Source organism: Polyodon spathula, chromosome 3 (genome assembly GCF_017654505.1).
Source record: "Polyodon spathula isolate WHYD16114869_AA chromosome 3, ASM1765450v1, whole genome shotgun sequence".
NCBI classification, from domain to species: domain Eukaryota; kingdom Metazoa; phylum Chordata; class Actinopteri; order Acipenseriformes; family Polyodontidae; genus Polyodon; species Polyodon spathula.
The window spans coordinates 91,444,686-91,516,774 of record NC_054536.1 but is presented as its reverse complement, the minus strand read 5'-3'; the positions used below and the strand labels follow the sequence as shown (position 1 = coordinate 91,516,774).

Genomic DNA, 72,089 nt, shown 5'->3' with positions numbered 1-72,089 from the left:
CTGGGGGTCCCCTGTTGTCCTGGTGCCCAAGACAACACCGCCTCAGTAATGTCACCAAGAAGGATTCTTACCCCCTGCCTCGCAAAGATAAGTCCTTCGTCCTGGTTGCCAGCTCTGCCTGGTTCTTCTCCCTGGATCTGAGAAGCGGGTACTGGCAGGTGGAGCTCGACAGCGTCGCCTGCCCCAAGAAAGCCTTCTCCACTGGATGCTGACTGGCAATTCAAGGTTCTTCCTTTCAGACTCTGTAACGCACCTGCGACATTCGAGCGCCTGATGGAGCGGACGCTCATTGGAGTACCTTGATGATTTGCTGGTCCACGCTATTACCTTTGAAGAAGCTCTGACCCACCTACGCACTGCAAGCAGCTGGTCTGAAGACTGGGAAATGAAGTATTTCTTTTCACTTTAATGCGCAAGTTCAGCTGTGAAATGGAGAAACACTGGGAAATGAAGTTTCTCCTTGGTCAGAGTGCAACTCTTGGGGGGCTCCGAACTGGGAGAAGAAACCGTTGATCTGCCATTGTCAGACACTGTTCCATGGGCGCTCCAACCGGGAACTGCTGCAAAGGCAAACAGGACTGACTGGGAGGGCCCTTGCGGGCTGCGCAGCCATCATAACGGCAGCAGTGAACCTCCATGTCTCGTCGGCAGCATAGTGTACGGGGAACCACCAGCTGCCATCTCTCCTCTTTGACGCTGGTTCAAACCAGCACCATTGCAGGACCTCTTCCCGGAGGGCCAAGCCTCCCCACTGTGCTCACAGACCTTTGTAGCTAGGGAGCAGATGCCAATGGTTTCCCAAGTGGGCCACATACCCCCTGCAAGCCATAGGAAGATGGGCTGCAAGTCCAGGTCTTGCTCCTGTTCTGCTCTCCACTGTGGCTGGAACAACGGTGAGCTCGTAACATGCCTTTCCTATCTCTCCCTCTCCTCTCCTGGTTCCTTCCTCTTACTCCTGTTGCTCCCTCTTATTATAGTGGCAGCAGCCAGATTACAAGCAGGGACGTCTCGATAGGAAGTCCACATTCTGATGGCGATTGCCAGCTCAGTGTTGGATGACAAAATCGTACTCTTGGAGTTGCTCCAACCAGCAGGCGAGTTGTCCTTCAGGCTCCTTGAAACTAACCAACCACTGGAGGGAGGCATGGTCATGCACAGGGTGAAGTGTCTTCCACACAGGTATGGTCGGAATTGTTTGAGAGTAGCGACTACTACCAGGAGTTCTCGGCGGGTGACGTAATACCTGCATTCGGCACGGTTGAAGGCTCGGCTGAAGAATACAATGACTCACTCGCCTCTGGCCATCTGTTGTGACAGCACCACCCCGAGTCCTTGATCAATGGCATCGGTATCAAGGAGGGAGGGCAACTCTGGTCCTGGGGGCATTAGGATGGGGGCCTGGATCAGTGCATCTTTCAGGGAGCCGAAAGCGTTTGCACAATGCTCGGACCATAGGAAAGTTTGGTTGTTGTGGAGTAATTGGTGGAGGGGGGCGCCGATGGTGTCAAACTGGGGTATGAAGGCCAGACCCAAGAATCCCTGCAGCTGGTGTTGGTTGGCTGATCCCATCCTTCCCCAAACGGTGTCCCAAGAATGCCACCTCACTTTGCATCAGTTAACACTTATCAGAAAGCAACTTGAGCCTGGCAGTCTTGAGGCGCTGTAACGTGGTCTGCAGGTTAGCCAGGGCTTCGTCAAATGTGGCGGCGTGGACCAGAAGGTCATCTAAGCAGACCAGGCAGTGCTGAGGGGGGATGCCTGTCAGTACCTGCTCCATAGGCCTTTCAAAGGTGGCAGGCATGTTGCACAGGCCTTGAACTGGAGAAGGCAGTCTTGGGGTGGGCTTCAGGTCCAGCGACTCATCAATGTGGGGTTGGGGGTACGAGTTTTTTATTGTGGCCTCGTTGAGATGCAGAATCGCCAAGTCCCATTTTTCTTGGGTACAAGCACTACCGCAGAGGCCCAGGGGTTATCCAAGGGCTCGGTGACATCCGTCTCTTGCATCTTTCACAATATGTGATCCACAGCTCCTTGTCGGGACAGGGGAGGTGGTGTGGTTGCTGGCGAATGGGGCGGGTTTCTACCGTGTCAATCACATGCTGGACCAGGTGAGGGCAGCCAGTTTCTTCAGACCAGCATCCTGGAACTCAATCAGCAGTATCCACAGCCCCTCGCAACTGTTGCACCAGACCGTCTTCACCGCCGACTGAGCTCCGTGTTGGGCTGAGGGGGTAGCAGGGGTGGGGCGCAGGGTTTGAACTGCTAACAAATGATGCACCTCTTGCTATATTGGGTGGCAATCCCTCGGGAGTGGAACTGATGGGCTGGCAGAGGTAGGAGCCGGTTACCGTTCTCAGTTGTACTGGGGTGGGATTGTCCTGGCTCTGTGTATCACATTAGGCAGACAATAGTGATGGAAGACCCTGTATCGATGAGTGCGATGCATGGTACTCCGATGTGGACAGTAGCATTAAGGAAGGTGCCATCTCCGGTCCATCCTACAATGACAGTACCTGGGGGTTGGTAAAGGGTGGCAAGGGGTTTTTGCTGTGGGATAAAAAAAAATGTAAACAGTTGGCAATATGTATAAAAATATAACACTGCAATACGGACAATACAGGACATGGCAATAGTAATATAACGTATTTCTTGTAAACTTTGCAGGGTGTAACTCATGTTCACTTTGCTTACTGCACACACAAATGTGCAAGTATTGGTCTCTCTATACCCCTGTTAGTTTCCATCACACTGTACATAAGTAGGACGACACCTACCCTAAGAAATCATGGTGAAGTATTGAGAAGTGATTTAACAGTCATTTCTCAAGGTGAACTACAAAATTACAAAAAGTGTAAAAAAATAAAAATATCTAGCACTTAAAAAGCCTTTATAAGACAAGAGCAGACATGAAAATATGTGAATCATTGTATTGTATGCTGAGTAAAAAAGCATACTGTAATTAGCTTAATATGCATACTTTTACTCTTCAGTAAATCAAACATTTCAAATAGCCAGAATCTCTGAATTGGTCAACATATTCAACAGAGCTGTCTATCTCGGTACTGTATTTTAAATTACCATATCTAAAATTCAAATGCAGTATAAAAAGAAGTTGCCATGGCAGCCCAAGAGCCTAGGATTAAGAATGTGGGAACGAGAAATGAATAGATGGCAAGCAGCGGACGTTCACCTTTGCTGTTAACATTAAAATGCAGTAGACTCATGAAAAGTACGTTTAAACTACTGTTATAAATTCTAATTCTATTTTTAAAGATCCTGTCTGATTTAATTGCCCTTTAAATTATCATTTTATACAATACCGAGGAAATGCCAGAACAGAATATGTAAGGCAGGTTTTGCTCTTAAGATTTAATTAAACACAATGCTGTGTTTTTGTTTTGAGTGATTAAGGGTAAAGCATTTCATTAAGTGTTATAAATAACTTGTCTTAAGCAGACACATTTTCCTCACTGTCCTAAATTAGCAAATTATTATTTTTTTTTTTTCCCAAAATAGGCTTGCTATGCTGCTTCTGCTGTCGGCTAATTCATTATATACACAAAGTTTTGTGCCTTGTGGTATATCACAGGTGTTTTAAACGTGCCTTCCAGCTGCTGTAGGTACCATGTAGACACTATCAATATTTTGTCTACAGATCTGGATATGTTTTGTTTGTTACTATGGGAATCTTTTTTTTCAGGCCAGCAGTGTGTCTTCTTGTCTACGGTCCAGGTCTCATTCATGCCTTAAGAAGAATGGAAAATCCTAACATGAATTGCCGGTAATGTAACCGTGTTTTATTGATGCACTACTTTTCAGTCAACAATGGATTTAATTTGTTCTGTACTAGTAATGCGGACACAAGCTTCTGAGGGAAAGATAATGAAGTTAAATGAATAGATGGTTAAATACATACATTTTTTAAAATCCTGGTTGGTTTGTCAGAAATGCACAGATAAAGCAATCTGATTTTCCGCTTTGAAAAATAAATCTCCAGCTTCAGTTGATCATAAACAGTTAAAGACGAATATACACATACTGCCTTAAGTGCCAAATGCCATTCTTAATAATAGGCCATGATAATCCAAGGTTGAAAAAGTAATGGATTTGCAAAAAGAAACATGCACTGCATAACATTTCAAATATATGATTGCATATGTCATTTTGGGCTACAGTAGCTGTATTGACACTGGGATATTCAGAAGTGCTATGGCAGAGACATAACCCTGTAGAATTAACCTGGTGCTGTGCAATGCAAGCATTTTTTAAAAATATCGTACAAAACATCTGTAGGATCTAATTCGTGGCCAAGTTAATTCCTGCCAGTTTTGTTAAGGCCTGTTATTGTAAATGTATATACATTTTATATGATATACTTTTGTGAAGATACTTGTATTGTGTTTTGTTCTTAATTCCACAGGTGGAAGCCTGTAGACACTATAGTAAATTCTCAGCAAGGCCCAGCAGCCTTGACGCCATTCCATCAGTCATTGAGAAGGTATTTAAGCTGTGATATTTATAAGCCTCATACAGAGTGCTATTATACTATTATGACTGTAACTAGTGCTATAGTCCCCCTTAGCACTAATCTTACACAGCTTTACCTGTCAGGTAAAGTAAGATAGTGCTACTGATATCAACCAGAAATGTACAATAAGTGTTAGGTTTGAAAAAGAAAACACAGGTTCTTTTGCTGTATTGCATTAACATGGTTTTGATACACAGTTGTCATTGGTATTAAGAGTGGTATTGGTATTATGATACGCAATGAATAATACTGCCATCTAGTACCCCACATCAGAGTCGGGGTTACCCTGAAACCAAAAACAGCCACTTTTTATCCTTCCTTCTAAGCAGTAAGAAGACGCATTTATGACATACCTGGAGACATGGTAAATGGCAAAGTGGACAGCTCATAAGTGAGGTAGGACATTGCTCTTGATTTGTATTCTCTGCATTTTAATATACCATGTAAATGTTTTACATACCATATACATTTGTATGAAATAATATAGAGCATTAAGTCAACTGATAGCAAAAAAATCTTGATGTATGTTTTACACACTTTTTATACATCCAGTAAACCATATTATGTGTAGTAAACAAAAGATTAGACTTAACTTGGCCTTGTCTGCGTTGTGTTTGCTTTGCAGAGAAGTGCCGTGTTGCTTGCTACCTCCAGTCACCTTGGCACAACCTCAGTCTGTGTCTCAAGCAGTGTCTGTCCTAAAACAGTCCAAGAGACCTCTCCTTATCATTGGTAAAGGTAGCCCTGGTTCTCAAGACCTCATTATTCAAGCATTCTTCACCAACCAGTACTGCCGCTTAAAGCTGGAGTTTTTATTGAATCTGTCCAAAGGGTTATTTACTGTGTTTTTGTCTTTTTGAACATCATAATAAATAAGTAAGTAATCCATTTTTGTAGCTGCCTTTCTTCACTATGCCAACACTAGCCTCCAGAAGTGAAGTGATAATGGTCAACCTTCATACAGCTATGGCGGAAGCTTTTGCATCTCCTAGAATTTTATGAACATAATTTAGATCTTTCATTTAACATCATGTAATCAAAGAAACTACAAAAAGATATTTCAAAAGTCTACCAGATGCCATAATAGTAGTGCAGTATTTCATGTTAGATTTTGAAATGTCACATTTTTCACTTTTCACCAGTTTTTCGTTAAGTACCCTATTACTTCAATTTGGCGCTGCGTCGTTTATTTTAAATTGATCAAAATGACTGCGGCCCTTAAGCGACGGCGGCCTTTATTAATAATACTGTGCTTTACAATCGCTACAATATTTTATTACATAATTTAAGGCACTTTTGAAACTGTGCCGTGAGAGGCTTTGATCTGCAGCACTACAGCATTGTTTCTGGGGCTTGAAAACAGTTTACTGACAGTTAACGAGAGCCTATTAGGTGGAAGTTGGGGGAGTACTGTACCAGCGAATCAGGAATGTGTATTGGTTAATATGGGGCGGGACAAGAAGAATTGAATGAACGGCAGTTGAGTGTGATGCAATTGTTTTTCTTAATATAATGAAAAATATTACCTCTGAATATCAGTTTGATTTCTGTTAAGAATAAAATATATCCTACTCGGCTATTTTTTTTTTTCTCATTGTAATTAACCAGCTTGTTTGTAATTTATCCCTAAGAGAAACCAAAACTAAATCTTCTCATAGATAGTAAACAAGTTTATATATATATATATATATATATATATATACACACACACACACACACACACACACACACACCACACACACACACACACACACACACACACAGTACAGGACTGAGTAAAATTCCGATTGAATATGAAACAAAACAACCAACCCCCCTACAAGAAGATAACGTCGGCCAGCTTTCAGATAGCGCTTAGTGTTACCGGTAGTTTTCACCATCCAAGCTGAGGACGAGATAAACAGACACTGCTTGTTTTATCCCCCTCAATAACGAAGAGTCTGAAAGCAGCTCTGAAATTATTATTAAAAACATGTGTATTGTAGGTGCTGCTTATTCCCAAGCTAAAAGTATTATCAGCAATCTAGTTGACCTGTTTGGGCTTCCATTGTTACCACGCCAATGGGAAAAGGGTTCCTATCGTGGGGCTTTCATTCATGTCTCAGTATGCTCTGTTAAATATAACTATGACATTTGCTGTAGTTTTAGAAGGTCATTGGGGCACTCTGACTCATTTACACTGCACAGATGTAATCACAGAACCAAGGTTTAACCAGGTTGATTTAATATATACTTGAGTAGGTTTTCCACGTCCATGAGATCTTAGGGTAGCCTGTTAAACTAATCATACTGTAGATCAAAAGTGGTAAGTTTTAGATTAAACAGCCAGTAACACATATTATTACAATAGTTGTGAAACGATTGGACCTTGCTGTGTTGTTTCCTTTTTTCTTAGATCACTTAATACAAGTGTCGGTACTTTTTAAAAAGAATTATGCACAACTTCCGGTAACTCAATGCATGTTCAGCATCATGAAGGTTAAAATATAATGCTTTTACTCAGGGCTGTGTAGCATGCTGATGTGATTCAAATGCTTGGTTCCAGATTAAATTGGATCCTGCATTTTGGCCTCCCCCAAGATTCCATCCGGATGTCAAGATCATACAGGTCAGCCTCACACCTTCTACGAGCAAGATGGGCCGAATGGCCTCCTCTCGTTTGTAAACTTTCTTATGTTCTTATGTTCTTCTTACAGGGTGCGTCATCTCCAGACAAAGGATGGTGTTTTGGCAACTCTGGGTTAGACTGTCAAAGATATTTATTTATATGCTCGTCATTACTGCAGTTACCAAACCAGAAAAACAAGTGCATATTTAAGGTTAGAGTCCTGGATTTAGCAATTCTTTTTTTTGTTTAGCAGGTCTAATTTTATATATTTACATGGCTCTGATTATAAAACTAGTTTATGTAAGTAGCCTTAGGCATTCTGAGTATTTAGAAGTTATTGTGGTGACCACGCATGGTGCAGAAATCAGCTTCAAAGAAAATATTTTAACCCCAAAATGCCAGTCGAATGCAGTTTATAAAGACCTACAAAAATTCACAAGGAAACTAAATTTCAGAATTGAAGGTAGCAGTTTGTCTTGATACTGTAATTGCTTACGTATAATTTAAACTGTAGTTTAACTGTAGTACTCTACAGTAAGTTGAAATGTTAGTGTAAATACAGATTTGTATTGTTTTAATTAACGGCCATATTTATGTTGACTCGAGACATGACTCTGTAAACTGTGTCAGTAAACAGGGAGGCCTGTTGGCTACAATTGCCCATTTATCCAAGAAAGGCCTCAAACCTTTTTTTTTCTTTCTGGTATTCGGTTTCATTTACTGTTAAATCAAGACAGTAATTGCAGTGTTGCTCATAATTAATGTGATGTTCAAATCTCAAAGTGGGTTAATTAAAAGAGTTCAATGAAAAAAATATTCTGTAATCCCTGGAACCCATTAAGCCATTACTGTATGTAAAGCACAAGTTCTGATACTAAGGTTGACCTTTGTGCAGAAGAGCTGGTCAAAAATATTAAACCCTGTGTTGCAGCAATTTTTTTGTGCATCTGAATATATTTCATAATTAACAAAAATAATACAGCATTATTATTAATTGATAATTAATTGACAGATTCCCTCAAAGCTATATCTCTGCATTTACTCAATGGTTTCACTGTAAATATTTATTTTTATTTTTTGTATTGCTCTTGCATATCTGGTTGTGCTTTCCATTGGTACTAATGTAGACTGTGTCATGACATAGCCGTAACGAAGTCTCGGATTCAATAACGAGGAACAGCATCCTGCTCAAGAAGCAGGTCACAGAGTTTAGGTGGGATGCAGCATGGCTTTTCATATGGGACCTTTGAACATAGTGTAATAAACTGCAGCAATACCTTATTAGTGCTCATATCACTCTTAAAGGTTAATGCGGGGCTCCCAGGTGGCGCATCTGGTAAAGGCGCTCCGCGTGGAGTGCAGGATGCGCCCTATAGCTTGGAGGTCAGCAGTTTGAGTCCAGGCTGTTCCACTGCCAACCTCAGCGGGCACCGCACAGTTGGCTGAGCGCCGCCCAGGTGGGGAGGACCTACAGTAGGTTGGCCAGCCTGTCCTCAGCTCACCATCAGCTGGTAGACTGCAGGTCTGCCTGTAAGTTGCCCAGAGATGTTAAAGCATCAGTATTGTGAATAATTGCAGGTACAATTTACCAATAATCACCAATGAACATGGCTGTTGTTTTTTTACACAAATATTTAAAAGCATGAACTAAACAAAAAAGACCTAGCAGTGGACCTGTGGCTACATTGTTTGTGTAGAGCTAGCAGTGGACATGTGGCTACATTGTCTGTGTAGAGCTAGCAGTGGACCTGTGGCTACATTGTCTGTGTAGAGCTAGCAGTGGACCTGTGCCTACATTGTCTGTGTAGAGCTAGCAGTGGACCTGTGCCTACATTGTCTGTGTAGAGCTAGCAGTGGACCTGTGCCTACATTGTCTGTGTAGAGCTAGCATTGTGGCTACATTGTGTAGAGCTAGCAGTGGACCTGTGGCTACATTGTCTGTGTAGAGCTAGCAGTGGACCTGTGGCTACATTGTCTGTGTAGAGCTAGCAGTGGACCTGCGCCTACATTGTCTGTGTAGAGCTAGCAGTGGACCTGTGGCTACATTGTCTGTGTAGAGCTAGCAGTGGACCTGTGCCTACATTGTCTGTGTAGAGCTAGCAGTGGACCTGTGCCTACATTGTCTGTGTAGAGCTAGCAGTGGACCTGTGGCTACATTGTCTGTGTAGAGCTAGCAGTGGACCTGTGGCTACATTGTCTGTGTAGAGCTAGCAGTGGACCTGTGGCTACATTGTCTGTGTAGAGCTAGCAGTGGACCTGTGGCTACATTGTCTGTGTACATAAGAACATAAGAACATAAGAAAGTTTACAAACGAGAGGAGGCCATTCGGCCCATCTTGCTCGTTTGGTTGTTAGTAGCTTATTGATCCCAAAATCTCATCAAGCAGCTTCTTGAAGGATCCCAGGGTGTCAGCTTCAACAACATTACTGGGGAGTTGATTCCAGACCCTCACAATTCTCTGTGTAAAAAAGTGTCTCCTATTTTCTGTTCTGAATGCCCCTTTTTCTAAACTCCATTTGTGACCCCTGGTCCTTGTTTCTTTTTTCAGGCTGAAAAAGTCCCTTGCGTCGACACTGTCAATACCTTTTAGAATTTTGAAATGCTTGAATTAGGTCGCCACGTAGTCTTCTTTATTCAAGACTGAATAGATTCAATTCTTTTAGCCTGTCTGCATATGACATGCCTTTTAAGCCCGGAATAATTCTGGTCGCTCTTCTTTGCACTCTTTCTAGAGCAGCAATATCTTTTTTATAGCGAGGTGACCAGAACTGCACACAATATTCAAGATGAGGTCTTACAAGTGCATTGTACAGTTTTAACATTACTTCCCTTGATTTAAATTCAACACTTTTCACAATGTATCCGAGTATCTTGTTAGCCTTTTTTATAGCTTCCCCACATTGTCTAGATGAAGACATTTCTGAGTCAACAAAAACTCCTAGGTCTTTTTCATAGATTCCTTCTCCAATTTCAATATCTCCCATATGATATTTATAATGTACATTTTTATTTCCTGCGTGCAGTACCTTACACTTTTCTCTATTAAATGTTATTTGCCATGTGTCTGCCCAGTTCTGAATCTTGTCTAGATCATTTTTGAATGACCTTTGCTGCTGCAACAGTGTTTGCCACTCCTCCTACTTTTGTGTCGTCTGCAAATTTAACAAGTTTGCTTACTATACCAGAATCTAAATCATTAATGTAGATTAGGAATAGCAGAGGACCTAATACTGATCCCTGTGGTACACCGCTGGTTACCACACTCCATTCTGAGGTTTTTCCTCTAATCAGTACTTTCTGTTTTCTACATGTTAACCACTCCCTAATCCATGTACATGTGTTTCCTTGAATCCCAACTGCTTTCAGTTTGAGAATTAATCTTTTGTGCGGGACTTTGTCAAAAGCTTTCTGGAAATCTAAATAAACCATGTCATATGCTTTGCAATTATCCATTATCGATGTTGCATCCTCAAAAAAATCAAGCAAGTTAGTTAGGCACGATCTCCCTTTCCTAAAACCATGTTGACTGTCTCCCAGTACCCTGTTACCATATAGGTAATTTTCCATTTTGGATCTTATTATAGTTTCCATAAGTTTGCATATAATAGAAGTCAGGCTTACTGGTCTGTAGTTACCTGGTTCAGTTTTGTTTCCCTTTTTGTGGATCGGTATTACGTTTGCAATTTTCCAGTCTGTCGGTACCACCCCTGTGTCAAGAGACTGCTGCATGATCTTGGTTAGCGGTTTGTAAATTAACTTCTTTCATTTCTTTGAGTACTACTGGGAGGATCTCATCCGGCCCAGGGGATTTGTTTATTTTAAGAGCTCCTAGTCCCTTTAACACTTCTGCCTCAGTTATGCTAAAGTTATTTAAAACTGGATAGGAACTGGATGACATGTGGGGCATGTTGTCAGTATCTTCCTTTGTAAAAACTTGTGAAAAGTAATCATTTAACATATTTGCTATTTTTTTTTCTTCCTCTACGATTTTGCCATTTGTATCTCTTAAACATTTAATCTCCTCTTTGAATGTTCTCTTGCTGTTGTAATATTGGAAAAACATTTTGGAATTGGTTTTAGCTCCCTTAGCAATGTTCATTTCTATTTCTCTCTTGGCCTTTCTAACTTCCTTTTTGACTTGCATTTGCAGTTCTGTGTACTCTTTCTGTGTACTTTTCTTTTTGGTCCTTTTTTAATGCTCTGTAAAGTGCCTTTTTTCGCTGAATATTTTTTTTAATTGATCTATTAAACCATTTTGGCAATTTAGTTTTACATTTAGATTTGTCTACTTTAGGGATATAATTGTTTTGCGCCTCTAGTACTACGTTTTTGAAGAACAACCATCCTTCTTCTGTGGGTGTTTTCTCTATTTTACTCCAATCTACTTCTGTTAGTCTCTGTTTCATGCCTTCATAGTTTGCTTTTCTAAAATTGTAAACCTTAGCTTTAGTCTTTACTTTTGGGGATTTAAAAAACACTTCAAATGAGACCATGTTGTGGTCTGAGTTTGCCAGTGGTTCTCTGACCTCTGTTTTAGTTATTCTATCTTCGTTATTTGAAAAGACTAAATCAAGGCATGCCTCCCCTCTAGTGGGTGCCTTCACAAATTGTGTTAGGAAGCAGTCATTTGTCATTTCCACTTTAGAGATAACAGTGGAGCTGTGCCTACATTGTCTGTGTAGAGCTAGCAGTGGACCTGTGCCTACATTGTCTGTGTAGAGCTAGCAGTGGACCTGTGGCTACATTGTCTGTGTAGATCTAGTAGTGGACCTGTGGCTACATTGTCTCTGTAGAGCTAGCAGTGGACCTGTGGCTACATTGTCTGTGTAGAGCTAGCAGTAGAGCTGTGGCTACATTGTCTGTGCAGAGCTAGTCTATATTGTCTGTAGGTAGTTTGAGGCAAAAATATTTGATTTAAAATATTTGATTAGTACATTGGAAAATGCTTTTCCAACATGTTATCAGTTTTTCAATGCATAGAAGTTTACCAGTTAAAAAAAAAAGCAGAAACATGAAATGTTTTCTTCAGTGCAGCCTATTACGAGAGCCTGTAGGGCCTCTTCTGAATTTACCAACAGCTGTTTATTTTGTCCAGTTAGGAGCCCTTTTTTCAGTACAGCTTCTAGTGGGGGATGGAAAGGGTTAACCTCAAACCAGAGAATGTATTTTTGTTACTTTCAATCTGGCCTCTAGGTGTCACCGTTTGCCTTTTTTTAAAATCCGTATCTGCAAATTGATCATACACAAAACAAATGATAATAGATGATAAACCATGTTAGAAACAATTTTTTTATTCTCAAGTTTATTTAAGTTCTTCTTTTATTTCAGATTAGCAAGAACATTTATTTTCTAAAATATAACAATTTCCTCAGATGGCTGAGTTGGAATACTGTATCATAGAATTATGTGTGCGTGTGTGTGTTTGTGGGTGTGTGGGTGTGTGTTTAAAGCAATAATAGGTTCCTGGAAATTCATTGTGCTGATAATTATTAATATTGCACACCTGGTCTCCAAACTCCTAAAAGCTGTAAATATTACAGATTCAATTTGGAACTTAATTAACTTGAGGGATTGCACAGGATTGTTCGGTTTCTTGGTTAGATAGATAATAGTAATTGTCTGAGCTTTTTCCGATCAAGTGGCACCTTTAAACAAGACATAATTGGTATGTATACAGTAAAAATGTTGCAAGCATTATTTGTTATAATATTTGTACAGTAGAATGCTTTAATGTGATCATAACAACTACATATTTCAGTTGAGTGACTACCTGTATAGAGTTTACATTTGTGATTGTTGTGTTGCAAATGGTACTATGTTTGCTGACAAAATACATTTAAAGTACTGGTGCAAAACAGTTTTCTCGCTATTCTAATGCTATACTGTATATTAAAGAAACACTGATTATTAATTTTGTCGCATACATGTCTGTATTTGTATCTGCTCACATTAAATACTTTCAGGTGCACACTGTACCTGTCATGTGACTCTCCTGACAACCAATGAAACATGTCTGCTGGCCGTTAGGCCAATATTTTCACCTCTGATAGTGGTTGCACAGGGCCCTGTCTCTGTTGAAATCTGTAATGTCTACAGAGTCTTTACCAAGTACACCAATACTGTTACATTATACTGTTTTTTTTTTTTTTGTTACATAACCTGTATAAATGAAAACAGCGCCAACACTAAAACATGTCATCTGCCAAATGCAGTTGCAATTTTAAACATTTGCCTTGTTGTGCCAAAAGTGTGCTTAATTATTGACAGATGCTAATTGTGTGTGTGTTGCATTTTATGAATTGCAATCATATTGTGTTTTGTAATGTCAGAGGCAGTGTGCGCTGCTGCAGCCCTTCTGGACTGTCTATGACTTGTAAACTAACTTAATAAGTAGGGTCTGAATGGTTGAGCAGCAGAGGTCGTGAGGACACATCTCCAAGGACTGGATGTTGTTTCATCTATATGAACTCCGGTGTTTGTAGCTTCTAAATGCATGTTAATTTTTATTTACCAAGCTGTAGTTAATTCCTAATTCAGTAATTGTTTTTGTGTTTTCAAGGATTTCAATTTAAAATGTATTATTATTCAATTTATTTACCATTAACCCTGCACTACAGTAAGTTCAGATCCCAGACAATTCTCAGTTATGATGCAGCAACCTTCAGAAAATGATACGTTTTACACTGGGTATCTGTTTCTGTTTTTTATGTTATCTCCAAGATTAATTGAATTGTCCTGTTTTTGTTTTTAGTATTGTGTTTTACTTTAATCAGATGATGTCGAAGTATAAAATGAATCAGTTTTATATGTTATATATTAGTGTTGTTTTAAATGATTAAATCACATCACATCTGTAAAAAGCAGACACCAGTTTAATTATAGTTTTAAAGTGTAGCCCAAGAGTACTCATCAATCATTCCATTGGATTATATAAGTGTGTCTGTATCTACAGTAGAACTGATACACGACATTATATTTTCACTCAACAAAATACAATTTTTATCACATGAAACCATTAAATGGTGATTTTTTAACATTCAAATGTGAAGTAAAGGCATTGTCAGGAAATAGACTTTTACAATTTAATCAGACCATTTACCTTCAGTATATAAGATGTGGTGCAAATTCATTGCAAAGTCTTTGATCTTTTTTGTGAATAACACAGCTGATAGTGTCAGTATCTAATATTTGCTATGGGGGCATCTGATCTGTTGGTTGGTTTAAATATAGCCTGTCTGGTGCAAGGAAAAGATTTAATGGGAAATGGTTGGCATTCCTGTTTCCTAAAAGCAGAGGCATATTGAGAGAGAGAGAGAGAGCAAGAGAGAGAGAGATAGAGCGAGAGAGAGAGAGAGAAAAAAAAAAAGAAGAGAGAGAGAAAGCCAAAGTCCGATCCAGTGTCCACGAGTTTGAATAGCTGAGTCTCTCCAAGCAGTATGGTCCTGATCGCATTTGGATTTCATTTCCAGCTCCTCTTCAGCTATGTATTATCTCAGTCCTCCTTCATGGACAACACCTTTTCATTTCCAGCAGGTAATGCAGCTGTTCCCTATTGTTCTGTTCTATGTGCAGCTCGCCTGTTAGAAAAACGCACTTGTGGTTATGTGGATTATAGTTCCTAGACTTAATATTTCAGTGCATTGTTGAGGGGGAGGCATGCTTTGTTTTTGTTTTGGATGCATATTCTTTTCTGTACTATGTGAATGGCTTGTTTTTGTGCACGTTCATTTCTATTTCAGTGTGAAGAGAGAGAGCAAGAGAGAGAGAGATCCAAATTTAAATTTAAATCTGTTTCTATAAATACCCCCCCCCCCTCTTCTCCCCTCAGTGCTACAGGACTCCAGTCAGATGTTAGGAGAGTAAACATCAGCAGGCTTTAGATATGTCACTAGCAAACATTCAGATGACTTTTATAGTGCAGCACACAGAAAAACCTGTAGCAGCAAACACTGAATGCAGAGGAGCAGTTAGTTATGTATGTTTCATAGACTTTCATAGACTGTTTCAATGCATTTTTTGAAAAAACAGATTGTCCCTTCATGGTTTTAGCATATGAAAAAGAGATATACCAATCAAAATAATCCTTAGGTTAGTATAACAAAGCTAAACAGGTTTCATTATGTTGGCTTTTATAATTTGGGGATCATTTTGACCATAAAAAAAAAAAAAAAAAAAAAAAAAAAAAAAAAAAAAAAAAAAAAAAAAAAACAGGAGACAGGATCCCAATTCATGAATCATTGAAACAGAGCTCTCTGTGGTCTTGATTTAGTTTTGTTATTAGTATTATTCAAATGTATTAATATAGAGATATCTCTCTGTGATGACACATCTGCTTTACAGGAGTGAACTAAAATAGGCACAGTGAAAACGGGAAGATTCAAATTTACAAGGAGATACAACACTTTAAACAAATATATATAAGCTACCATTATTGTAAGCTTATTATAACTTGTACATTTGTACTAAAACAAAATGTTTAAGTAGGCCTGTCAAGCGATTACAAAAATTAATCAGGATTTTTTTATTCTTGGTTTTATTCAAATTTAATTGATACAATTACTGCATACATCTCTTTCAAGTTTGCTTTATTACCGATGCGATTATTATTATTATTATTATTATTATTATTATTATTATTATTATTAGTAGTAGTATTATTATTATTATTATTATATATAAGGTCTTACATGGTCTTGGCCCTTCTTACCTTCAAGATCTGCAGACCCCATATGTCCCCGGTCGTTCCCTGAGATCGTAAAATGCTAATCTTCTGACAGTCCCTAAAATTCGTTTGAAAACGTATTTGTTTGGGTCTGTTTATTTGTAGCTGGATTATATATTAGACACAGGCTTTTTTATATTTATTTTATAAAGTGCCCTGGAATGCTTGCATGAAGAGTGCTATATAACTGAAATTTGTATTATTATTATTATTATAATATTATAATTATTATTATAATAATAATAATAATTCTGTCTAAATAAAACAAAGCATTCATTAACGGTTATATTCTGTCAAAACAGACTGGTTCATTAGTCGTTGTGTTTTTGCTAGAAAGTGTATTTTGAGATATGTGTTTAGCACGCAGGTGTTGCTTCAGATTAGATGTAGCCTACACTGAAAGTATCAATTTGACAGTATATACGTGTGGCAAAGTGGCTGGTAAAGGGGAAGAGGTGTAGCAGTGATGCGATGCAGGAGTGACAGGCAGACAACGATATCCAGTGAAAAAGTCCTTTTATTTGTATTCCAGGTCTGGTGATCGTAAAATAATAAATCCCCGGCTATACACAACAATGTGTAAAGCGCGGGGATAGCAATAACAGGGCACAGTCCCGAACAAAAACACAAGATGCGGTTACCCGTCCTGGGTGAGTGCAGACGTGCGTGTGCGGTGGAAGGAACACTCGGCTAAATCTATCTTTCCCATTACTCCCCCCTCCCAGGAAAAATAATCTGCATTTGGGTGGTCTTTCCCCGCATGGTGTACCATATGGTACATGAAGGGCTGCAATGCCAGATACCACCGAGTTATCCGGGCATTGCTGTCCTTCATTGTGCTTAACCACGTGAGTGGGGCGTGGTCTGTGACCAGATTAAATGAGTGTGCCAGCAGGCATTATCGTAAAGAGTGAGTAGCCCATTTAATGGCCTGTGGTCACGTGCAGTGAAGGAAGGAGGTCCACACAATCGTTCTCCCAACAACGTTCTTGCTCATGTGTCAGGGCTTAATAGGCTGCCTGAGCCTCTCCGATCAAATTGGGGCCCAACTGGGTAGCCCACCACTCCCGAGGCCACTGAGCTGCTGTTGCCTGCCTTTCAAAGGCAACTAAGTAAGCCTCAGGGTCATCCTCCAGCGACATCTTCACTACCCTTACCCTTGGTAAGGGTACTGCTGGTTGAACCACCTGTTCCCTCCCCCGATTGGCCTCTAGGAACAAGCCATGCATCCTCTCCATCATGGCTCCTGTGCCTCCAACAGCGCTGCCAATGCGGTTGGGTCCATTATAATCCCACTTCTGACACCAAGTGTGATCACGTGCAGAGAAGGAAGGAGGTCCACACAATCGTTCTCCCAAAACAGTCTGTTTTTTAATAATAACGAAAATAATAACAAAACAAATACCAACACAAAATAATCCACCCCTTTACCAGCAATGGTATTGGGGGGTCCACGGCAGCTCTTCTTAATAAAAATAAAAAGTAAACAAAAACGGGACTTTGTCCGTCCCCACGTTCTCTGTGCATGCAGTGCTCTTGGTGCTGAGAAGCGTGGTGCCGTGAGTGGTGCGGTGCGGTGCTGTGCTGTGCTGTGCGGGGACGTGCTCTGTGCTCAGCTGGTCCGCGGCTCGCTCCTCCTCTGCAACACAAAACACACGTAATCCAAACAAACAAATCAATCAATACAGGCTCCGGCCGTCTAGTTTCATTTTTTAGCGTAAGCCAAGGTTTTGACATAGCTGCTCCCCTTTGTACCCAGCAAACTCCTTCCCACAGTCACCGCGTTGCCATGGTTTCCTGTGGCAAAGTGGCTAGTGGAGGGGAACAGGTATAACGGTGATGCGATGCAGGAGTGACAGGCAGACAACAGTTTCCAGTGAAAAGGTGCTTTTATTTATAATCCAGGTCTGGTGACCGTTAAATAATAAATCCCCGGCTATACACAACAATGTGTAAAGCACGGGGATAGCAATAACACAGACACAGTCCCGAACAAAACGAACACACGGTCACCAGTCCTGGGTGAGTGCAGACGTGCTTGTGGTGGGTGAAGACACTGTATTTCGTGACGGTTCCGTGCAGTGGTGATCCGGATTGTGCTGACCCTGGTCGACAGCTCCGGATAGGTGAGTTAACTGTCTGGTGGTGCAAAACGCAGACAATTACAAAACAAACACAACAAAACACAACACGTAATTCTCTGCAACAACGAGAGCTCCTCTCTCGCTCCTTCTCTCTCCGAACATTTACCCAAACGAAGGAAAAGACCAGCGTTACCCTGGCCCCTATATGTAATCCCGCATGATATCGAGATAAACGGTTGCAGCTGCCTTATTACTTGCAGCTGCCTCTCGTTTATCTCTCAAATCAATACGGTCTTACAACAGAGTCGCGCTTCCCTCCAGGCTGACCCACTTCCCTGACCCGGAAACGAACTGTCAGGCCAGCCCTTCCAGATGCTTCTCCTCCCGTTCTTTAGCGCCCTCACAGGTTGGGAGGAAGATTCATCACCAGAACTCATCTTTCCGTCACATTTCCCTAATAGAAGGCTGCCCCGCAGCTGACTGCAATGGAATCGTCCTGAGTACTTGCAGCTACACGCCCTTCCTAATATGGTCACCTTCCGGTTTCCACCTACCACCGAGGTGGCAGCTCTAGGAGGCAGCTTACCTTCCCCCTTACACAGCGCCCTTTCTAATCGGGAGGGAGATTTACAGCATCGATCCTTTCTCTCTCTATCCTATGGCCAAACACTCTTTTTCGACTATGGAGTAGTTACGTTCCCGAGGTAACATTTTTTTTGTTCAGGTACAATATCGGGTGTTCTACTCCAGCTACTTTTTGGGACAAGACTGCACCCAAACCTACATCCGATGCGTCGGTGTGGAGGATGAATCTCTTGGTGAAATCCGATGTGATAAGAGTGGGGGCCTGGCAAAGCCTACACTTAATAGCATCAAACGCCCCCTGACACTCAATTAAATCATTTAATTAAATTTGGAGCACTCTTTTTGGTGAGGTCGACTAACGGGTTAACCACTGTGGCGTACTCGGGGATGAAGCGGCGGTAATAATCGGCTAAGCCCAGTAGTGACCTCACCCGAGTCTTGGTTTTGGGGATCGCTGCATCAACCAAAGCCTGGATTTTGGTGACCACAGGTCTCACCCTTCCATTCCCCATTAAAAATCCCAAACATTGCGTCTCTGTTTTGGCAAACGCACATTTCCTCAAGTTAGCTGTCAGCCGGGCTGCCCTTAGATACTGAAGGACGACTGCAACCCTAGCCAAATGATCTCTCCAGGTGGAGCTGTATATCACCACGTCATCAATATACACTGCTGTATATTCATGTTGTGGGCATAAAACCTGGTCCATCAGTCTCTGAAAGGCAGCGGGCACACCATGTAGCCCAAATGGCATGGTTTTAAAGTGGAACAGCCCTTCTGGTGTTGAAAATGCGGTTTTCTCTCTGGAGCTGCTGGTTAAAGGAATTTGCCAGTATCCCTTCGTCAAGTCCAGAGTGGAAATAAACCTGCTTTTCCCAGTCTGTCTAAAAGTCTGTCGACCCGAGGCATGGGATATGCATCGAACTTAGCAATAGTGTTTATCTTTCTGAAATCCACGCAGAAGCGGTTGATGCTGTCTTTCTTAGCCACTATGACAATCGGACTGCACCACTCGCTCCTGGAAGGTTCAATCACCCCAAGCTCGAGCATATCCCGTACCTCTTTGCAAACGCCACTTCGTCGACTTTTCGGGATCCAGTACGGTCTCTCTCGCATTGTGACACCGGTGGAGAGATAATGTCATATTCAACTAAGTTTGTTCTGCCGGGCACATCAGAAAAAACATCGCTGAACTCCTCAATAAGCTTACGCAGCTCTCTTTGCTGATCCGGAACCAATTGTTCCCCCCATAGAAATCGCTCTTGTGCTCGGGGCCTAAATCATCCTCCATATTGCCTATGGCAATAAATAAGACCTCCCTTGCCTGCTGGGGCTTTAACAAATTAACATGGTAAATTTTACGTTCATTCCTGCAATCGGGTTGTCTAATTTCATAATTTACTTTCCCTATAGCCTGAGTCACCTCATAAGGCCCCTGCCATTTAGCACACAGTTTTGATTCTGATGAGGGAAGTAGCAGCATTACCTTGTCTCCTGGTCGAAAGGTTAGAATCCGTGCATTTTTATTGTAATGCTGCTGCTGTCGGTGCTGAGCCGATCTGAGGTGTTTTTGGGCCAAACGACCGACCAAATCCAGGCGATCTCTTAGTAGGAGCACATACTTCACTACATTTTTGGACGAGCCTTTGTGCTCCTTCCACCCCTCTCTCAGCAGGTCGAGAATGCCGCGAGGCTGCCGACCGTACAGGAGCTCAAAGGGGGAGAACCCCGTTGAACTCTGCGGCACTTCTTACCGCAAAAAGGAGGTAGGGAAGAAGCGATGCCCAATGTTTCTGCTTCTGTGTTACGAATCACCTCAGCATCGACTTTAAGGTCTGATTAAAGCGTTCAACCAGGTCCCGTGATCAGTCAAAATCTCCTTGGGGATCCCTACTCTAGCCATAATCTGCGCTAACTCGGTGGCTATTGGAGCGGCACTAGTGGACCTTAATGGAACTGCCTCCGGGTATCGCGTTGCGTAATCCACCACTACTAATATATGCGTATACCCAGAGTCAGAAGGTAGCAAAGGGCCCACTATGTTCATTGCAATGCGCTCGAAAGGAGTGGAAATAATCGGCAGTGGGACCAAAGGGGCGGGGCGCACTCAACCCGGCACTACTCGCTGGCAGTCTAGGCATGTGGCTACATATCTCGACACATCAGCATGAAGACTAAGCCAATAGAATCGAGCCAATATCTGTTCCCTCATCTTCTCGGCTCCGAGGTGCCCCGCAAAAGGGATATCATGCGCCAGCCTCATGATCTCGGTCCGACAAGACAGGGGAACCAACAATTGTGTTACAGGCTGTCCTGTGCCTGCGGCTAGGTTTACCCTATATAGTAATTGCCCCTTGATACTATAATGTGGATATACTAGTGCCCCAGCGCCGTCAACATCCTTACCTTCAATGAACCGGACCTGCCCCCAACCATGCACCAGTGACGGGTCGTTATGTTGGCCCCACACTAGGTCCGCGCTTGAGTACCACAGGTCCGGTACATTGAGAGGGGCTGGAATAACTTCTGCCCTAGTCGGCCCAGTAACCGTGCTGTCTCGCTCACACTGCGTTCCCACTTCCTTCGACTGGCGTTTGTTACCATTGCAGCACTCTCTCACCAGACCCCCCAGCCTTGTCTCAAAAACGCTCCCTCACATTTCAATGTGAAAAGGAAACACATCACCAATCCGTTCCCTTTTCTTTTTTTCTGCCAGGTTTACGTGTGTGGTTAAGACTGTCATTATTTGCATCAATTCTTTGACTTTTGGCCAGTCTCGGCCCAGAATAACTGGGTGTGGCAACCTTTCCGCCACCCCGACTACAAGGTGACGTTTTATCGGTCCTACCGATAAATATACTTTTAATGTGGGGTATGCCGCCGTATCTCCATGGATACAGGAGATGGCCACCTGACCTCGTGGCCGATCAAGGTTTGCTTACAACCTGTGTCCACTAATGCGTGGGTTTTCACATTCCCTAAAACAACATTAATCAGACAAGGCCCCTCCCAACCATTGTCCCCACGCTTACCAGTTTCAGGTGCCCAATTGCACTCGGCCACATCACACTCCATAGCAGCAGGGCATGACCTGGCCAGATATCCTGGCTGGTTGATCAAAAATAGATAGGAGGGACAGAGAGGGCATAGGTTAGAAATCTGTCCCACTGCTGGTATGGCAACGGGGCAGGGGCAGCACCTCTGGTGTTGGAGGAGAGGTCGGCTGCTCCGAAGGGCAGGGGCCGACAGGATTCTGATCTGGGCAGAAGTCAGGAGGTCTTCATAGTCTTCTGCCAATTTGACCGCCTCCTCCAGGGTGACAGGGTTTTGGCGCCGTATCCACGCCTGGGTTTCGGCGCCGACCACATGGCAGAATTGCTCCACCACAATGGCACAACCGCTCTGCAACCACCCTGGGGCGTGTCTCCGGGGCACTCCGGTACTCCCTACACCGTGCCCGGTGGGTCTCCGCGGTTATATTCAGGTGGCGGAGGACAACCTGTTTGACCAGGTCGTAATCAGTGGCGTGATGGTCACTCATGGATTGGTAGGCTGCCTGAGCCTCCCTGATCAGGCAGGGTCCCAACTGGCTGGCCCAGAACTCCCACGGCCAAGCCGCCGCAGTAGCCAGCCACTCAAACACCACCAAATACGCCTCCGGGTCATCCTCCACTGACATCTTCATCTCCCTTGCCTTCGGGGGGCGACACCAGCGGTGTTGTGGTAGGGGCAGTCGCTGCAGCAACAGCCAGCCCTACCTGTTCAGTGAGCGCTGTGTAGCGCTCCTCCCTCCTTCTCTCCTCTGCATCACGTCTGCTCTCCAGCGCCTGCAGCAGCTCCGCCAGCGCGTTGTGGTCCATAATCACCACGTGTGGCAAAGTGGCTGGTAAAGGGGAACAGGTGTAGCGGTGATGCGATGCAGGAGTGACAGGCAGACAACAATGTCCATTGAAAAAGTGCTTTTATTTGTAATCCAGGTCTGGTGACCGTAAAATAACAAATCCCCGGCTATACACAACAATGTGTAAGGTGCGGGGATAACAATAACAGGACACAGTCCCGAACAAAAGCAAACACATGGTCAACAGTCCTGGGTGAGTGCAGACGTGGGTGTGCGGTGGTGAAGACACAGGTAATTCGCGACGGTTGGTGCCGTGGTGATCCGGTTCGTGCTGACCCTCGCCGACAGCCCCAGATTTGTGTGTTTAGCTGTGTAGTGGTGAAAACACAGACAGTTATGAAGACAAACACAACAAATCACAACATGTATTCTTTTTCACAATGAGAGCTCCTCTCTCGGTCCTTCTCTCTCCTAGCGTTAACCCAAACGAAGGAAAAGATCAGCGTTACCCTGGCCCCTATATGTGATCCTGCATGACATCTAGGTAAACGGTTGCAGCTGCCTTATTACTTGTAGGTGCCCCTCATTTACCTTTCAAGTCAATACGGTCTTACAACAGAGTCTCGCTTCTTTCCAGGCTGACCCATAGTTAGCCCGTAGTTTTCAAGCTTTTGTTATGAGCAAAATACAAAGTAGCGGTGGATAGCAACTGTTAACCTTTTGCACTGCTCTTATATAGTTTGAATAAAGTTGTTGTTAAGGGAAACTAGTCTTATTCATTGCTGCATTAAGCCAGGGTCATGTATTGTTCTACAGGTAAAAATACATGTACATTCTCCAAGCACACAGTATAGAGATTACACAGACCAGTAAACAAGAAGACTCCGCCACCATATATTTTACATTACTGTACATTTAAACAACATGTTTGGAAACTGTGAGGCATTTCAACATACAGCATACAATATACAGCCATTGCCAAAGGTTCTGCATCACATTATAGAATTAACTCATTTTGCCTCATAAAATTGAATGAAACCTGCTGAATGTTATGTTAACATATTGAATTACATGTCGCATTGTAGTTTTCCATATACTTATCGAAAAACTGACAAAAATTGAAAAATGTGACATTTCAAAATCTAAAATGAAATACCGTAGGCTTCCGGTAGTCTTTTGCATTGTCATTTTGTAGTTTCTTTGATTACATGATGTTAAATAAAATATCCTAATTATGTTCATTTGTTTTTAAAATAATATCTCAATCTTAAAATTTTAGACGTTGCTAAACTTTTGGCCATAGCTGTATATAGATGTACAGTTGTAGTCAAAATATTTACATACACCAATGGAAAATTATAATTTCTAGAAATTTCTTGAAAACAAAGAATTTTAGGAAAAATCTTTTGTAGCAAAAGTTTTGCTTTTGTGAATGAGGAAAAAGTTACAAGAAGTAGATGTCTACAATTATTTATTTCAGCAGTTTTTTGGCAAAACTCCAAAAATGTAAATTCAAAAGTTTTCATACTCTCTGATGCTATGACAGTATTGTCTACTAGGTACTAGAAATTTCAATATGATAATGCAGAACCTAATGCTAGAAAAGTCTAGAATTAGAGTAGGTGAACATTCTTAAAGAGAATAAAAGGGTTAGGCATAAGATGATTGCTGTCATTACCAATAAGTCAATATGGGGAAAAAGTAAAGAGCTATCTGAAGACCTTAGGCAGAAAATTATTTATTATGATAAAGTTGGAGAAAGATACGAGAAGATTTTTAAGCATTTGAGTATTCCAATTTCAACTATTGTTTCCATTATCAAGAAGTACAAGACTCATGGTACTGCCACAGCGCTCCCTCGGTCTGGAAGAAAGTTCTTTCACCAAGAACAGGTAGAAGAATTGTGACAAAGGTTAATAACAATCTGAGATTGACTGCCAAAGATATTCAAAGTGAACTGGCTGCAAGTGTGACTGGGGTTTCCATTTCAACCGTAGGCTGAGTATTACACAGAGAAGGTCTCAGTGATGCCACTGCTGGTAACCCTGTGGTCTGCCAATGCTTTCTCCAATTGAATTGTATTATATTGGTCTCATTGGCATTTACTGACTATTTAAGTATTGAATAAAAACAATCTGGCTATAACCAGGCATAAGGACCCATACACAAAGGGGGTATATGTAGCCTTGGGCTACTTTGGAGAGCAACAGAGCTGTAAAGTGAAGCACATTTTTCATCAAACTTGGAGGGCATTGCCATTATTGTATCTCACCTGCTCAGTTAAATTCTTCATGTCGATTTTCAATTGTATACTTTGAGGAGTTAAATCCTGAAAAGAGAGTAACTATCCATAGTAACTATCCATAGAAGTAAAGCATGATGAAAGTAAACGTGTCTAAGCATGCTGCGTTTAAGATTAGAAGGAATAATTTAAAAACTATTAACTGCACAATAAGATTAAGAACATGATTTACAAAACCACTGTTTTATAATTCATGGTCTCTTATGCAACTGCTTGTTTCTCAGTTTGTATATATTAACTATTAATTAATTAGAGACTAGATTCTCTGCTTTGTCTTCAGTTTTTGGAAGAATGTTAATTGATCAGAATTTATTCCATTCATAGTTTCCATTGTGCCAGTCCTATAGTAGTGCAGCAGGCAGCAGCTGCTCTCGCAGGATCACTGCAGGGTGTTGATTGTCAGTCACACTTTGAACAAAATGTTGTCTTGACAGTAAATCTGTATTGATAACATTTTTTTATAGCACATAATAAATAAACACTTATTAATGTTTCATACAAATGATGCAGTTTAAAAAATAAATAAATAAAAAAAACAAACATTGTAAATGATTCCCCTTTCAGCCCTTGTGAATTACCATTAATTAGATAGACATGGATCAGCTTACAATGGAGACAATTCCTTGTCCTTAACTGTCCTACCTTTGGTAGCCTGTACAGTAGTTTTTTTCTGCAAGAGTGTTCCCATCTCACTGGCTACACTTTTAGCTAGAGTCAAACGCTACAGAGTGATGGTTATACTACACTTTATTAGATGACAGTACGTATAACTGATTATTAGCACACGTGACACTTCCTTTTTTTGTAAATGATTATCTCATTATTATTTTATTTTATCTAGCACTCAAACCTTTGGAGCAGAAGAAAAGAAGTCCTGGCAATATATGTTGTCTTTTAATGCCTTCACCACCACTATCCCCTCCTCCCCCATTGCAGCAGGAACGCAGGAGTCCGGTGAGTAATGATGCCACTGCTAGTCGCACCGTACTGACAGTTATCATTGGCTAAAATGGGACAGGGCACGCATGCCGTTAACATGCTTAAGTTTGGATTTTCAGGTAACCTCTCCTTTGAAAAAAGTTTTGCTGTGTGTTTGGGTGTTTTTCTGCAGAAAAGCACATATGACAAGATAAGTTGCATAGGAATATATGGGAATCAGGTATTTTAGGAAGTAATGATTAATATTACTACAAATATTACTATAGGGTAAGGAGAGAGGGCTTTGAAAAGTGCAGGAATCTTATTAGCATATCAAGCTTCTTGCAAGGCCTTTGTCATTTTTCTGTAGATTCTCCGGTGAAGTCCATTTATCCTGCCAGTGATGCAACAGTGATGCCAGAATCCACCTGAGCCTCACAGTCACGTCTCTGTGCTGCACATGATACTGGGGGGAGCTCTTAATAGCTGCTGCACAGGAGTATCTACAGTGTGGTGTCAGAATAAATGGATTTCAGAGTCAACTAAAAGCATTCAAAAAATGAGCAGGGAGTTATGAGTAGGTTGTAATGCTATTCTGAGTGTGTGTGTGTGTGTGTGGGGGGGGGGGGGCTGTCAAGATGTAGTGGTTGGTGCAATAGAAATGATGTCACAACAGCTTCTTTCCAATCAAAATAAAAACCAAAACCCTCAAGGGTGCTTTTATTGCACACACACACACACACACAAAAAACTGGATTAGCCAGGAATGGTTAGATCCAGGTTAAAATACTTTGCAAAAAAAAAATAAAAATAAATACTGAACAAAACCAGCAATGGTTAAGTTCAGGGAAAATAATCCTGTACACTTATACACAATATTAAACACAATATACACAATATTCCAGCAGTGCAGCTGGTACCAGGGTTATGCAGCGCTGCACAGGGGTCTGTGGCTAGTCAGTTTTACATGCAAAGAGTGTAGCTCTATATTGGTAGTCCATTTCAGTCCTTGCAGTCTGTAAAATGGCAAAGCACAAAACAGGTAGTAAAACAACAAAAGCAATACGATGCAGCTCCAAAAACTCGTGAGCGAGCTTCACAAAACTGCTTCCCTATACTGCTAGGCCCCTCCCTATATCATCACTGCACCAAAATCAGCCCTATTGGAGCACACTACAGCGATGGCCATGAGGAACATGCCCAGCAGTACAGCAGCTTCGGGACCTATCAATATGGCCGACCTCCAGTCCCTGCTGTGTCCGGATGTCAGCACTTCCAGTCAGGAGCGCCCCTATCTTTGAGCACAGCACCCTCACAGGTCGGGAAGGAGATTTTCAGCTCTGATTCATTCTCTCCTTGTCAAAGGAGTATAGTAAATGTTTTTTCAAAGACCTCGTTATAGTATTGCACATTTAAATCAGCAGGATTTCCCACCTCATCTTGATGCTAGTCTTGTCAAATGCATATATGTATCTGTATATTAGGGGCGTTGCTTGCAGCTGCAGTACAGTATTTGTAATCTCTGTGCATTAACAGTGAAACAGTGTTTCTTACTATTGATTTTGTGCTTCTGTTTATCCATCACAGATTGGTCGTCATAGTCCAGTTGAAAGAATTATATATATATATATATATATATATATATATATATATATATATATATATATATTTATACAGTGCCTTGCAAAAGTATTCAGACCCCTGACCAATTCTCTCATATTACCTAATTACAAATGTTACATTGAAATTTCGATATTTTATTTTTTAACACTGAAACACAGAATCAATTATTGTAAGGTGACATTGGTTTTATGTTGGGAAATATTTTTAAGAAAAATAAAAAACTGAAATATCTTGCTTGCATAAGTATTCAACCCCTGTGCTGTGGAAGCTCCCAGTTTGCACCGATGAAAGAAATGGCCCTAACGAGGACACAATTACCTTACCATTGGCCTCCACCTGTGAACCATTAAAGTTGCTGTCACATTTTCTGGATAAAAACCCCACTGTTGAAGGATCATTGGTAAGGCTGTGAATCTGAAGGAAAATGAAGACCAAAGAGCATTCTACAGAAGATAAAGTAATACAAATGCATAGATTAGGGAAAGGGTACAAAATAATATCCAAGTGTTTGGATATCCCAGTGAGCACAGTTGGAGCAATAATCAGGAAGAGGAAGCTGCATCATACCACCCAGGCACTGCCAAGAAAAGGCTGTCCCTCAAAACTCAGCGCTCAAACAAGAAGGAGACTTGTGAGAGAAGCCAACAATCACTTTGAAGGAGCTACAGAGGTCAGTGGCTGGGAGTGGAGCAATGGTGCACCAGTCAACCATATCAAGAGCTCTGCATAACACTGGCCTGTATGGGAGGGTGGCAAGAAAGAAGCCGTTACTCAAAAAGTACCATCTGAAAGCACGTCTGGAGTTTGCCAGAAAGCATGAGAGTGACCCAGCTGCGATGTGGGAAAAGGTTTTGTGGTCAGATGAGACCAAGATACAGCTTTTTGGCCAAAACTCAAAGTGCTATGTGTGGCGCAAATATAACAATGCCTATGCTTCAAGACACACCATCCCTACAGTGAAGTATGGTGGTGGCAGCATCATGCTGTGGGGATGCTTCTCATCAACAGGGACTGGGAATCTTGTTACAATTGAAGGAAGAATGAATGGAGCAAAATACAGGAAAATACTGCAAGATAATCTGCTTCAGTCTGCTAAAAAACTGAAGCTTGGGAGGAAATTCAACTTTCAGCAGGACAATGATCCCAAGCACAAGGCCAAAGCAACATTGGAGTGGCTCAAGAACAAAAAGGTGAATGTCCTACAGTGGCCCAGTCAGTCGCAAGCATCGTCCAACCAACCTGAACAACCTGGAGCAAATCTGCCAAGAAGAATGGGCCAAAATCACTCCGACACTGTGTGCAAAGCTGGTACATACTTACCCCAAAAGACTTAATGCAGTTATTGCAGCGAAGGGTGGATCTACCAAATATTAATATGTGAGGGTTGAATACTTATGCAAGCAAGATATTTCAGTTTTTTATTTTTCTTTAAAATATTTCCCAACATAAAACCAATGTCACCTTACAATAATTGATTTTGAGTTTAAGTGTTTTAAAAAAAAAATATCAAACAGAACGAAATTTCAATGTACCATTTGTAATTCAGTAATATGAGAGAATTGATCAGGGGTCTGAATACTTTTGCAAGCCACTGTGTGTGTATATATATATATATATATATATATATATATATATATATATATATATATATATATATATATATATATATATATATATATATATATGTGTGTGTGTGTGTGTGTGTGTGTGTGTGTAACTAAAAGGACATTATTAAACAAACATTATACACAATGTATAAGTAATGTGATTCTACTATACTGTTTTTATTGATTACCAGATTGTTTAAATTAGCAACATGCTACCAGAAACTAATGCGGTAAACTGAATTCGGCGATTAGAGCCAGAACGAAATGCAGGAGATAAAAAGGGTAAAAAGAAACAACTTCCTTTGGTAATTAGTGTTTGATTAGGAAAGCGAATCGGCTCAAAATATGTTTAAAGGGACATCACGTGGTCAAAAATAAAACCAGAAAAACTAGAAGCCATAGTTATACTCAATAGCCGTCCACCAGAAACATAAAGATGGACAAGCACAATTTACCTATGCTTCACTAGTTACAAAAAATATCTATTGTTGCTTAGATAGGTAACGACCACCAATGTGCCAGATGAATTGTTGCATCACTAAATTATATTAACTTTATTATGAATGTGGAGGAAAATAAATCCTGATGTCCCAGCCCTGCGAAGTATAAGAGCTTATTAAGTGCTGTATTATTTTGTATCTATGTACTAAAACACAGGCTTTTACACATAGCTTATTATTTCTGATTTCTAAGAAAAGAGGGTTAGCATGACATATTCTGTAAAAAAAAAAAAAAAAAAACAGACTTAAAGATTGATTATTGATCCTGACACATAACAGAGCTTACATCGTAGTGGTAGATATTCTTCCCAATAAAAGACTTAAACACATCCAAAGAATATCCATTGTGTATGTGTGTACAGCAAATGTGCTGTGTCTTGGAAAGAGGCCCTTAAGAGGAGTCCATTAGAAAGGAGGTGTAGTATTATTAGTCTGGTAAACAAGCATATGTAGGAATGAAAGAAACGTGGGGGACAATGCATCAAAATCCAACACTATACAATAAGAAGGCCCTCATTTTCCCGCTTAATGCTTTTAAATATATGTTCAGTCAAGAGCTGATAATCTTGATATCCGTCTTATTTAAATAAAATGTGCAAAGCTTTGTTCTGTATACAGTCACTGGTGGTAAGTAGCTGAGTGAGCGTCACACCAAGAGCCAGTGCATTAGCATGGTCAATTAAGGTGAAAACTCCTCTTCGGCAGGGATCTGACTCACTTCCTTTGAGATGTACTGTTTCTGTACAATACTCTGGTATTTCCCTTTGTATCCACACTGCTTTCATGTGCTTGCATCCTTTTTTTTTTTTAGAATGAAGAAAAGAAAGTAGATGAAGAAAAAAATATGAATGCCTGCATACCAGGTCCTCCGGGTCCCTCTGGACCAGCTGGACCACAGGTAGGCAGCTTGGGCTCCGGTCATTGCTTACGCAGAGTAGCAGAGAAACAGTCATTATTAATCATAGGGTACAGTGCTGTCAATGGACAGCTTGGAGGAGTCCCTCATTCCCTGTAGAAGACTACCTTACTCCCATACAGCAACCCTGAAATGCCAACTTTACTACATTTAGAAATGCCAGAAATATCCATGTACTGTCCAAAATCCCATAGCAAATAGTTCTCAATAATGGCAATTGTACTTCCCTCCCACTGAAACAGGTTGGCTATGAACCTGTGATTTTAGACCACACTGATAAATTAGCAGAAGACAAGTTGCTCTTCCCATGGCTGTGAATTAAAGGGCTTACTGTGTTACTGCAGGGTGAACCAGGAATTCCAGGTGTAATGGGACCAAAGGGGGAGAAAGTAAGTTCCTGTCTTGTTTGTTTTTTTTCCTGTATTGAAATCATTTAGTTGTGATGTTTGGAGGTTTACTCATGCTGGTTCAACAGATACTGCTGCATTTCGTTATAAAACAATGTTTAATATATGCTTCTCGTTCTCCCATTAAAGGAACACTTTATACCCCCTGAATTTGTAATATCCCATAATATGTATCTATCATCATCATGTATTACTGATTGTTTTCTGATGGATGTTTGGAATGTTTTATAAATTGCCATGCCAGTATAAAAATGGAGGCCAGTATGAAGCAGTTAGTATGTTAGAGATTTGCCATTGTAAAATGTTTCAAGGGGTAAAAATCATACCCTTAGTGGTCATTTATATACTTCCCTTACTACAGAAATGCCATTTAACTCCTCAAATCTCAAAGAGCACAGAAATGGTAATACATATCATGGGAAAACACAGATCCAAAATAAGTACAATACAAATTCAGGGGGTCTAGCACCTTTTATTTCTTTCACATGCAACCCATAGTCTCCTGTATATAACTTCCAAAGCCAAAGGGAGGTAAAGAGGCTTTCATTACATTTTCATTTACATGCATATTCAGTTAATAAACACTTTTGCAGTTCAACTCTAGCTTATCCCAAACCACAGTGACTGCCTAACTCCACAGGGCTACTCTTAGGTGTAGCCCTGCAATTCTGTAATTCTGTCTGTAGTTAATATGCTGACGTGAACCTGTAAAAGATAACTATCTAAATCCATTGAGCCCTAGTCAGTTGTGAAAGTCAATTTTGGTTTTGGCCAGACAGCTTGTGAATCTATTACCTTATCCTCAGACACAGGGTTTACTGGAGCAGGGAATGCCATTAGGCTGTTTGGAAAGCAATTAACCATATGGCTTAATGATCAGCATACCCGGAGGTCCTTTTACATCGGAGTTTGTTATGGGATTGATTCCAGGCTTTGTGATTTTCTGGAAAATTGCCTGACCGTTTGGAAAATTGCCTGAAAGAGGTTAGCCAATCTGAGCCTGCAACTCCCTACAGGAGTGTGAAGAGGTAGGCTTTGCCAGGATTGTCACTCAAACTTACTAAGCAGGGCTCTCAAGCTTTACTTCTAAATCTGCATATTACATTGGAAAACACAGGCAGTTTTAATAAAATACAGGGAGTTTTCTAAGCATATTAAAAAATAAAAAGTCAATAGGCACCTTTTGAAGGAAATTCATTTTTGTATTTATTTAGACAGAAGAATGGCATCAGTTTATAACTTTCTTTACCAATTCCTTTAATGACTCGTCCTTGAAAGTGTGAGTCTGTTCCAGATCAATGCAAATACATTTTGATTTCTAAATACTACGACAAGTTTTCCATTCAAGGGATTATTAAAAAAAAAAAAAAAACTAAAAAAGTTTCTTCCACAAATGCCCAAAATAATACTGCCTTGTGGTTCTTTGTTTCTAGGGAGAAATTGGCAGACCTGGCTCAAAGGTGAGTACAGGCAGTCTTTATTAAATTGTCTAAGTAAATGGATTTGCCTTCAATATGTGACAGCACTTACCATTTGTTGGCATTGATGCTATGTTTTTGACTGATGCAATAATGCTTCTACTCAGCAATATGGGATTCTAAGTAATTACAATCTTGAAACAGACTACAGGGATGGTCAGTCCATCTAAACCTAAAGCATCTGGTACAGAAGGTAGGAAGAACAGAGTTCAGCCTCTTCATTCAGCATTCAAGGACAATGTTCCATTTTAAAAATTGAAACGTGACAGATTAAATGGGTAAGGCCCCGTATTGTTTTGTAAAATGATATTTAAATACCTTGTTATCCTGTTATGAAAAAAAAGTCTAGTAAAATCGTCAAATATATACAGTGAGTGTACAAAACATTAGGAACATCTTGCTAATATTGAGTTGTACCGCCTTTTGCCCTCAGAACAGCCTCAATTCACCGGGGCATGGACTCATGTTGGCCCATGTTGACGCCAATGCTTCCCACAGTTGTGTCAAGTTGGCTGGTAGTGGATCTCTACTCCGAATAGCTCGTTCCATCTCATGCCACAGATGCTCAATTGGATTGAGATCTGGTGACTGGGCAGGCCACTGTAGTAAGCTGAATTCACTGTCATGTTCGTGGAACCATTCCTGGACAATCCTAGCCTTGTGGCATGGGGCATTATCCTGCTGAAAAAATCCATTAGCAGACTGATACACTGCTGCCATGAAGGGATGCACCTGATTGGCAGTGATGTTCAGATATCCTGTGGCATTTAAACGTTGCTCCACTTTTATCAGGGGCCCAATGTATGCCATGAAAACACACCCCACACCATAACACCACTACCATCAGCCTGCAATGTTGACACGTGGCATGATGGATGCATGTACTCATGTGGTTTTCTCCATACCCTAGTCCTCCCATCAGTGTGAAACAGCAGGAACCGGGATTCTTCAGACCAGGCAATGTTTTTCCAATCCTCCAGTGTCCAGTGTTTTCATTTCTTAGCCCACTGCAACTGCAGCTTCTTCTGTTTTGCTGAAAGAAGTGGAACTCGGTTAGGTCGTCGGCTGCCATACCCCATTCGTGTCAAGGTACAACGAGTTGTGCATTCTTTTATGGGTCTTTCGGCACCAATGTTGTACTGGACTGTCAGTTGATTAACTGTAGCCCATCTGTTGCTCTGCACAATTAGTGTCAGCCTCCTTTGGCCCCTTTCATCAATGAGCCGTTTTCGACCACTGGCTTGCCGTTGGCTGGATGTCCTTTGGGTGGTGGACCATCCTTGATACACACGGGAAACTGGTGAGCGTGAAAAACCCAGCAGCATTGCAGTTCTTGACACACTCAAACTGGCTACCTACTACCATACCCCGTTCAAAGGCACTTAAATCTTTTGTCTTGCCCATTTACCCTTTGAATGGCACACATACACAATCCATGTCTCAATTGTGTCAAGGCTTAAAAATCCTTGTTTAACCTGTCTCCCCTTCATCTACACTGATTGAAGTGGATTTAACAGGTTACATCAATAAGGGATCATAACTTTCACCTGGATTCACCTCGTCAGTATATTTCATGGAAAGAGCAGGTGTTCCTAATGTTTTGTAGGCTCAGTGTATATTTGTATTTTTCTAAGGAATCTAGTTATATTTAGATAATAAAAAAAAATCCTGTCTTGTTAACCAGGTGTTCTAACAAAAGAAATTGGATTTCTTATTGTTTTAATTTTGCTCCCAGCTCACTCAATTTAATTGGAATGATAAAGAACACCATGAGTTAATCTGTGTTTAAATATCTGTTCTGTCCAGCTGGTCAGTTCAACCCAGTAATAACACTGGTGACATAGCAAGCTGGTTCCCAGGTCTCTCAATTCTGTAAACCTCAGGGGGATCTGTGTGTTCAAATCCAGTTCAGGTTCCAAGCAATGTCAGCTTAACACCCACATTTCTCAAAATGAGAATTGAGTGAGGCCCAGAACTGAACTGCGAGGACAGGATCGAAGAAGCTCAACTAGGTCCTGTCAGCAGCCTGTCTGATTGTAAGCAGTGCTGTTACCCTTCACTTTTCATAAGCATCAGATTCACATCGTACGCTGCCTGCAATGGATCCAGAGTATTCACAGCACTGCGGTTTCATTTTACTCAGTGCATGTGCAATATCATCAATCATTGTATTTTCACGATTACCTCACCGAGGTCATGACATGTTTTACAGGTCATCATTTAATTAGAAATAGCAGAATGACAGGGCCCATTCGAAATAGATGCATCTTTGTCTCTATTATATAGAGTGGACATCAGATAGTAGTGCTGTAGCTCACAGTGTTTATGTTTTTAAAGAGAAGAGATGAAATTCACAAACAGAAGTGGGGCTGAACTGTCAGAACAATGACAGTGTTCAATACAAATCTAGATTGTTAGATGATTCAGGATTTAAAGTACAATTTGCACTACTTCTCTGTGAAATGAAAATGTACCCTAAATGATGTATTATAAAACTATAAAACAGCAATATATATATATATATATATATATATATATATATATATATATATATATATATATATATATATATATATATACACAGTACCAGTCAGAAGTTTGAGTACACCTGCTTGAAACCATGTTTTCCATGATTATCTATGCTTTTAACTGTATAGACTTGTCCATAAACACTTAATATTTAATTATATGATACAAGTACTTATATAAGCTGATAATCATAAGTGAATTGCATTCAAAAATTTTATTTTTAAATGAAAATGTAAATCTTGTCAATTTCAAGTCCGTTAAAAGTCTGAAATGTGTATAACACGGTGTTAGAACACTGGCCTAAGTATAAAAGTGTCTTTGTTAGATGTTCTCTGAGTTAACTAGCATGTTACTTAATTAACCTTTTGTCACCAATTACTGTTAACAGGTGAGGGTCCATAATTACTATAAATATAGGTAGCATAGGCACAAGTTTGTCATTCCTGAATGTAATGGAGCAGAAAATGGCAAAATATGCTCAGTTAAGCAAAGAAAAGAGACTTTAAGAAATGATGGTCAATCTTTAAGACAAATCGCAAGAACTTTTCAAGTGTCTGTAACTGCTGTGGCCAAGGTCAGGCAGGCTAAGGGTGACCTCAGAATCAGAGAACAAGTTCATTCGAGTCACAAGTCTGCAAAACCGGCAATTAACTGCCCCTGAAATACAAGCTCAGCTAAATGCTACGAGAAGTACAGATGTTTGAACATCAACTGTTCAGAGGACATTGTGTGAACTGGCCTAACTGGAAGAATTGCTGCAAATAAACCATTGTTAAGAATGCAAAATAAGAGGAAGAGACTTGCCTGGGCCAAAAAATACAGAAACTGGACGTTTGAGGAGTGGAAGTCGGTCTTATGGCCCGATGAGTCAAAATATGAAATATTTGGGTCCAACCGCAGAGTATTTGTAAGATGCACACAGAGAGGGCGAGCGCATGAGTTCTGCATGTGTGGTTCCCACTGTCAAGCATGGAGGAGGCAGTGTCATGGTCTGGGGTTGCTTTGCTGGTGACAGAGTTGGTGATCTTTACCAAGTCCATGGCAAGCTGACCCAAAACACACCTCAAAGTTGCGCAAGAACTATCTGGCGAAGAAGGAAAGTGAAGGACAACTCAATCTAATGACCTGGCCTGCCCAGTTTCCAGACCTCAATCCCATAGAACTTATATGGGACAAACTGGACAGAAGAGTCAAAGCAAAGCTACCCACAAGTGCTCTACATCTCTGGGAATTGCTGTAGAAGAGCTGGGAAGACATGTCGGATGGTTTCCTGCTGAAACTTGTTAACCAAATGCCTTGTGTTTGTGAGGCTGTTATTAAGGCAAAGGGTGGCTATTTTGAGGAATCCAAGATTTAGAGACAATTTTCAGTTTTCTTGAACATTGCTTTGATACTCCTTATTTTTTGTTTTGTATATTGTATATTTTCATTTTCAAGTATTTACAGAAACGTATACGATGTAAAACATTGTCAATTATGAAAAAAACGTATTTTCCAGCAAGTGTACTCAAACTTTTGACTGGTACTGTGTGTATGTATCTATCTATCTATCTATCTATCTATCTATCTATCTATCTATATATATACTGCTATGCAAAAGTCTTAGACATGTTGCATTTTTATACTCTGATGCATTATGAGCATCAGCAATTTACTCAAACCTCCACTAATGTTTTCTACTATTACAACAACCTTGACTTGCATAAAGAAGGAAAAATATTGAGTGAAATCGTTCGCATCACTCAATTTTCAAGGTGTGGTGTCCGAAGCATAATCAACAAGTACAGAGAAACATCATCTGTAATTGGCAAACCCAGGACTGGAAGACCCAAAAAGCTGTCTAAAAAGGTTCAGCGATACTTGAAGATCACACCCATAAAGAATAGAAAGAAAACAAGCATTGAATTGACATCATAACAAGCAGAAGGCACAGGTGTCGTTGTCCATCCATTGACAATCCAAAGCATCTTTGACCATTGTTCCATAGTCCAATTTCTAAGTTCTTGTGCATATTTTAACCTTGTAGTCTTGTTCCCCTTTCTTAACAGTGTATTCAACTGCAACTTGCACACCAGTGTGTGTATGCATGTGTGTGTGTGTGTGTGTGTGTGTGTGTGTGTGTGTATATATATATATATATATATATATATATATATATATATATATATATATATATATAAAATCCACGCAACTTGGAGAAAACTGAACTGCAACTCCCATTTGAAAATCAATATCCACAGTAATTTATTAAAAGTTTATATTTTATTTATTTAGTGCAATCAGTGAGAAGTGAAGGGATGTTTGAATATATGGTGAGACGAGCAAATTTGTTTGATACACTCTGAGGAAGACAGAATTGTGGAAAAGGGTAAGTACCGGTGTGAAAGTGCTCACTGTTTCTAGTGTACGCATTGATCTCAACATGAATAAATAAAATATAAACTTTTTATAAATTGATGTTGATCGAATGGGAGTTGCAGTCCAGTTTTCTCCAATCGTGGATTTCTACAGGAGGAGGTTCTATTAATCTACGGCTGTCCTGGGACGAAGCCCCCCGACACTGAAGGTATAAGACATTATTGCAGCTCCTGAAGTTGTATTGGATTATATTGGATTTTTGCAGCTTTCACATGGTTATACTAAGCCTATACTTTGTCTTGGGTATTAAAAAATCTCAGTCATTTTTGAAGCAACAGCCCCCACCCCCCCTTATGTTGCAGGGAAGAACAGGCCCACCAGGTCTCCCAGGAAAGCAAGGGCCACTGGGGCGGTCAGGACCAAATGGGCCTATGGTCAGTTTAGTAAGTTCCTTTTTGTTGGATGTATGTTTATGTGGCACACAGCCCCACTCTAACAGGTCAACACGTGGCAAACATCTCAGCACCAATTCAGTCCTTCTAAAACACCAATGTGTGTACAGTTCACCCAACAAGCAACACATTATAACAAGCCCCTGCTACTCGTTTTGTTATATTACGGCATACAGGTTTGGGACATTTATACAAATTGCCCTGAAGAACGTTATCATCATCCAACACGATGGCTGAGTTTCGACACCGCCAACCTCACAGCCCCCTCCCCACAACAAAAAATAACAGTGACGTTACTGTTGTAACTGAATCTATTACTTATAAGCTAGTGTGTATAAAGACCTATGTAAAAGAGCTGCATGTTTAAAAGTGAATGCCTTTCTGTTCACCAAGCTGACATTCCTGTCTTGTAAAGCATGTTTGACCATTTCTGTTCACTCTTATGATTCAAATCTGAGTGCCAGCAATGTGATGCAATCTTCTTGGTTGCAGGATGGCACATAAATGCATTGAACTTATTGCTGCTCCACATTTACAATTCCAGGAACCACAAGAGCACTAAATCGTCGTCCTCATGTTTGCTATCTTAATAAGACACACTTCTCAGTTTAATTCTGGATTGAAGCGTGCTGTGTGATGTACACAACTGAGTGATACCTTTGACATCACATCTAGAAGAATGCTTCCCTACACATTGAGCAGGGTTAAAATTTCCGCACATTGTATTAATGGGTCGCTTTGAGTGACAGCATGTGTTGTAATAGTAGCCACATCCTTATACTGTACTGTAGTGCCACCCAACATAAAAGTGGATAGGAATGCTTGCTTTGCAATTTCCTTTGTCTGGCATTGTATGCTGTAAGGCAATGCCAGGGAACCCACACTTTGATACACTGGGTTATTTTATGTTTGATCTAAGAAGAGCTGCAGATAATCAATCCCAATGCATTTCCAATGTATTTATTGCATGAAAGATTAAAGGAATCCCCACAGTTGTTTAGTTTTTCTTTCTATATCACAGGGTGAAAAGGGAGATCTGGGGCTAATGGGACTGCCAGGTGTAAGAGGACCAACGGGCCCCAAGGTTTGTTACTTCAGCTGCTGAGTTATAAACACATTCAGCACAATTAGAATGCAGCAGGGACAGCTGCAACGCCATTCCAGCTACACCTCTACTGTAGATCCAGTACCAAATTTCAGAAGACTAGTAATTGTGCACATGGTCATTTTTCGGTATAACTATTCATTAACACACAGACACATACTGTATGGAGAAAAATATCAAGTGTTTACAGTGCGATTTGGACAGATATGATTGTATGTCAAAAATAATGGCATGAGAGCTACATGTATCGTCTTAGCTAATCAGGTTCTGAGTAGAATGAGGTCATTAACCCAAAGGTAGATGCCCCCTAACGCTAGCTTTAGTAATACATTTTAAAAAATGCAAAAGCAGCACAGATCTAAAGGTCACTCTATTAATTATTTTTCCCAAGAAATACTGCTTCAAAGTTATGCGCATGCGCAGTTAGAAAACAGACATCATATGGGGAGGCAGTACTGGTTATGACACCGGCGATGTTAATTCAGAAGATCTGATGCATAACTGATATGAAACAAAAAGAACTGGTCAAAACTGATTTATGACCAGGGATATGTTAATAAAAATATCGTAATTATGTTGAAAAAGATTGCAGGAATATGTACAACAAAGTAGAAAGCTAGGGAAAGTGATACATTTTGTTTCTAAACCCTATAGCCTGTTTAAATAACTTCTATACTTTAATATCTTCAATAGCAACAGCATCAAGCAGACAGTTTTGTATCAGATCGATATTTTTTCTATCAGATCAATATGAATTCAATTGAGGGTCTCTGCTCTCGTTACTTTGAAATATGTTAATGTAACATTATTCAGCAGGTTTCAGTGAGCTTTATGAAGCAAAATGTGTTAATTCTACAGGGTAATGTAAAACTTCTGGCCATAGCAGTGATCAGTTGCTAAACTAATACAAAAAGTATAGTAATATAAAATGTGGTCTCATTCGCAGACACTTTTTAAATCATGCATATTATTGTCCTTCCACAGGGTTTGTCTGGATTTAAAGGAGAGAAGGTTAGTAACCATGAGTTCTCATATCTCTAAAGTTATTCCATGATGTATTGGCTTTCCTCCTCATGATGTTGCTTGTGCTCATGACTCCTTTCGGCAATGTCTGACCTTTGAACCTGGAAGACTTTAACCCTATAAGCATCATCGGTGGTATTGTCTTTCAGAGAGATGGGTAAGACCCATTTGACATACAGTAAGGATAAAAAAAAAAAAAATGCTTTTAATATTTGGATTGCTATATGTATCTAAGAGCCAGAGGACCAGGGCTAAAAAGCATTTACCATTTGATGTTGTCGACTAATATGAAGGCTTACTTAAGATGTGTTATAATAATAAAAAAAAAAAAACAACCATAGTTTACATTTATCACAATGAATCAGAGTGCAGTAAATGTGGCTCAATGCTTGGGTGTTACTGAAACTATATAAATGTAAAATCTGTGATATTTAATTACAACTGCAATACAATTTGGGTCTTCTTACTTCAATACCCCAACACATTTCTTAAATTCAAGTGATTGTATTAGGTTTGATAACTGAAATGTCAATCTGTTTGCCGTTTTGACAGTATCCTTTATTAAAGTGAAAGGTAAATCAATCATTCTAAGAAAATATGAGGTTAGAAATCTGAAATAAATATCCTGTTTGCTACAAAAAAAACTTGTACAACTAACCATGCCTGGAGGTGTGCCCATGCAGAATGCTTATGTAAGACTGGAATTTCCTCCAATTGTTTTTTAGGGATCGAGAGGAGACAGAGGGGAATCAGGCCAGAAAGGAGAGAAGGTAAGACACTGAGTTCTGTGTCAATAGAGATTTAAACACCTCTTTTTTAATTTTTTTTTTTAAAGAAACCTCTAAGGTAAATAGGAGTACAATTATTTTATTGATATGAAACTAGCAATAAACTACTCATAACACTAAATGAAATGTCTCTTTACGTTTGCTACAACAGGGGTCCCAAAGTCAAATAAACTGATCTTGCCCACTGTCTTGCCTTTCTCTAAGCCCATTTCCTAAGAAGCCAGGGATCCAGACTTCCTGAATGATCAGCGGCTTTGTATAACACTGTTCTGCTAAGTGGTAGATTAACAATGGTAATACTGTGCCGTTACATTACTTTATTATGTACAACTGTGGCAAAGTGGTTGATAAGGGGAACAGGGGTAGCGGTGATGCGGTGATGCGGTGATGCGATGCAGGAGTGATGAACAGACAACAGTGATTCAGTGAACAAGTGTTTATTTGTGCTGTTTCCAGGTCTGGTGACCGTCAAATAATAAATCCCCGGCAGTACACAACAATGTGTAAAGCGTGGGGATGGTGAACACAGTACAGTCTCACACACAAACAAAGGCACGGTCACCAGTCCTGGGTGATATTCAAACATGCAGGTGCTCTGTGCAGTGGTGCTCCGGATAGTGCTTTACGTGGCGACAGCTCCGGAGGTGTGCGTTAACTGTCTAGTGGTGCGAAAAAGACAGACAATTATAAAGACAACACACAACACGCAATACACTCTGAGAGCTCCTCTCTCAGTCCTTCTCTCCTCACGTTACCCAAACGAAGGAAAAGATCAGCGTTACCCTGTCCCCTATATGTAATCCCGCATGATATCTAGGTAAACGGTTGCAGCTGCCTTATTACTTGCAGCTGCCTCTTGTTTACCTTTCAAATCAATACGGTCTTACAACAGAGTCGCGCTTCTTTCCAGGCTGACCCACTTCCCTGACCCCGAAACAAACTGTCAGGCCAGCCCTTCCAGATACTTCTCCTCTCGTTCTTTAGCGCCCTCACAGGTCGGGAGGAAGATTCATCACCAGAACTCATGTTTCCGTCACAACAACACATATACTATATACTGCTGGAATGTTTGATTAAATACCACCATATAATAGGACTCACACAAGTGCCATAGTTTTTTAAACCAATTCTCTCATAAGTAGTGACATGCAATATGTTTTTCTTCTAGGGCAACATGGGCTATCCTGGAATGCTGGGACAGAAGGTCAGTACATAATTAAGATAGATCTCTTTAGTACTGAACAGCAAGATAATATAAATAAAAAAAATGATAAAATTGAAGAGCAGCTTGTTCAAGTTCTGATGATCCATTTAAACCACACACAGGGCTTATGATGTTCTGTGACAATACAGTGCAGCCCAGATCACCAGTCGCAGACACAAAACACTGAGGCACCAACCAGTGGGACACTGGCTATCATTGTCTTTTCTGAAACCATCCTGTAACCACATGATAGGAAACCTCTGGCCATGTTGTCAACAACTGTCTGCCTGAGCATAGCTCATGGGCCTAATTGCTCATTTGATTAAACCGCTCTGCATTAATCCTGTACCCACATACTCTAATAGACCCTTAGGCTTGTTGTTAAATTGATGCAGTAAAGCTGCGGTATGTGACTCTGCTTTGCTTCTGTTTATTAAAGGGAGAAATGGGTCCTAAGGGAGAGCCTGGGATAGTAGGTCACCGCGGTCCAACCGGAAGACCAGGAAAGAGGGGGAAACAAGTAAGAATACACTGCTGTACAGCTTTTTAATATCCCTTACAAGAATAACGTTATTAATGGAGTCCCTTTTGAACGTGAATGCATGGAAGTTACTTTGGTTTTGAGGTGCAGTCTCATTTATGTATTTATATATTACTCCATAGCTGTAAAATAGTTTTAAAAATGACTTCTTATTGCTGTAGTTGCAGTAAAGCAAGTTTTCAAGTTGGGCTGTGTCTGTGTGCCTTTAGGTAAAACTTGAATAATGTAAACAAAATATACTGTCAAATGCTGTAGAAATGATCGGACACTGTCTGTCAGCCACCGGGTAGAATCTGCAAGTTCAGCATATAAGGGTATAGCTTGTTTTTTTATGCACTTTTGTTTTGGTGTTTGAAAAGGGCATACATGCATATATTGTGATAGAATTGCACCTCACCACCAGTTCGGTGCTCCTTTAAAAATGTAGACCCAGACACGGAAATGGAATTTTTCAGCGCTTACGCACACTTTTTAATAAACACAAATAAAGAAACAAAACCAAAACAAAACCTAACTCAGTTTTGAAGCTCTGACTATACATTAACAGGTGTCTGACTAACACGCAAGACGGCTAAGCCATTTACCTGACATAAAACAGCACCAAACAAACCACACCGGTTTAACACAGCACTTACTTTACTTGGACTGCTTGGAAGCAGTGCACACCTTCTACTCAGCAGCCCCGAGTATACTGGCTGCTGACTATTTAAACCCTGCACCTGGTCCTAATTTGAAATGATCCCCAGGTGCAAGTGATAACACTATGTAACACAATTTTTGTTCCTGGGTAGTAAGTGTTATTTCCTAATTGCTTATGCCTCAAAAGCATAGAAAATGGCTATTATTCCCCACAAACTTTGCTTTTGTGGCCAGGACAGTGATATTTTGAAATGTACCTATTTCCAATGAGAAAACGGGCGAATTTGTGTCTTTTCGTTCACATAAAGTCAGAAAAAAACAACATATGAATCCAAATTAACATGTATTTATACTAAAGTAATACAAAAATGACTATAGAAGATTTAGAAGTGAGTAGTTTTTCGAGATTTACGATTATACTGTAAATCACTTTCACGAATCAGCCCCCAAATGTAGTCTCCCATCATGTTCTCGTTATACTGTCCTTGTTAGCGGCGTTCAAAGTCCAGTATATCCTGGTGGAAGCGCTTGCCTTGCTCCTCCGAGTACGCTCCCATGTTCTCCTTGAATTTATCAAGATAAGCATCAAGGATATGGACTTTGAGGGACATCCTACAGCCCATTGCAGAGTAGTTCTTCACCAGAGTCTCAATCAGTTCCACATAGCTTTCGGCCTTGTGATTGCCCAGGAAGCCCCGAACCACTGCGACAAAGCTGTTCCAAGCCGCTTTCTCCTTACTAGTGAGCTTCTTGGAGAATTCACTGCACTCCAGGATCTTCTTTATCTGTGGTCCGACGAAGACACCGGCTTTGACCTTTGCCTCAGACAGCTTAGGGAAGAAGTCTTGAAGGTACTTATGCCGACTCCTTATCTAGAGCTCTGACAAATTGTTTCATAAGGCCCAATTTGATGTGCAGTGGTGGCATCAGCACCTTCCGGGGGTCCACCAGTGGCTCCCACTTGATGTTGTTCCTCCCCACAGAGAACTCGGTCCGCTGTGGCCAGTCCCGCCTGTGGTAGTGCGCCTTGGTGTCCCTGCTGTCCCAAAGGCAAAGATAGCAGGGAAACTTGGTAAAACCGCCTTGGAGACCCATCAGGAATGCCACCATTTTGAAGTCTCCTATGACCTCCCAGCCGTACTCATCATACTTCAAGGCGTCCAGCAAGGTCTTGATGCTGTTGTAATCCTCTTTGAGGTGCACCGAGTGAGCCAGGGGAAGAGACGGGTACTTGTTACCATTATGGAGCAGCACGGCTTTGAGGCTCCTGGATGAGCTGTCAATGAAGAGGCGCCACTCATTCTGGTTACAGGCGATTCCAATTGCCTCGAACAGACTGGTCACATTGTGGCAGAAGCAGAGCCCATCTTGACGAAGAAGCTGGAAAAAGGTTGGTGACGCTTCCTCTGATCTGCGACTTGCACACTTTCATCCAACAAGTTCCATTGCTTGAGCCTAGACGTCAAAAGCTCGGCATTGGACTTGGTGAGACCAAGATCTCTAATCAAGTCGTTGAGGTCTTTTTGGTTGGGGTAGTATGGGTTTCTCTCCTCAGCTCCACCTCTGAAATTGTCATCTGGATCTACAACGTCTTCCTCGCTCTCTGACTTGCTGCTCTCTTCTAAAGACGGCTGCTCTCTCTCCGGAGGAGTGGGTACGGGGAGCTCATGGCAGTGTGGCACCGGGGCGATGGATGAAGGAAGGTCCGGATACGTGATAGCAGGTGCATTCTTGCCAGTCTGACGTTTGGAAGGGTCCACCATGAAGAAGTAGATGTTGCTTGAGTGGTCAGTGGGTTCCCGCCAAATTCTTGGGATAGCAAACTTCATGGCTCTCTTTTCCCCTCTGTACCATCCTACAAAAATACATTTATTTCACCCATGACTAATGTGTAAGAGATTCTCGCAACATTTTTCATATATGATATATTTTTTCAATAACATTGAAAATTATAAAACATTTTAAAATTAAAAACTTTTACAATTTAAAAAATTTACAAATTTTATAACATAAAATCCCGAGCAACAATTGTCCATCTTTTTTCAGTGCTCGCAGGTGAAATGAGGTGCCCAGGGTTTGTCTTGATCCCCGACAGGCATGCCGAAATATACCTTGTAGGCCTCACACATCTTAGCAGATGCTTCCACGGAGTACTTTTTCGCTCATCTTGATAAATTGGCCGCAGACATAGAAAAATGCGTCTGCCAGATGCTTGCAGCCTCTTGATGCCATCTCAGAAAAATGCAGATATATATCCACTTAGGCAGCTGGAACTAAACTGAACTGGTGGGCTTAAGGCCCCTGTATTTATACTACTATTTATATTACTGGAAAGTTTTAGAATGTTCTAGAAGTTACTCCAAGTTTACTCAGCACTGAATCTATCTGGAATGTTCTCGAAAATAGATAAATTTCAAAATCACTGTCCTGGTCACAAAAGCAAAGTTTGTGGGGAATAATAGCCATGTTCTATACTTTTGAGACATAAGCAATTAGGAAATAACACTTACTACCCAGGAAATTTGTTACATGGTGTAATTAAACAATAAAAACAAACAAATGCGCATTTGCCTGTGTTTTTTTTTTCTAGCAGGGAGGAAATTAACCCTCTCCCTGCTCACAATATATATATATATATATATATATATATATATATATATATATATTTTCTTCCTTTTTTTTTTAAACACTGTAATATGATGTTGCTTAACAGCAATGCAAGTCTAATAGAGTGTCACTATATTACAACGAATGGCTTAGTAGGAACTACGGCTCAGGTATTTTGAGGTACATTCTTAGAAAGGATTGCAGATTTCATTGTGTCACAGCTATAGAGTAGCTATAAATCATGTTGTAATTGTGAATAAGCATCTTTGTTTTTTGTTTCTTTGGGAGGATGGAGGTGGGTCAACTTACTAGAGGGACTGTTATTGAGTATTTTACCTTGCAGTCCATGTGCATTACAGATGCATGCAGTGTTACAATTCTGCAACTCTGCAAAAAAAAGTAAAGCCAAAAAGATAACAAATTGCAGCCAATAATACCGATGTAATGAATCTCCTCCTATTGGCTGATGAGTTCATATTACTGCCATCAGCATGTGACCCATACTTGGCTCTTGACGAGAATTTGTTCTTTAGTTGAATGGTAAGCCTTTGAACCGTACTGTATTGTTTGCGGCTCGCGTCCAGCCTTTGACTTCCATGTAATTCAATGGGCTGAGATGCCAATTCATTGCACCCGCTATCATGTATATGTAGAAGCATCTATTTTCCTGTCTGCTTTCTGAAACAGAAGGCCATGGAAGAAAGTAGTAAACTACAATGAATTATTTCTTCAGTGTACAATGGAAAGCGATATTGTAGCACAGCTGCACAGAAATTAGTCCTAAGTAGTTTTGTGTTATAGTCCCATTTTTTACTTTAGAAACCTGACAAATACTCTGCCAATTAGTTTAATGTTTAGGGAAGTAACAAGTCCTACATTAGACACAAGCTACATAAGACTCCAGTTAAAGCTGTACTTGTTGGTTAACAGGCCCAGCCAATGATTTTCCTGCTAAACAAGGCAGTTATTGCATCAATGAAATGACAGCTCTATCTACTGAAAATATGGAAACATAATCCCGCTCTCGAGACAGTTATATATAGTTACTTGCTCGCTGAACAACATACTAAAGAGTGAGATTTGCTATGATAAACAAGACACCTATGGAAATTGAATTTGTCAACTGTTTGTATTCCAACATCAGTAGCTGGCAAACTAATATAATATTTTAATAATAATATTACTCTGCAAAGGCTGAGGTAAGATTGACAGGTGTATTTTAACATGAGGAAATTATTATTATATTTTTCTTCAGGGGCACTGTTTCAACCCATAGATGTTTCCAACATAAATAAAAGGTGTGCTGAATTATGGTCCACTGCTTTACCCCACTCAGACCAGCAAGGTAACTGGCAATATGACATTATCAGAAGGGAGGGCTACTGTAATTTTAGCATACAATTTAATTTCACTCTTCTGACACATTAGCCTATTTCCTGTACCCATGTCTGCTTAATGTAATACAGTACAGCCATGTTACTAATGGCCCTTAAGCTAATTTAGTCAGGACCCTTCACTTCCTCTTCCATTTTTAGATTCAGCTTAATAATTCTGTAAATGCTTTTCAAGCACCAGTTTTAACACATTAAATGATTATATTACCAGATTCAAATTTGATCTGGTCTTATATTTGTTTAGGGCACCCTTACTAAAATATAGTAATTTTTTGCTGAAATCATTTAACAATATTCCATGATTTCTGTGTTGACACAATTGGAATCTTAAATGTCACTTTCACAGTTATACAGTTACATAGAAAAATGCCTTTTCCACTGGGTGGCTGCTTGTGCGTTATGGCTCCTTTTTCACACACTGGCACAGTGCACTGTGTTGAAGGAAAACCAATAATAACAAATTGGACTGCTGTTTACCTTACTTACTACAAGTTTTAAAAGCGGTATGTACAATACTTATGTTAATTAAGCCATAGTCATAGCAAATACGTAATTCAAATGAATGGCCTCTGTGCTGCCTTTGGTGTTCAGGCTCAGCTCAATGTAGGAATGAGTTGCTGTTTTTTGGACATTGCTGGTTGCTGCAGAGGGTCACTGATTTAGATATTTCTTGAAAGATCGCTGCATGTCCAACAAACTCACCTTTAAGTGCTGTGACTTAGTTTGCACCCATAGGGGGGGGTTAGGCTCCCACCACAACATATATTTGTGTAAACTTCTAATGTAACTGCAGTAAAGTATCCTGCTAAAACATAAAATGATAATTGAAATGTGCAGTAAGCAGTGCAGTACGTTGTGAAGTAAAATAAGGGCCCTGTCTATTGACATTTTCTTTTGAAAGCGTTATTGAAAGCTTTTACACCAATTTGCACTAATTTTTAAAATTAATTTCAATTCAAGAATATATAAATATATACTCACTGTACCTCACACAAGATTTGTACTGAGAAGTCTGCCCTTGTTATCTTCTGTGAATATCTGAAGCTGTTGCTCCAAACCCTTTAGTGGGACAGCATGTGTGTCACCAGAAGAGTTTTTATAGATTAGTGCCTAGTAAATAACATAGCCAATGCCCCATTAAAGCTCATGGTGGTATGATGTGCTGTTGTCTCTGTTCTGAATGTCACATACTGTACTGTCTGCTCACCTGCAGGGAGTAATGGGTAACATTGGTGCATCAGGACCGCTAGGCCCTGTGGGTCCTCCTGGTCCCGCTGGGCACCCGGGCCCACCAGGACTTCCTGGAGCAGGTATGTAAACAATATATTATAGATCCTGGTAAATATATCTGCTTGAAGGTGCTTCTATGAAGTGGGCACTGGTTACATCTGACTACCAAGTTTAAGACATTTTAAGTTATCATTAACATTACTGAGCATAAATAACAGAACCACATAATTGAATTCATCTGAAGTAAATAAGAATAAATGATTCAGCATTTAATCCTAGTCATATGAGCGACCTGGTATATATGATCTAAACAGTGGCAGATCTTAATATCGCCCGCTTTAATTCTGCATTACCCAGCTGGGCTTTTCATTAGCTATGCATTATTGTATTGCTACTTACATCAAATGAATTAAATTACAATTCCAAAATCATTCCGATGTGACTGCATGGCTATCTGTAGAACTTACAGAATTAGTAGGGAGGCAAAACCTGTAGAGACTGCTTCTCCTCACCATGCTACAGCGCAACTCAACCAGCCAGGCACCTTGTGAGCTCAGGCAGACACATGCAGGGCTTAAACCCTGATTGATAGAGCAAAGGAAATCCTTACAGAGGTGTGAAACATTATGTCACTGATTAAAATGACAATTGCCGTCAGGGTCTAGATGACATCAGTTTGGCTCATTTTACCCAGTGATGAGTTACAAGCAAGAACTTACTAAGAAGTCAGGCACTGCCAAACTGTGAATTCACTGCTGCACCAGGATAGCTTTTCCACTTCTCCATGTTTACTACCTTTTTAATAGAAGTATGTTGCATGGCATGAGTGCAAATGTTATATTTCTGTTGTGAAGATTTAATGGGCCGATATTTTGACTTTCAAGTCTGGTTTCGCCGAACCTAATAAGCGCTGATCTCAGACTAACTTACCTAAGGTAAGGTAGTCCAACATTCAAGACATTCGAAATTACGTTAGGAAGAAACATTTACAATCCAGTTTTAGCAATTCACCTTTAAAACTGTGCAAGTCAGAGTGTAATAATAAAGTCAGAGTGTAATAATAGCCAAGCTTTTAATTCCTGCTGGGATCTGATTCCACACACTCATGGCTTTGTCACTGGAGAGTTTATTTGCTTTTTCTGGAGGGGGAGGGACTTGGAAGTTGAGGTGAAATTTAATGTTTAACAGCTGTTTATAGAAGACTTGCAGCCAAGAAGCTGTAGGTGTCCTTCCTGGCAGGCTGCTTCGGATAGGGCCAACTGATACCACCCAAACATAGCAGTACAGGTGGAGAGACTATGGGCTCTATTCAGTGATCTCAACAGAAACACTGCATGCACTGTCAGATTTGTAAAACCTTGGAACACAAAGGGCTTTATGATAATTATCTAGTAATGGCGATATTTAGATTAATTTAATAAAATAAGTGCCCCATTTTTACCAGTATGTTTGCATTCATTTGAAAACAACATTAAAAGCTTATATGCTCATTTGCATACTTCGATTTATTTCACTTCAGGAATGTGTGAATATATACACACTGTACCTGTCACACAAGGTTTTTTTTTTTTTTGAGAATCTGTTTATGTGGACACACAAGCTTATAAAGTTCCTCTTCAAAGCAGCAAATGAATTATTAAAAAACAAACAATTTATTTGCTTATTGTTATACTCTTTATTCCAAGGGCATGTCAGAGTTGGACCAAAGGGTGACAGAGGATCTCAGGGACGCCCTGGTCAGTGTTTCTGCAACCCACCAGTGAGCATGATCCACCCCCCCTATGAGGTGCCCCCACCTGCAGCCAATTACCCCAAAGTCCCAGCGGTATGTGTGAGACATCCACAGTATTTACACGCTGGTGGAATTTAAACCAGAATTGCAAACTGTGGCGAAATGTACAACAACAAAAATAGTTAAAAATAAGTATCAAAAAATACAATGAATAACAACCGAAAAACAGAAGACCTAAATATACTAATGTTTTTTAACCATATATTTTCAGTATTTTTCCTTTACGTATGGGAGACTGTTAGCTGACACGCTGCCTTTTTTTTGCTGGTGTAGATATTCGTGGTGAATAATCTAGAAGAACTGGAAAGGCTGAAGACTGATAATGCGCTGGCATTCAGTAGAGATCAGAAGTCGCTTTATTTTAAGGACACTGAAAAATGGCTTCCAATTCAGGTATTTTGTGAAAATACGCCTTTATAACTGTAACAGGAAATTCTATATTGTATCCGCCCTTTATCTAAACTGCATGTGAAATGATTAGTATAAACAGACGCTTGTACGAAGTGTTTTATCATTAGATTTAATACTGGTGGCATGTAAAAGACAAGTTTGGTTAAATTATAATACGTTACTTAAATTTATAATAGCTTGGAGATGGGAGTATTCTTTCGTTGTCATTGATTATAAGTGCAATTAAAATGAAAATTGGTCTCTTGTTATTTCAGTTCTCACCCTTCCAGCATATTGAGAACCCCCCAGATCCCGAAGGCGTCTGTGGGGATGGGTTAGTTCAGGAGCACAATGGAGAGGACTGTGATGATGGTAACAAGGTCGTTACAGATGGCTGCATCAGTAAGTTACAGAGCTGATGGTCATTTTTAATTTTTTTGCTCGAGGAATCACATCCAATGCGACAATAATAGGGGCGGATATTGGGACTGAGGATCTGTATTGCAATATATTGCAATACTGAAGACAATATTGCAATATGTATTGTGATACATATTGGAATTCAATGCTGAATGATGCTGATGTTGATTTTATTGTTACCAGAATGAGAACTAAACAGTTATTAATCAAATTTGTATGCATATTGCAATTTTGCATACTTCAAAAACACTGAATTAGCTATTTAAAATTCTCTAAAAACATTGATTTTAAATGTAATTTTTGTTATACATAATATCTTTATTTTCATTTTATAATAAACATGTTTTTTTTTTCTGAACTCAACACGTGTGAATAAATGCCAGCCATTATCAGTTTACACTTGTTTAGCAGTCTGCAATTCAGCTTTCACTTTGGCCCTGGCTTTGTTGTACATCTGTGGTATTGTAACCTCCGAGAATTGTTTCCTGCTGGGTACTCTGTGTCGTGGGTCCTCTGAATTGTTTCCTGCTGGGTACTCTGTGTCGTGGGTCCTCTGAATTGTTTCCTGCTGGGTACTCTGTGTCGCAGGTCCTCGGAATTGTTTCCTGCTGGGTACTCGGTATCGTGGTTATTCTGAATTGTTTCCTGCTGGGTTCTCAGTATCGTGGGTCCTCTGAATTGTTTCCTGCTGGGTACTCGGTATCGTGGGTATTATGAATTGTTTCCTGCTGGGTGCTCTGTGTCGCAGGTCCTCTGAATTGTTTCCTGCTGGGTACTCTGTGTCGCGGGTCCTCTGAATTGTTTCCTGCTGGGTACTCTGTGTCGCGGGTCCTCTGAATTGTTTCCTGCTGGGTACTCTGTGTCGCGGGTCCTCTGAATTGTTTCCTGCTGGGTACTCTGTGTCGCGGGTCCTCTGAATTGTTTCCTGCTGGGTACTCTGTGTCGCAGGTCCTCTGAATTGTTTCCTGCTGGGTACTCGGTATCACAAGTCCTCTGAATTGTTTCCTGCTGGGTACTCTGTATCGCGGGTATTCTGAATTGTTTCCTGCTGGGTACTCGGTATCGCAAGTCCTCTGAATTGTTTCCTGCTGGGTACTCTGTGTCGCGGGTCCTCTGAATTGTTTCCTGCTGGGTACTCTGTGTCGCGGGTCCTCTGAATTGTTTCCTGCTGGGTACTCTGTGTCGCGGGTCCTCTGAATTGTTTCCTGCTGGGTACTCTGTGTCGCAGGTCCTCGGAATTGTTTCCTGCTGGGTACTCTGTGTCGCGGGTCCTCTGAATTGTTTCCTGCTGGGTACTCTGTGTCGCGGGTCTTCTGAATTGTTTCCTGCTGGGTACTCTGTGTCGCGGGTATTCTGAATTGTTTCCTGCTGGGTACTCGGTATCACAAGTCCTCTGAATTGTTTCCTGCTGGGTACTCGGTATCGTGGGTATTATGAATTGTTTCCTGCTGGGTGCTCTGTGTCGCAGGTCCTCGGAATTGTTTCCTGCTCGGTACTCTGTGTCGCGGTTATTCTGAATTGTTTCCTGCTGGGTACTCTGTGTCGCAGGTCCTCCGAATTGTTTCCTGCTGGGTACTCGGTATTGTCGGTATTCTGAATTGTTTCCTGCTGGGTTCTCGGTATCACAAGTCCTCTGAATTGTTTCCTGCTGGGTACTCGGTATCGCGGGTATTCTGAATTGTTTCCTGCTGGGTTCTCGGTATCGTCCTCTGAATTGTTTCCTGCTGGGTACTCTGTGTCGCGGTTATTCTGAATTGTTTCCTGCTGGGTACTCGGTATCGCGGGTATTCTGAATTGTTTCCTGCTGGGTTCTCGGTATCACAAGTCCTCTGAATTGTTTCCTGCTGGGTACTCTGTGTCGCGGGTCCTCTGAATTGTTTCCTGCTGGGTACTCTATGGTATCGCGGGTATTCTGAATTGTTTCCTGCTGGGTTCTCGGTATCGCGGGTCCTCTGAATTGTTTCCTGCTGGGTACTCTGTGTCGCGGGTCCTCTGAATTGTTTCCTGCTGGGTACTCTGTGTCGCGGGTCCTCTGAATTGTTTCCTGCTGGGTACTCTGTGTCGCGGGTCCTCTGAATTGTTTCCTGCTGGGTACTCTGTGTCGCGGGTCCTCTGAATTGTTTCCTGCTGGGTACTCGGTATCGCGGGTATTCTGAATTGTTTCCTGCTGGGTTCTCGGTATCACAAGTCCTCTGAATTGTTTCCTGCTGGGTACTCTGTGTCGCGGGTTATTCTGAATTGTTTCCTGCTGGGTACTCTGTGTCGCGGGTCCTCTGAATTGTTTCCTGCTGGGTACTCTGTGTCGCGGGTCCTCTGAATTGTTTCCTGCTGGGTACTCTGTGTCGCGGGTCCTCTGAATTGTTTCCTGCTGGGTACTCTGTGTCGCGGGTCCTCTGAATTGTTTCCTGCTGGGTACTCTGTGTCGCGGGTCCTCTGAATTGTTTCCTGCTGGGTACTCTGTGTCGCGGGTCCTCTGAATTGTTTCCTGCTGGGTACTCTGTGTCGCGGGTCCTCTGAATTGTTTCCTGCTGGGTACTCGGTATCGCGGGTCCTCTGAATTGTTTCCTGCTGGGTACTCGGTATCGCGGGTATTCTGAATTGTTTCCTGCTGGGTTCTCGGTATCACAAGTCCTCTGAATTGTTTCCTGCTGGGTACTCTGTGTCGCGGGTATTCTGAATTGTTTCCTGCTGGGTACTCTGTGTCGCAGGTCCTCGGAATTGTTTCCTGCTGGGTACTCTGTGTCGCGGGTCCTCTGAATTGTTTCCTGCTGGGTACTCTGTGTCGCAGGTCCTCGGAATTGTTTCCTGCTGGGTACTCGGTATCACAAGTCCTCTGAATTGTTTCCTGCTGGGTACTCTGTGTCGCGGGTATTCTGAATTGTTTCCTGCTGGGTACTCTGTGTCGTGGGTCCTCTGAATTGTTTCCTGCTGGGTACTCTGTGTCGCGGGTCCTCTGAATTGTTTCCTGCTGGGTACTCTGTGTCGCGGGTCCTCTGAATTGTTTCCTGCTGGGTACTCTGTGTCGCGGGTCCTCTGAATTGTTTCCTGCTGGGTACTCGGTATCGTGGGTCCTCTGAATTGTTTCCTGCTGGGTACTCGGTATCGCGGGTATTCTGAATTGTTTCCTGCTGGGTACTCTGTGTCGTGGGTATTCTGAATTGTTTCCTGCTGGGTTCTCAGTATCGTGGGTCCTCTGAATTGTTTCCTGCTGGGTACTCGGTATCACAAGTCCTCTGAATTGTTTCCTGCTGGGTACTGGGTATCACAAGTCCTCTGAATTATTAAAATGTATGAGTTAAAATGTCTTCAAAGTAGGTTCGGATTTTTCAATATAATAACAATCAATCAATCAATCTTTATTTTATATAGCACCTTTCATAGTGGACCACTATCTCAAAGCGCTTTACAAGATACAGTAAAAAAAAAAAAAAAAAAAAAGTATAAAACATTAAATACAGTGAAAAATAAAGCATAATACCAGTACATTAAATACAAGGCTAGGATGTAAAGAGAAAATTATAAAACATTGTGGATAAGTAAAAAAAAAATACTACAAATAATAACTGAGTTACGCGTAAATATGTATACATGCACAGACAGATATTTATGGTTTAATTATACTAGATAGATAGATAGATAGATAGATAGATAGATAGATAGATAGATAGATAGATAGATAGATAGATAGTAATTAGCCATATTTTATGTTGTTTTTTTCTTACTGTTAAGGTTATGTATTTAGTTGCACGCAGATCAATGCAATGTAAAGCGTCCAGAGATGATAAAGAAGAAGAGCTAGAATATATTTTTGTTACTCTGTTTAGTCTGAATTGCGAAACGAAATCACCACGTGACTCTAAGGGGAGAGCGACATTTGCCATGACAACACCAGCATATTTTACTTCAGCCTTGCATAAACAACATACCGCACCGTTTGATGCGATACAGCCATCCTTTTAGATTTTTTTTTTTTATTAGGAAACGATTCCACATATGTGACTTTGCTTTGCAGAATTTAAGCAGCTCAAAATTTCTGTGTGCTTCTGCCATATTTTCTTTTGTGTTAGCAATGGTCATATTACTAGTTTTCACAGGAAGTGATTATCTCGCGAGATAATAGCCGGCATTTTTCTGCAGATGTTTCCTTGAATCAGTTAAACAAAAAATATTGGTATTGCTGTTCAAATACAGATTATTGTATTGCCTGATGAATTTCACAATATAGTATATCGGTATTATCGCACACCCTTAGACAGTAATGACTTCCTCTTCCATTACCGTGTCCACATGAAAGACAAGCACTCCTGGTTCCTGACTGGTTAGTTGCAAAGCGACAGGGCCATGCAAGCAGAAAATGAGTCAATTTCCACATTCCCTTGCTGACCCCACAGCTGCTGGGACTGCTCTTACTGAGATCATCTCTTGCTTACCACACCACCAGTGTGAAGAGGGTTTTACCTCTTCCATTATTATTATTATTATTATTATTATTATTATATTTCAATGTATTGTTTTAGGTTTGTTAAAAACAATGTTTTATTAATATTGTTGTTTTGTTTGGCAGGGATGAAGTTAAACTTCCCTGCCAGAAATATTTGTGTGGAATGTGTCAGTCTTCAGATTTGCTATTTGTTTTGCCAATTTGAGGATTAAGCTTATTAATGGTGTTGGAAAACATGGATCGAGAATTGATTAGCAGTTTGCTACGCATGTGGACTGGCAGAGCTATACTGGTGTTCTTTTCTGAAAGGAGACTAATATTGCAGATAGCAGACTGTTTGGTTCAAATTGCATGTACTGCTAACAATTGATAGAGACGTTGCGTCTACAAGCTTCTTGCCCAACATTGACTGCAAGCTAACAAGATAACAATGCTGTGGACTAGAAGGGGCCAGGCTCTAAAGACTTCAGAGAGATCGAAAGAGATAATGCCACTGGGATCAAAGGGTCTCAAGAAGATAACAAAAGGCAGATTTATGGACCTTTTGTTTCCAGGAGTGTGAAGAATGCACTGAGTTCAGAGGTTGTCACACTAGACTACACACACAGACACACACACACACACACACACAAATAAATTAAATTACCTTTGCAATTGGTTAATGTCAGAGAAAGAGGAGGTTGACCATCTATACAGAAGGGTAGTTAATGTCATGAAAACATTGTAATGATGAGTATTCTGTTTGACCTGTACCTGGGACCAGACTCCCTGCATATTTCAATAAACCTAACAACTGATTGAAGAAAAGGACTCTGTGCATTTTCTTGAATCTACTTACTCACCATCCATTTTTTTGTAAGTTACTTCAAATGGTATATATTTTCAGGATATGGCAAGTTTACTTTTAAAGAAATTCTTCATACAACCATATGAAGTAAATTGCTTTTAGTTACTTCATCAAGTTGCACTAAGTTATTTCACATGCAAAGTGTGCAAACTAAATAATTAACTGTTCAATTCTATGTTAATGTGTTACAATTAATTAATTTAGTTCCATGAAAGGGAAATGCAACTGGAATTTCACTCAACAGTTCCGTGAAGCTTAGACTTTTGGTCTGCTGGTTTGGAAACTCGACCTGTTGAAGTGTCTAGTACAAAACTCTCCTCTCAGCAACGAAATCTTCAATCCTACGTTGGATCAAACTCGGCCACAAAGCTTTCAATTCTCGATAGAATCAACAAACAGATGCAAAAAAAAGTCTTCAGTCTTCAGTATAGGAGCCACAACAGCGCCCGTCTGCTCTGTCCTCTTCGCTGAATCTTTTAGCTGTGTAGGTAGCAGGGCACAGTTTCTTTAGGGATACTGTGGTTTTAGGTGTACAGCAGACCTAGACTGGTTTGTTTGATAATAGTCTCTGTAAGTTTTACGACAGTCCTTCAGCCGGGCCTCAGTCTCGTTGCTTTTGATCGTTGACTCGCTTGCAGCTTGCTTCCTCATCCTAGGTCCATTTCAGGCAGTGTCTTGGGTCCGCTTTTAGGCAGAATCCCTGAGTTGCAGCTTTGCTTAGCAGAGTGACAGCACCTTGTTTACCATTTGATGTGGAGCGCAAAACGTTTCGTTTTGCTTGGATATTTAGTCTTTTCACTCTGCTAAATAGCCACTTTCATGAGACCATTTGTGTATCTTGCCTATTTAAACTCCCAGTTCTTTGATGTTTTATTGTCCTTTTCCACTGGGACATCACTAGTTTATGTCTTCCTTGCATCAAAAGTATTGTTTTTGCACATGCAAATTATCTGTACATAATTCAACTGTCTGTTCAGCCTAATCCAGTCCAGGTGCTAGTCACCTAATCAGTAGGTCACGTAGTTCAGTATGACTGCAAGCAAGAGGCCCCCTTCTCAAGACACACCGTTTCATTAAGGAATCCAGTTACATTTCTAATACACGTTCATGTATTATTATCATGTTCAGGGAATATGTCCCACATTTTGTTGTGTGTGTGCGTTTGTTTGGCCCTCGTGCCATTTTATTTCTTATTTAAAGTCTTTATTTTTGTTTAATAAAGAACGAGCGCATTGCTGACTCACCCCACAGTACTTTGCTTGCCTGTGTAACTCACCCACCCAGCCATCCTGTCACTGTATTGTTTGTATTATTTTGCCTGTTTTTTTTTTTTTCAGAATGCAAAAATGCTTATTGTGGAGATGGGTATCGATATGATGGCGTAGAAGAATGTGATGGAAAAGACTTTGGTTATCAAACATGCAAAGCACATCTTCCTGGGTGGGTACAGTTATTAATATTATTATTATTATTATTATTATTATTATTATTATTATTATTATTATTATTAGTAGTAGTAGTATAAGTACGTACAACCCTCTGCTGATTATAAATCTGTAATTGTAGAAGGATATCTCTTGATTTAATTAGTCAATTTTTTAAGCAATGTATCACAGCAAGACTTCACACAAGTTCCTAAACTTTGACCCATTGGCCACTGGTTATTAATCCAACTGTTAATGAAAGATGCTGAACTGAGCATGCGTAACCTGCCCTGGAAGGACCACAGTTAGTACAAAGAAAGATGTGGCCCAAAAGACCCACTGTGGCCATAAGTTATGCATCACCCTACAGAATTAACAAATTTTGTTTCATAAAGTCGAATGAAATCTACCGAATAATGTTATGTTAACATATTGAATTACACACCGCTTTGTAGTTTTCCATACACTTAACAAAAAACTGAATACAAAGTAGAAAAATGGGACATATAGAAATCTAACATGAAATACTGTACTACTATTATGGCTTCCGGTAGACTTCATGCAATACATGATTTTAAATAAAAAAAAAATATATATATATATATATATATATATATATATATATATATATATATATATACATACATATATACACACACACACACACACACACACACAGTACCGGGAAAAAGTATTTGCCCCGTCTTATTTTCTGCATTTTTGCATATTTTTGACACTGAATGTTATCAGATTTTCAACCAAAACTTGATATTAGATAAAAGGGACCCTGAGTGAACAAATAACACAACATTTTGGTACTTATTTAATTTATTTATTAAAGAAATTTATGCAACACCCAATACCCCCGTGTGAAAAAGTAATTGCCCCCTTAGACTCAATAACTGGTTACGCCACCTTTAGCAGCAATAACTGCAACCAAACGCTTCCTGTAGTTATTGATCAGTCTTCTTTGTGACTTCCTGGACTATTTTACGCCTTGTTCTTGGAGAGATTTTGGCAGGACGGCCACTACTGGGAAGATTCACAACTGTCCCAAACTTTCTCCATTTGGACAATATAGCTCTGACTGTGGTTTGGTGGAGCCCCAGAGATTTAGAAATGGCTTTGTAACCCTTTCCAGACTGATAGGCATCAACAACTTTTTTCCGGAGGGCTTCAGGAATTTCTTCTGATTGTGGCACGATGTGCCTCTAGAACTTGTGTGCTGACAACTTCACTCTGATGGTAAGGGCCAAAGTTAGTCAGATTTATATTGGGCAGAGTTGGCCCAAATCAGGCCTGATTGTTAACCAAAGTATTCAAACAGCTGACCGTAATTACCCCTTTAATTGGGTTGAGTTAACTAGGAGGGCAATAACTTTTTCACACCTGAAGATTGCATGTTTGATTATCTTGCACACCAAACAAATGAAAGAAGCACCAAACTTTGGTGTCATTTTTTTCTCTCAGACTCCCTCTATATACTACTACAACCCACAAAAAGATCTGACCAAACTCAATGTGAAAAATGTGCAAAAATGCAGAAAATCAGACAGGGGGCAAATACTTTTTCACAGTAATATATATATATATATATATATATATATATATATATATATATATATATATATATATATATATATATATATAAGGTAAAAGCACCCAAACTTAAAATTCTAGGTGTTGCAAAACCTTTGGCCATAGCTGTATGCACATTGCACACTGACCATTATCACTTCGCTTTTGCTGTTTGGAGCCTAGTGTTGGTGGCAAGTGAAGACAGGCAACCACAAAAAAATGATTACTTATTTACTTCTACAAAACTTATTTTTTTCTACAAAAAAAAACCCAGCAGTGAACAACCCTTTAGACAGATTCAATAGAAACATCAGCTTTAATTGCCAAACAGTGGCCGTACTTTATGCCTCAATCCTAAAATTCAAGGTGATGCAACACTTTTGGCCATAACAGTGGTGTTGCAAGAATTTGACCTGGTAACGAGGAATATAAAACATGTTCTTCTTCTTGTTTCCTAGGTCTTACGGAGAACTTAAGTGCACCTCATACTGTTTCATTGACTCTACAAACTGCAAGTTTTTTACATGAAGGAAGAAAACAAAAGTGTGGATTGCATCCCACAGTGTCACGTACACCTGGTGCTATTACCCAATCGAAAAGACTGAGGCAATGCAAAAACAAAACTAAACAAAAACTAAACAAGGCATACAAGTTAAACCCTCCGTTTTCTTGCTGCTGAAAGGCGTGTAGCTGATGGGATTTCTATAACCCAAATGTTAGTCCAGAAACACATAGGACCATTGCATTCTGTCTTAATAATTCAACAAAGGATTAATTATGGTTCGCTGAGCTGAAATTATGAGAAATTTACCAAAGCTGACAGGCACTGTTAGGGAATTCTCACCTGGAACAGCCATTTTTTCATGGGCTAAAGTGAAGTTAGTCTATAACAACAATTTAGATTGAGCCAGGTTATTTATCTGAAGATACTATATGATACATGTAAATATTAGCAAATTTATCAGCCGTAATAACCAAAGTGCCCAGTATGTGGCAGAGTTAGTGAAAAGCCACCTAATCAGAGATTTGTACTAGCTGCAGTACTGGGTTTTTGCAGTACTAGCCCTTAATTTGCAGATTACAATTTGTGAATGAGCCCCTCCCCCCCAAGTTATGTGGCCTCCACCTGTGTTAAATTGTAGTGATTCACATGATTTCAGCATAAATTAATCAGTTCTTGTTGGTTCCCTCTGCTGGGTAGTGGATGTCAAAGCAAAGACTCAACCATGAGTACCAAGGCGTTTTCAAAAGAACTCTGGGACAAAGTTGTTGAACCGGGACAAAGTTGTTGAAAGGCACAGATCAGGGGATGGGTATAAAAAAATATCAAAGGCCTTGAATATCCCTTGATTATTAAGGGATATTATGAAGTGGAAGATGTATGACACCACCAAGACCCTGCCTAGATCAGGCTGTCCCTCCCAAACTGGATAACCGAGCAAGAAGGAGACTGATCAGAGAGGCTACCAAGAGGCCAATGGCAACTTTGCAAGAGCTACAGGCTTTTATGGCCAAGACTGGTCAAAGAATGCATGCGACAACAATATCCCAATCACTCCACAAATCTGGCCTGTATGGTAGGGTGGCAAGAAGGAAGCCATTACTCAAGAAAACCCACACTGAATCCCATTTGTAGTATGCAAAATTCTGCAGCCATGTGGCAAAAAGTTTTGTGGTCTGGCAAAACTAAAATGGAACTTTTTGGCTAAATGCAAAGCGTTATGTTTGGCACAAACCCAACACAGTGCATCACCCAAATAACACCATCCCTACTGTGAAGCATGGTGGTGCCAGCATCATATTATGGGGATGAGGCACTTGTCAGGATAGAAGGGAAAATGAATAGAGCAAAGTACAGAGAAGTCCTTGAGGAAAACCTGCTGCTCTCTGCAAGAAAGCTGAAACTGGGACGGAATTTCACCTTTCAGCATGACAACAACCCAAAGCACACAGCCAAAGCTACACTGGAGTGGCTAAGGGACAAAAAGGTAAATGTCCTTGAGTGGCCCAGTCAGAACCCCGGCCTAAAATTTGTGGCATGACTTGAAGATTGCTGTCCAGCAACGCTCCCCAGGGAACATGACTGAGCTTGAACAATTTTGTAAAGAAGAATGTTCAAATATTGCCAAATCTAGGTGTGCAAAGTTGGTAGAGACCCATCCCAATACACTCAAAGCTATAATTGCTGCCAAAGGCGCTTCCACAAAGTATTAACTCAGGGGGGTGGAGACTTATCCAATTATGATCTTTGAGTTTTGTATTTTTAATATATAATTTTCTTCTCAATAAAAACTTTTTTTCCCCTTAACAGTGTGGAGGATGGTGTGTAGATAAGTGGAAAGAATCCTCATTTAAATGCATGAAACTCTGAGGCAATGACACAAAATGTGAAAACATTTCAAGGGGGTGTAGACTTTCTATAGGCACTGTATCTAGGAATGCATATGCATATCTTTTTGACCGATATTTGATTCAGCAGGATAATAGGAACCAACAAGAATGCTTACAATGTGCTTGTACTTCATGCATCAGGGATGGAATTTAAAATGGTTGTTTTCACTTTGTCTACCAATAACGTGTGTAGGACTAATAGATCATATTAATGTAAAAAGACATGTACAAATCTTTTGTTTTAGTGTTTTGTAAACTGTGGTGTTATAATAGCTCTGCATGTTCATGTTACTGGCATTCAACTGCCAACAGAAATAAAATCAGTTGACACAAAATCACTGTGATATTCTATTAAAAAAAAAAAACTAAAAAAAAAAAAAAAAACTTTTTTGTTGTTATATGTAAACCCAGAGAGCTTTAACAGTCTTCACATTTTGACGTTAACAGCTTGTATCTATTTTTTAGAATCTCCTATAACAGAATATATACTGAGGTTTACAATGAATTTCAGACACTTGTTTAGATTTACATCTTCTGGCGCTCTAACCATTTTCTCAATACTAATAAACACTCAATTCTTTAGTCTGAACTTAATTTTCAGCATACTTCCCTTAAAAACAAGTAAGTGTTTTACAATTACTTGTTAACACTTTATATTGAGGTGCAGCTTATTAATGTTTTATAAATGTATAGTATATGTTTAATAACGGTGTTATATAGTGTTAATAAGCATTATAGATGGTTTATAACCATGCAATAGCCATCAACGGAATTACGTTTAACCCTTTGCGGTCCTATCTCGGTCCAGGTCCGACATTACAATTTTCCCTTTCCCTGTCCGACATCATCAAAAAGACGTAAAGCACAGGCCTCTAGTCATATTTTCTCTGGAAAAAGCTGAGAAAACCTTTCAATGGCAGAGTGATAGAAGTTGAATGAAGCCGAAAAAAGGGCGTTTCTGATAGCCCCATGCACCATAGAGATAACACAGACATAAACAAAGGAGATAGCTGCTTCTGCATCCAGCGCTCAAAGAATATTACAGACATTTGCAATGCTTTTTGAGATGTTATAGTAAAAAAATAATGATTTGGATCGCATTATTGAGGAGTTTGGTGATAAAACGAGTGATCAAGAGAGGATTTATCAGTATGCACGTCTATAAAGAGGTATGTGAAAAATACAGTGAACAAGGGGTGGGGCTTGGCTGGAGATACAGTACTGAGTGTCCTTTTGCCATACACTGCCTTTTAAAACTGTTTTACTCTGTGGGAAAAAAAAAATATTTTAAACACTGCGTGTAAAATAAACAGCGCGTGTGAAAATAACTTGGACCTGATGCACCTGACAAGAGTTGAATAAATGGACTGCAAAGAGTTAAACATACCAAAGTACAATGACTGGCCAAAAACTGTCCCCTTTATAAAACTAATTCTGTCTATGGCTATGGTTATAAACCATCTATACTGCTTTACAACATAGTTATTAAGCATCTATTATATATTTATAAAATATTTATATAGCATTAATAAGCAGCACCTTAATATAAAGTGTTACCAATTATGTTTAAACCCCGGATGTGGCCCTGCAACCCAGAAGTCAGTTGTACATCAAAGTAACAATCAGATAGGAAATGGATGTGGAAAAGCTGCCTCTCCTCTCATTACAGAAGGAGAAGGCTGCGTGTACGGACTCCTGTGCAGTTTGGATCTGATAAACATGGCAGACCCTTCAACCACAACTATAAACACTCACTCATAAACTCTAAATCAGTGATCAACGTCCTTGAAGCCAGTCAATATGTTCAGTGTGCATTCTTAAGTTGAAAAATGAGTGAAGGGCTATTCCCACAGTAGCGTTTATTCGCTGCATTCTTTATGCCTGTATTCAGACTTGCAGGTCAAGTATCACAGGAAAGATGGGGGAAGGTCTGATTACAGCAGTGCAGAATATCTTGTTCTTTATGATAAGCAGCACAAAAAAACATCTCGATAAAGAATACAAACAGAAATTATAGGAAAACATGATAATCAGAAAGTAAGCACTGTTGATATGTTAAAATAAACACACTGTTTTGACTACAGGTTTTCGTTAAATGTCTGGGTGTAGCATCTAGAAAGTGCATGCCATGAGATCCCGTGGCCATTACACGTATTCCACACACATAGTTGAGATACCCATCCTATTACAGCTGTATGCTGTGGTTGTAAAAGAGTCGCCGGATCTTTGAGAAATAAAAATAAAAAAATGCATCAGAATGCATTAAAATGATTGCGTTTGGTAGTCCTATCTGTACTTATAGTGTTCTTTAAACACTGCCAAAATAACATTGTTTGAGATTATTTGTTACCAATACAGCGGCTGATTTGAAAACATGTCACATGCTCCCTTTTTATTGGCACCCTGAGCTCAGGATGTCCATTCGCGCCATACACATTTCGCTTTTTTAATTTATTGATTTTTTTGCAGCGATTATGCTCAAGTGTGAAAGGTAGTATTCAATTATATAGGTTCGGTTTTTTGCTCTAGAAAACTACAGCGAACAATCTAGTATGACTAGCCCATCAGGGTGACTAAATTGTAGTTGTCAACTGGTCAAATAAAATCAATCAATCAATCTTTATTTTATATAGCGACTTTCATAGTGGACCACTATCGCAAAGCTCTTTACAAGATGTAGTAACAACAAGAAAATCCATAATACTTTAAATACAGAGAAATAGTATAGTAGCATAATACATTAAATGGTAGCAGCAACACAGCAGCTAATAGGAGATATCAGGCTTAAAGAGCATGGAAAGCAAAAGAGAACAGGTGGGTCTTGAGAGTTCATTTAAAGCGAGTGACGGTGGGAGCATCACGCACCAAAGCTGGGAGAGAGTTACAAAGAGTCGGCGCCATGAAGCTAAGCGAGCGTTCTAAAAGTGTGGTGCACTTTTGCTTGGGGAAAACAAGCAGGCCAGAGTCGGAGTACCTCAACTTGCAGGCAGGGATACAACAGGTCAGCAGGTTGAGGAGGTACTCGGGACCTGTGTGATGAAGGGCCTTGCAGGTGAGCAGGAGAGTTTTGAAAATAATCCAGAACTTTACAGGTAGCCAGTGCAGCTGGGCAGGACGGCGGGTGATGTGATCACGTTTTTAACATCTGGTAAGGTTCCTGACGGCAATATTCTGAACTAACTGCAGTCGGTTTATGGTGTGTGCCGGGAGACCACCTTATAGAGAGTTGCAGCAGTCGAGTCGAGAGGAGACAAATGCATGACAAAGTATATCCACATCCGGGAGGGAGAGGTAGGGACAGAATTTGGAGATGTTTCGAAGATGGTAGAAGGAAGATTTGACCATGGAGGAGAAATGGGCATCAAAGGAAAGGTTGTTGTCAAGAAGTAGACCAAGGCTTCGTACTGTGGGGAAAGACAGCAGCAGACAGTTTCTGAGGTTCAGGGCAGCTATATTGAGATTCTTAAGTTGAGTTTTAGATCCTAATGGAAGGAGTTCAGATTTGCTAGTGTTCAGCTGAAGAAAATAGGCAGACATCCAGGCCTCGATGTCTTGAATGCAAGCTGTGAGCCTGACCACGGACCATGACCATGAACAAGATGAATAAATAGGTAAATAATGACTCCCGCTACACAGAGTTAGTAATTGATACCATCTGAAGTAAAATATCATAGACACCACAGAGATAGCAGGTAGTTTTGTTGGAAATAATATGAAGCTTTTAACGACAGCACAGCATAATGATAATGCAGGACAATTAATGCAGGCAGGTGCATCATACAGGGCGATGCAATAGACACACAGGTGAATGGCGGGCGCGAACCCGGGACCTCTCGCACTAAAAGCATAGCATCAATACCGCTGTAAGAGCCGACTTCTTTGCAAGGAGAGTACGTCAGGCTTATGTCTTTGTGTGTGATTATGTCACCTACCAGCCCTGCTACTGCCTTCCCCTGTGCACGCTACAATACCATCTGAAATAAAATACAGACACCTCAGAGATATCAGGCAGTTTTGTTTGAAATAATATGAACCTTTTCACAACAGCATAGCATAATGATATAAAATACAAACAGTATGAAGTCAAAATAGATCAATATAAATGTTAAGTATAGAGACACACCAGAGATAGGGTGGAGGGAAATGTATTTACAGCATTGAAAAAAAACACAACCAGGAATACACATCTTGCACATTCAAGTGACACACTGGTTTCACTTACTCTTGCTTAAACAGCTGACAACTAAGGATAACAAATCCATTAGCAACACTATTACACTACTTGATTGTTCACTTAATATATATTTTTACTTGTTTCAATAACAGACAATGGCTTTACAACGATTCATGGTGCTCTAATCCTGTTACTTTACTTTATGAGACTCACTCACCCAATGCTAAGGTTAAAAATTAAAAATAAACAAACAAGAAAACTTACCAATGAGTTGCAGTAGATTGGTGGTGACTGAGACCATGGAGACTGTGACGGTGGAGTGAGGCAAAAGCAAAGAAATGGTCTACAGCGCATGTTCAAAATCCATTTTAGTTATGAAATAAAAATATAGATCATATAAAGTGGTCAAAACCAAACTTCCTGACGCAACGAGCCGAATACCAACATTTCCATATGGTCCAGAGCTGCAAGACACCTACTGTAAAACATGAAGTGTTGGGAGCAAGACATTTTAAATACCGATGTTGTGTAGTACTGTTGTTATAGGCTATCTCTTGATGGCCACAAAATACACGAGAACAAGGGATATAACACTGCAGAGCCTAAGCAGTTTCTGTGTAATGTTTTATTGCACTGTAGATCTACAGTGTATTAAACTTTAAATGTAACACACTGGTGTTTTTCTATTAATTATGTTTATACTGTATGTATTACGCACTTTAAATAAAATGTATTCATTAATTATAAAGCAAAATACAATAACTGACACGATTTAATCAAAAACACCACATAAAAACACACATTTTTGTAAGGATTCTTTTTGACAAGCTCTCCTCTTGACGATCTGAATGCTAGATTTAAAAAAAAAAAAAAAAACTTTTTTTTTTTTTTTTTTAATGACTGCTTTGCTTGTATTAAACTGTTTAACTTTGTGGATAACAAATGCACTACATTTATTTTAAAAGGGATTACAGTACCTGATCATGACGAGACATAAGATATAAATATTTTAGGCCTGCAATATAACCTTTAAACATGCATTCTCTAGTCTAACGCCAACACTCCAACTGTATAAAAAGATTCATTCATCTGAATACGGACGTTTCCATGAGCGATATTTCCCATGCTTGCCATACTCGCTTGAGTCGTTAAACCAGTTTCTTTACTGAACTCCGAAAGCAGCATCTACATTATGCCTGATCCAGGAGGATATTCATATGAAAAAGTGGTGTGATTTGTTTTGTAATGACGTTTGAGGTTGTTCGCCTTGTAGCAGGCTAAACGCTACAGTGTGTATGATTTGTTGCAGAAGACACACATGTTTACCGCTGTTTCTCCCCGTGTCTGCGTGGGTTTTCTAAGGGTACTCCGATTTCCTTCCACAGTGCAAATACATGCTGTTCGGGTTGACTGGTCATTTTAAATTGGCTCTGTCTATGTGGTGCCCTGCGATGGAGTGTAGTCCCAGAGTGTAGTCCCGCCTTGCGCCCTGTGTCTGCCCGGTTAGGCTCTGGCTCACCGCGACCCTGTAAAGGATTAACCGGATAATGGTAAAGGATGGACTGCACATGAAATACACATGCTCCAGCGAGCGGTGTCGAAAGTCAACAAGACGAAATATCCTTGATTGAACATTGAACACAGACTCAAAAAAACAGGAGTGAGAGATTAATGAACTTTTCATTTTTGTTATTATTCTTTCTTCAGTTCATTCGAGCCGCAAAGTGCGAGTCAGCCAGAATTTCACCGGGCGCCGCAGGTGGTTTGCTGTCCGCGGTTTAGCCACCTCTGGTATATATGATAGAGATATACTATCATTCTGATGTATTTATTTTTCAAGAGGGTTTCGGGTGGTGCTTGTTCTTATATTGTTTAATTTAATTTATGGTTTAATTCATGCACCTTACAAAAGTCCCTGTTGTAAGGGACTAACGAAGTGATGCTGAGTGCCTTCACAAAAGCCGTATGTTAATCCAACACAACCCAATAAGACGTATGTTGTCCTGCTTATAAAACGGACACAACAATACATAGAAAAACAAACTTTAAAAAAAAAAAAAAAAACCTTACAATTGTATTGTATATTTTTCCACTTTGGAGAAAAAATAGTCCATCAGAGACGGTTAAACTAATTGTTTTCAATATTTCCAACGATAAATACAATAATAGAATACTATTTTATCACAGCTGGGATCAAAATAATTAATTGTAGCTCTGTCCAGCTACTTACCTGCCTGAAGCTAGTTAAACGAGAGTACACGCAGCCGAGAACGTGCTAGACCTGGGGGAAGGGTGAAATTTAGTTGCAGGCTTTGCAATGCGCTAGGCCGAGATGGGGGATAACTAGCCAAAATAACATTAAAACACAGCTAAAAAATAAGCGACTGTACTGCTTTCAGCGAAAATTATCGAAGAAAACAAGTAATAAGGCACAACAGAGTAGTAATAAAAAAAAACTATACACAGGCTCTCCGTTGCGAGTTTAATACATTATTATTGATAATTTATTAATCGAACTGTAATTAGACAACAATAAGTTCCGCCGTGTATTAAACCATATTTATGCACGGTTTAAAACCGCTATGCAGCCAATCAGTGTGCAGCATCCGAACATTCCGTTTTATAAAGATGCGTAAATAAACTCATGGTCTTATTGGACTCTCGTCCTTTTACAGGAAAATTACTACTTTAGTATCTCACACTCTGGTGACGGAGATAGCAATAAACTTTCCATGAAAAGGCTAAAATCATAGGGCATTATGTTACAACTGCATAGTGTTTTACGGATTTGAAGGATAAGAAAACGAATTGCTGTACTTGTTATTATTATTATTATTATTATTATTATTATTATTATTATTATTATTAATAATAATAATAATAATAATAATAATAATAATAATAATAATCTAAAGCACGTCTCTAATATTTTCATTATTTTAGCTCTAATACGCTAAAACAGTCTCCTACACATTACAAGTCCGTCTGTTTTTAAATACTCGTCAGCACTAGACTCCCTATACCTGAGTTCTTATATGTATATATAAGATATCTTATATGTATATATATAACGCAGCTTGAAATCATTTTAGAGAGCTTGCTCATGGGCGCCACAGACTGTCCAGAAAATTTGTGGGCAATCAAAATGGAGAATACTACTAATAACATGAGTAACATTCTTTCAAACTAGCTGGTGAATCCTGATGTGCAAAATGCATATATCAGATGGACTGGGCAACAATTTTAACAGTGTACCTCCAACACACTGGTCCTCAAATTACATTGAAGATGAAGTCAGGAGTATTTTTAATTGCAGTGAACGATCATCAAGGGTGACCCCAGCTTTTGATGATGTGCCACACGAAACAACACAACGCTGAAATTGGCTTCTTACTCAGCCAGCTGGAAGTAACATTTTGTGGCAGAAATTACAAGCAAATATTTCCGAGTCAACAACACTTACAATATTATCGTTGCTGTACTATTTCTGTTTTGTCTTACTGTTTGCCTATTTATCTCTGATTGTGTAATGAGTGTTGCCTTCATAACTAAACCAGCAATCCTTTTAATGAAAAAAGTTTCATTAAGTTTGAATAACGCTACAGTATAAAACAGAAGCAAATGCCTTTCTGTTTATTTTTTTTTATATTTTCTTTGGAATGAAGTGTCGCTGACTTGTAAATATGGTGACATTCACCAGAACCTTGCTTTATCCAAAAAATACATTGAAAAAAACAAAAGTCAATTTCTGGCACAACATTTTACTTCCGGGAGACACTTGCTAAACAGTGTGCCTGCCTTTTAGATGCAGCTGCAGTTTTCTAGATGTCAGCACCCCGTTCTCTGTTTTCTAGATGTCACCACCCCGTTCTCTGTTTTCTAGATGTCACCACCCCGTTCTCTGTTTTCTAGATGTTACCACCCTGTTCTCTGTTTTTTAGATGTCACCATCCCGTTCTCTGTTTTCTAGATGTCACCACCCCGTTCTCTGTTTTCTAGATGTCACCACCCCGTTCTGTTTTCTAGATGTCACCACCCCGTTCTCTGTTTTCTAGATGTCACCACCCCGTTCTCTGTTTTCTAGATGTCACCACCCCGTTCTCTGTTTTTTAGATGTCAGCACCCCGTTCTCTGTTTTCTAGATGTCAGCACCCCGTTCTCTGTTTTTTAGATGTCACCACCCCGTTCTCTGTTTTCTAGATGTCAGCACACTGTTCTCTGTTTTTTAGATGTCACCACCCCGTTCTCTGTTTTTTAGATGTCACCATCCCGTTCTCTGTTTTTTAGATGTCACCACCCCGTTCTCTGTTTTCTAGATGTCAGCACCCCGTTCTCTGTTTTCTAGATGTCACCACCCCGTTCTCTGTTTTCTAGATGTCAGCACCCCGTTCTCTGTTTTCTACATGTCACCACCCCGTTCTCTGTTTTCTAGATGTCACCACCCCGTTCTCTGTTTTTTAGGGGTTACCACCCTTTTTCAGTTGACGTGTTGCAGCTATATCTTTGTGTAGATTTGCTACTTCTTTGCACTTCTTGGACACTGTATGTTTTAAAATCCTACAAATAAGTAATTAGTCATTAGTACAACACCATTAATGCAGTGCTGTAGATAATGAGTTACTGCGCTGGTATCTTTACATCACTTAGTTTTTCAAATTCACACTGAAAGCACTCAGGCAGCTTCACTGTAGACGCTCCCTGTATTACTGTAAAGTTCAAGAGCATGTTGTCTCCTACAACAGCTGAGTCAGAGACATGAGCTATTCAATAAACTGTTAGCATCTGTGACAAGCACACTTTACTCATTATTCTAGCACACCATGTTTTATGCAAGACGTCCATGAGAATTACAGTCCTCTGATTCATTTTGCAAATTTCAAAGAGGTACCACTTTATCTTTTCTGTTCCACATACTTTTTCAAATACATAATAATTATTATAATATGTTTATCTTTTTTCTTTTTTTTAGAAATCCATTGAATATGGATTCCAGTGTTCCAAACAATGTGAAGCTCCACTCAAAGAAATATCAACCTATATAAGCAATTGATTTAGCATCCGAGTGTTACCTATTACATTAACAAGATGATGAGAACTACAGAGCTATCAAGATGAATAACCTCTTCAGTCCATTCTTTGAGATAAGAGAGAATAATGTATACAATAAGCTGCAATGATATTGTTTTGATGTCACTAGTATGTTCTTCATAATGCTAATTATTGGTTTTCCAATAAGAGCAGTCATCATATATCCATCCAGTATCTGCATTGATCCTTAGATGCCTCAGTGACACCTCCACCAAAATTGCGTCCTTCTTAAGTCCATTTCATTAGGCAGAAGACAGTGACTAATAGCGGTTTTCACGCTTCTCCAATAGGAGGGCCACAGTACTGGCTACACAATGAAATGATGGAGTTGAACAGTAAAGCACTAATTTGTGCTGACCAGCACAGACCAGCACTAATTTGCTGTGGTCTACCAATCCAGTAGAGACTACAGCGGTTAAAAAACCCAGCTTAATCACAGTAATAGCTACAAACAGCCATAGCAAGCAAATACTCAGCAGCGAGTGCAAGCAAAACCCTTGGAAAAGCTGCAGGCTGACAATACTGTTCTGAAAAAAAAATGTTTTTTTATTTATAATTGTGCTTATATTGAATACTCTCCTTACGCCATGTTTTAATAGGTTGGAGGAAGACAGCCGAGTGGTGCATTTTTATTGCATCTGCAATTACTAAGTCAGTCAAGCAAATGTAATCCAGCCAGTCCAGAGAATGCAGATGCCGTGTGTAAAGCAGAGCACAGTCTAACTGCATTACCAGGGAGCACTCCTCTCACAAATTATATTAAGAGCATTTGCTAGCGAAGAAGCAGCTTTGAAAGGCTCTTTTTTTTTTCTTCAATTACCGAATTAATTTTTTTATGGCAGCCCTATATTTTATTTGGGAGGTCCAGCAAAGAAATTTAATATATCTATTTGGCAATATTGAAGCCGGCATGTAAGTAGTATTGATTATAATATTACTGGAGCAGGGCGATATATATAATATATATATATATATATATATATATATATATATATATATATATATATATATATATATATATATATATATATATAACTAATGCGAGCCCAGAGTAAGGGAGAGAAAGAAAACAAATATAGTCCTGGTGGGGTTTTAGTACAAGACTACATCCCTCAGAATGCCATAGGTTGGAGTTGAGCCGGAAATGAAATCACCTAGATCTAATTTAATAAGGTGCATAAGGTGCATCTGCCTGGGATTAAGCAGACAGGTATAAAAGCAGGTCACAAGTGTTTGTTAAGCTGTTTGTGTGAAGGTCTCTGAAGAGACCAGAGTGGGTGAGCCTGTGTGATTCTCCTGAAAATGTATAAGGTACTGTGTTGATTTGTATACTGTGTGTTACAAGGGTTTTTCTTGAACCATGAAATAGCTTACCTGTCTGGCTTGTAATTGAGGGATTTGGAAAAGTATAGTTAGTACTCCAATGGGAGTTAGGTTTTCTTTGTTTATTTGTTTTGCTAGAGTGTTTTCTTTAAACCTTTTGTTTGTAAAGGATAAAAGTGTACGAAAGTGCTAAACCTGCAGGACTGTTTCTGGGTAAGTGTTATAAATCTCTG

At 40.1% G+C, this 72,089-nt stretch overlaps 1 protein-coding gene across 2 annotated transcripts; it reads left to right on the top strand.

The window, feature by feature from the left end:
* The first annotated feature begins 14,482 nt into the window (after positions 1 to 14,482).
* On the top strand, positions 14,483 to 60,138 carry colq (collagen-like tail subunit (single strand of homotrimer) of asymmetric acetylcholinesterase). 2 transcript variants are annotated; one of them, XM_041246387.1, is made up of 17 exons: positions 14,483 to 14,670; positions 25,511 to 25,623; positions 30,129 to 30,215; positions 30,578 to 30,622; positions 32,074 to 32,100; positions 37,368 to 37,439; positions 38,479 to 38,541; positions 39,547 to 39,573; positions 40,311 to 40,355; positions 41,542 to 41,577; positions 42,017 to 42,097; positions 47,972 to 48,068; positions 49,674 to 49,813; positions 50,054 to 50,173; positions 50,446 to 50,572; positions 57,216 to 57,318; positions 59,339 to 60,138. In XM_041246387.1, the coding sequence occupies exons 1-17, from the start codon at positions 14,574 to 14,576 to the stop codon at positions 59,406 to 59,408; spliced, it is 1,350 nt and encodes a 449-aa protein (XP_041102321.1). In that variant the 5' UTR covers positions 14,483 to 14,573; the 3' UTR covers positions 59,409 to 60,138. The 2 variants fall into 2 exon arrangements, with proteins under 2 accessions (XP_041102321.1, XP_041102320.1); XM_041246386.1 differs by having other exon boundaries at positions 37,368 to 37,448.
* Positions 60,139 to 72,089: the final 11,951 nt, after the last annotated feature.

Coding starts and splice junctions, on each gene's coding strand:
- colq (XM_041246386.1), top strand. CDS start 14,574: ATGGTCCTGATCGCATTTGGATTTCATTTCCAGCTCCTCTTCAGCTAT. Junction 40,356..41,541: donor CAGGCCAGAAAGGAGAGAAG/GTAAGACACTGA, acceptor TTTTTCTTCTAG/GGCAACATGGGCTATCCTGG. Junction 57,319..59,338: donor TGCAAAGCACATCTTCCTGG/GTGGGTACAGTT, acceptor CTTGTTTCCTAG/GTCTTACGGAGAACTTAAGT.